The sequence below is a fragment of the Stegostoma tigrinum genome, chromosome 11, assembly GCF_030684315.1.
Source record: "Stegostoma tigrinum isolate sSteTig4 chromosome 11, sSteTig4.hap1, whole genome shotgun sequence".
Lineage (NCBI taxonomy): Eukaryota > Metazoa > Chordata > Chondrichthyes > Orectolobiformes > Stegostomatidae > Stegostoma > Stegostoma tigrinum.
In genome coordinates this window covers 78,268,354-78,340,442 of record NC_081364.1, presented here as the reverse complement: position 1 = coordinate 78,340,442, position 72,089 = coordinate 78,268,354, and the positions used below count along the sequence as shown (strand labels likewise).

Genomic DNA, 72,089 nt, shown 5'->3' with positions numbered 1-72,089 from the left:
CTGTGGAGAAGGTGATATTTAACTTTAGTGTGCTGCTGCAGTTCGTATGATGAAGGTGCTCCCACAATGCGGTCATTTGAGAAGTTTCAGATCGTTCATCTAGCGACACTGAAGAGCTGATGGTGTGTCCAAATCAACAAACAATTTGTATTTTTATCATGTTTTATAATTTCACAAAAATATTGTCCAGAAACTTTTGACATAAGGCCATATTAGATCAAGTGACCAAAAAGTTACCAAATTTGCAGGTTTTCCTGACTATCTTAAAGAAGGAAAGCAAACCTAAGAGGTTTATCATGGGAATTCCAGACCATGTTGCCTGGCAACTGTAGAAACAGCCTCCAGTCGTGAAGCAATGACAAAGCGCATTGTTGGAGTCGGAAACTAAATGAATTGTCGAAGCCTTGAAGGTTGTGTAGTGCAGGGAGATAGGGCTCATCACAGCCAGGAATTAAATCAAGGATGAGAATTTTAAATTGTTCCTTATGAATAGGAGCCTTTGTGGGCCAGGGAGCACAGCAGTGATGGTGAACAGGTCTTGGTACAAATGAACTTGTGTGCAGCAGAATTTTAGGTATTCTTGAGGTTACAGGGACGTCGAATGTGGGAGGCCAACTGGCAGTGAGTTTGGATAGTTACGTCTAGAGGTAACACAGGAATAGATGAGAGGTTCAGCAGATGATCTAATACTAAGGTGTCACTGTCAGATCACTTCCACTGAAGTGGAAATAAGTGGTTTTTGTGCAGGGCTCTGCAGTTACCCTCACCTCACCTCCAGAATTCAGCTGTTTGTGAATTTGTGGATCAAGTCTGTAATAAGATCAGGAACCGACTGCCCGCTGTGACCCAAACTGGGTGTCACTGAGCAGGTTACTGCTGAGTAAGTGCTGCTTAATACCGCGGTTGTCAACACCTTCCATCTCTTTACTGATAGAGAGTAGACTGCTTGAGGGGAAACTGGTCGGGTTGGATTTGCTGTGTTTTTGTGCTGAACAGACCTGGGCAGTTCTCCAAATTGTCAGTAGATGCTAGTGCTGTAGCAGGACTGAAACAGTTTGGCTTGGCGGCTAGCAAGCTCTAGAGCACTAGTCATCGGTCCTATTGCCAGAGTGTTGTCAAGGCCCATAACCTTTGCACTATCCATCCATTTATTAATACTATTTGAAATGAATCAAATTGGATGAAAACTCATATCTCTGATGTTGGGGACCTCTGGAGAATGCTGAGATGGATCATCCGGTTGGCACTTCTGGCTGAATATTGCTGCAGTCTTATCTTTTGCATAGTTTGGGCTCCTCTGTCAGTAAGGATTGGGATTTTTGGCATGCTTCCTCCAGTGAGCTGTTTTAATTGTCCATCACCATTCACAACTGTGTTTGGCAGAACTGCAGAGCTTACATCTGATCTATTGGTTATGGGGTGGCTTAGCTCTAATTCTATCAGTGATAATGGGAACTGCAGATGCTGGAGAATCCAAGATAATGAAATGTGAGGCTGGATGAACACAGCAGGCCCAGCAGCATCTCAGGAGCACAAAAGCTGACATTTCGGGCCTGGACCCTTCATGAAGGGTCTAGTCCCGAAATGTCAGCTTTTGTGCTCCTGAGATGCTGCTGGGCCTGCTGTGTTCATCCAGCCTCACATTTCATTATCTTAGCTCTAATTCTTGCTGCTGATGTTATTTGACATGCAGATAGTCCTGTTTGGTAGTTTTACCAGGTTGGCACCTTATTTGTAGGTATGCCTTGTGCTGTTCTTGGCATGCCCTCTGATGCTATCCATTCAACCAGTGTTTGTCCCCTGGATCAATGGCTGACTGTAGGATATGCTGGGCCATGAGGTTACAGATTGTGCTGGAGAAGGTCTGCTGCTGTTGTAGTCTCTCACAAAGCCTCATAGATATCTGGTTTTGAGTTCCTGTGTCTGTTCAAAGTCTGTCCTTTTCAGCCAGAGTTCGTGCCACCCAATGCAATGGGCGGTATTCTCCAGTTTAAGATGAGGCTCTGTCTCCAAAGGACTGTGCGGCGGTCGCTGTTATCAATCCTGTCATGGACAGATGCCTCTGCAGCTGGGAAATTGGTGACGATGCGATGAGCTATGTTTTCCTCGTTTGGTGCGTCACCACCTGCTGCAGTCCCAGCCAGGCAGCTTTGTCCTTTAGGACCCGACCAGCTTGATTGGTAATCCTCCTGCAAACTACTCCTGAAGGTGGGCATTGAGTACATTTAGTGCCATTCACACTCGGTGCTTCCTCCAAGAGCTGTTCAACATGGAGGAGGTTTTTTTGTTTATTAAATTTCACTCTTGGGATGTGGAAATCACTGGCTGGACCAGCATTTATTACCTGGAAGGCAGTTAAGAGTCAACCACATCGCTGTGTTTCGAGTCACATGTGTCATCCTTACCTGGTCTGGATGACATTTCCCGCAAGGACGTAAGCGAACCAGATGGGTCTTTCCTGATAATTGGCAATGGTTTCATGGTCATCATTAGACTCTTAATTTCAGATCATTATTTAATTCAAGTTTCACTATCTGCCATGGCAGGATTTGAACCCCAGTCCCCAGAATGTCGTCTGGGTCTCTGGATTAATAATCTAGCGATAATACTGCTGCTGAATTATCACCAGAGGGAGGATGGTTCATGGTAATCAGGAGGAGCCATGAGACTTCCAGGCATCAGAGTCAATGAGTACTCCCAGGTCAAATAATCCAGTTGGAATAGCACTGTTCTGCCACGTCTGCCGGGACAGGCCTTCACTAAGGACAGTGATGGTGATGTGTGTCATTGTAAGGTGTTTCCATGAGCCTGACGCTGTTTCTTGACTCGTCTTTGAGTCGGCTCTCCAAACTTTGCCACCCCAGATATTATTAAGCAGGATTTTGGGGGGTCGATAGGGCTGATTCTGCAGTTGTCTTTCCTAGCTCCCTGGTAGATGCCAAGTGGTCCACCCAGTTTCATTGATGAAGGGTCTAGGCCCGAAACGTCAGCTTTTGTGCTCCTGAGATGCTGCTTGGCCTGCTGTGTTCATCCAGCCTCACATTTTATTATCTTGGAATCTCCAGCATCTGCAGTTCCCATTATCTCTCTCACCCAGTTGCATTGCTTTGTTGAGACTTTGCAGTGATTTGCAACTGAGTGGCTTGCGGAGGTTGGCAAATTTCTTTCCCTGAAGGACAATAGATTTTTTTTTGTTTTCTGCCATTAGCAATAGTTCCATGGCAACAGTTGATTCTTAATTCCATTTTTTTTATTAAATTCAAATTCCACCTGATTTCATGAATTCAAATTTCATCTGCTGAGATGGGATTTGAGGCTCGACTTCTGTCGTACATTTTAATATTCTGGATAAAAGTTAAATTCAACAGGTTTGTTAGCTCATTTTTAAATATCACTAACACAGGCATTCTTTGCAAAACACGTCCATCATCCAGTCTCCTCCATCCTCCCCTCCAACAGCAAGTGAGGGAGACACATGGAGTTTCTATGTCACTAAGATTGAGACAATCCAATCAGCTGCCTCTGCTGCTTCCCTCTCTTCCACGAGCCCACCAAACCAAATTGCCTGGCACGTTGCTCCTTGTTTTCGGCTTAAACTTGCATCTTTGTCCAGTCTCATGTCAAGCCTTATCAGAGCTCAACTTAACCCTTTGCCCTATTCTCGCGAAATTACAAATATTCCAACTCTTATTTCTTCGCCTCCTCCTCCTTGCCTCTTCCCCCATGCCAATTCACAGATATTAGAACATAGAACAATACATTGCAGAACAGACCCTTCAGCCCTCAATGTTGCACCGACCTGTGAACTAATCTAAGCCCCTCCCCCCACACTATCCCTTCATCATCCATATGCTTATCCAAGGATTGTTTAAATGCCCCTAATGTGGCTGAGTTAACTACATTGGCAGGCAGGGCATTCCACGCACTTACCACTCTGAGTAAAGAACCTGCCCTGACATCTGTCAATCTATCACCCCTCAATTTGCAGCTACGCCCCCTCGTACAAGCCGACATCATCATCCTTGGAAAAAGACCCTCGCTGTCCACCCTATCTAATCCTCTGATCATTTTGTATGTCTGTATTAAATCTCCTCTTAGCCTTCTTCTCTCCAATGAGAACAGACCCAAGTCCCTCAGCCTTTCTTCATAAGGCCTTCACTCCAGACCAGGCAACCTCTTGGTAAAGAGATAATGGGAACTGCAGATGCTGGAGAATTCCAAGATAATAAAATATTGTTACTTGTTCTGTCTGTTTCTCTTTTCTGGTTATGTCCTTCTCGCCCATTCTATTTAAAACCAATGTTTGACCTCACTATCATTGGAAAATCCCACTCCATCTCCACTCTCTCTTTCCTGTCTGAAATCCACGTAGTAAATGCCCCTCAAGGATCTATCCTTGGCCCATGCTGTTTCTCACCAACATACTGCCAGGAGCTGAGATCTTCCACAAACACACTGTTAACTTTCACATGTATTCTACAATGTTCAGATCTGACTCGTCTCCATCACTTTGCTCTACTGTAACCCAATTATAAAACTGCTTATCATGCTTCCACTACTTGATAAGCTGAACTTTCCTCCAATAACACTTTGTGATAGTTAAACACATTGCCTTCAGTTATTATTACAAATTATTTTTCCTTAGTACTGTACTGAATCCATCCCTCTCACTGGGAACTGTCTGAGGCTGAACTGCACCCTTCTCAATGTTCTCATGTCTGGTCTCAAGATGAACATCTTACCATACATCTTCTCAATCACAAATGCCAGAAATTTCAATCTCTCAAATGCTCCTTCTCTCCACCTCAGTCCGGCTCATTTGCGACTGAAACCCCTTACCCATGTCTGTGTTGCCTTAAAACTGACGATTCCAAAAGAGAACCCTCTCCTCTGCCTGATCAAGAATCCGCTCCCACAATGAGAAATATTCTCTCAGCATTTATCCTGTCAACTCCTTTGAGAAACCTGTATTTTTAATTAGATCATCTCTCATTCTTCAAAAAAAATCTAGTTAGTATATTCCAGGCCTGTTTAGTCTTAGCTTAAAACATAATCCCTCCAAACCAGTGATCATCTTAGTTCATCTTCTTTGAAATGCCTCCAGTGAAGTTATATACTTGCTCGAATAAGTGGACCAAAAAAGCTGCTCACGTTCTTCCAGATGTGGTCTTGCCAGCAAGTTGTACGTTTGTCCTGAGACATGTATTCCAAACTCTTATACTGCAAACACCTTGACATAAGGGATAACATCCCATGACCCTTCCCGATTACCTGTTGCAACTGTGTGCTCGCTTCATGCTTCCTGCACAGTTATTCCTGAATCCTTTTTGTGTTGCAGTTTTCCACAGATTTTACATTTTTAAATAACACTGTTCTTTGGTCATCTCAAAAATTAGCAACTTCTCGTTTTCCCATATTATACTCCATGTGCCAACTTGTCGCCCATTTATCAATATCCGTTCATAAACTCTAACCCTCATGGAACTTGACCGTTATCCCTTTTTATGAGATCCTTCCTCATTCTTCTCATCTTTTTGTTGGGAGCACTGGGCAACATGACACATACGTAATTGCTACCTTTTTAAGGGGCATTCTTTCAAATGGCTGGGAAAAGCTGACTGCCCATTTCTCAGAATCGAGACAACTTGTTAATCAAGTTGCATTGGGCCGGAAAAGCTAATGTCTCATTGTGGCAGTGCAGCAGCACAGAAGGAAAGAAAAGGAAGCAAATCCTGCTGCCTGCATCTCACTAAATCTTGGCCATTCTTTGCCATCTGTCAAAAACCTGTTGATCTGTTCAGTGACGTGAAGCCCCAATGTGGAAATTCCTAGAAACCCAAATAGATTTTCCCCCAATCAACTGTTGACCTCCACAAGGAATAATGTGCAGCAGGAACAATGCACAGTTATCCTCGGCCAGGAGGAAGGGATGTTGTGAATTTCTACTCGGACTGTCAGTGATGGATTTTATGAATTTATGTTACAGGATATTACAAGTGGACTTTCAGGTGGGAAGCTCAATAATTATAACACCAAACTGACTGAATTACTCACTTCTTCAGGATCTGGATATTCACATTGTGTGTGAGTATTGTGTTCCTGCTCATTCCCATTTGCCATGAAAAATTTCTCTCTTATTACTCCATTCTCTCAATAGATCTTTCCTACAACTTTCAATATATGTCCTGTAGTCCTTTTTATGGCCAGTTGTGTACGTTTTACCATTCTAATGTTTATCTTTTCAAAACACCTCCTATCAAAGGTCCCCTCAAAATCCTTTGTTACAAGGAGATCAATCTTAGTTTCTCCAAGCACCTTATTCCCCAATGACTGTTTGTTTCCTGTGTGTAAGGCACTCATCCGGATTGTGTTGGAACATTTTCCACTTCCCTGCATGAGCACAGCCCCAACAATATTAAAGAAAGGTAACATCCTCCAGGTGATGCAGTGTCAGTGTGGTGTCCCATCTGCCACATTCAACATTCCCCCCCCCCCCCAACCACACCACCGAGGCACAGTGGCATCACTGTGCCAAAGGTAAAGTTACCATTGTCCTACCTGACCATAGGGCTGGTTTAACCTGAAGATTACCGCACCCCAGGCGAGGGGAGAGGTTGAGAAGGAGAGTCCATCTACAATAGATGGACATTCTCAATATGTACCAGCAATGCCTAAGTCAGATGAAAGAATAATGTTTTAAAAACAACTCTAACCATGCAACTAAAAACCTTCTTCCCTACAAACCATTCTGTTAAATCTCCTCTGCCCCCTATCAGGGACCCTCCCGTCCTTCACAGTGTGTGGGGGATCTTTGGTTTGCACAGACTCAGCTCGTCTCTGCTCCTGTCTGTGATATCATCATGCTGTGACAATGGCACTGAACCTCACTGTCTGTGAGGGTGGTAGGCACAGAGATCCTCATAGCGTTTAAGGCATATTTAGATACACACTTGTGATGCCAACACAGACAAGTCTATGGGCCAAGTGCTGGAAAATTAGATTAGAATAGTTAGGTGGGGTGGTTTTTAACTGGCACAGGCTGGATGGGCCTCAGAGCCTTTTTCTGTACTGTAGACCTCCAAGACACTTCACATAGGAAGATGCCCAGCAATATTTCAAGCCATTTCAGAAAATGAGATATCAGAATAAATGACTCATGATTGGTCAGTGTTTTCGGGAGAAAAGTGAGGTATAGAGGTAAAGCAGTTTACCGTGAAATTCTGGGGCCTGAAGCCCAGGAAATTGAAAGTACCGCCATCAAGTGGATGAATAAAAAAATAAGGATTGTATTAGAGGAAAGAAATGTCGTTCTTGTGTCATCCATTTATGAGGCTGGACAATATTAGAGACAGGAAGGGTTCTGAGACTGGAGAAGACTACAAAAATAGGGAAAAGTTAGCTTGGATTACAGAAATGGGGAAGATTGTGAGGCTGGAGGAGACCTCAGACAAAGGGAGGTTTGTGAGGCTAAAGACAATTATAGAGCTACAGAAGTTTGTGGGCTGGAGGAGATTAGAGATAAGGTGGTTTGTGAGACTGGAGGAATCTGAATAGATGGTGTGAGTTGACACTAGTGGGGGATTCCAACGATAGGCAGGTCGTGAGGCTGGAGAGGGATTCCAGAGATGTGAAGCGTGTTGAGGCTCGAGGGTGATGCCTGCAGTAATGCAGGTAGTGAGGCTGGAGGGCACGATCGGGTGGGTAGTGAGGTTTGAGGTATGATGCCTGCAATAGGGAGGGTGGTGAGGCTCCAGCGCGGATTATCATCCAAACAGCACAGTGGTGTACTTCCAGCAGATGGAGTGCAGCAGTCATAGAAAGTACCACTTTCTCCAAATCGAATAAAAATGGGCAATCAATATTAGTCTGGGCAGCGAAGACCACATCCCATAAGTAAATTAAAATTATGGTGGGTCTCTGGTTTCGAGAGAGCTAACAGAAGCTCAGATAATTCTCCATTGTAGCAATGTTTGGTAACCATAGAATACAACATTCAGATAATTGGCAAATAATGCAGGGTGAAAATGTGAAGATTACTCGACTCAGCAAGTTCCCTGGATCTGGAGCAGTCTGAATGGCAGCTGGATGCAGATTTAGCAGTTATTCCCAAGAGAGTTTTCAAGGGATGATGGACAAATGGCGGGGGAATTGGGTCAGATTTGCAGCACCTCCCAGAGTGAGTGTGAAGCCTTTGACCGGGTTCCACATGGTAGACTAATGAGTCAAGTTAGATCTCACGTGATTCAGGAAGAGCTCGCTAATTGGAAGCGGAGTTGGCTTAGTTGTCAGAGAATGTGGTGTTGGGGGATTTTTCAGAGTGGAGTTCTGTGACCAGCATGTTCCACAGCAATCGGTACAGGGGCCACTTTTGTTTCTCGTTTAGATTAATGATTTGGATGAGAATTTAAGGGACAAGATTAGTAAGTTTGCAGATGATACTAGAATTCGTGGTTTGTGAAGGTTAACTAAGATGACAGGGAGATCTTGATGAATTATGTCAATGGGTTGAGGAGTGGAGGATGAAGTTCAACCTGAATAAATGTGAGATATTGTATTTTGGTAAAATGAACAATGGTAGGACTTGCACAATTGATGGTTGCACGCAGGGTAGTGTTGTGGAACAGAGAAATGCTGAGATTCAGGTACATAATTCTTTGAAGTTTATGTAGACAAGTAGTCAGGCTGGTTAATATGTTTAGCACACTTGCTTTCATTGCTCAGACCTTAGAGTCTCAGAGTTGGGATGTTATGTTGAGGTTGTATAGGACATTGTTTAGGCTTCATGTGAGGTATTGTGTGCGGCTCTGGTCACCCTGTTACAGGATGGACATTTATTATTGAACTGGAGACAGTTCAGAACAGACTTGCTGGGATGTAGCCAGGAATGGAGGGCTTGATTATCAAATAGACGGCCAAAGCTAGGACTTTTCTCACTGGAGCATAAGGGGTTAAGGTGTGACCTTACAGAGCTTCATAAAATCATGAGGGCACAGATTATGCGACTAGCAAGGGTTTATTCCCAAGGTTGGGTGATTTCAAGACAAGGGGACGTGTGTAAGGTGAGAGGAGAAAGACATATTTAAAAAGACATGAGGGATATTTTAATTTTTACGGAGTTGTCCATGTGTGGAACAAACTTTTAGAGGAGGTGGCAGATACAGGTACAGTCACATTGTTTAAAAGACATTTGAATAAGGACATAAATAAGAGATGTTTGGAGGAGTGTATGCCAGATGCAGGCAGATGTGATCAGTTTAAATATGAAACTTATTTATTTAATGTACATTTCAAAATTCTAAATTGGAGTAAGGCCAACTTTGACATTATTGAGCAAGAACTTGCAAAAGATGATCGGGAGAGGTAATATGCAGGTCAAGGAATGCTTGGAAAGTGGGAGGCCTTCAAAACTAAAATAAGGAGAGCCCAGGCACACTCTGTTCCTGTTCAGGTGAAGGGCAAGGCTGGTAAATGTAGGGGATACTGGCTGACTGGAGAAATTGAGGCTGTGGTCAAGAAAAAGGCGGCAGCACATGTCGGGTATTGACAGCAGGAATTGGGTCAGTCGCTTGAAGTATAAGGGCAGTAGGAGTATACTCAAGGGAAATGAGGACGGCAAAAAGGAGACATGAGCTATCTTTGGCAAATCGAGTTAAGGGAAATCCCAAGAGATTCCGAAACTTCACTTGGGACAAAAAAGCAACTAGGGAGAAAATATGGCCCCTTTAAAGATCAACAAGGCTGTCTGTGTGGAACTGCAGGCTGAGATAGTAAATCAGTATTTTGCATTAATATTTACTACAGAGAAGGATATGAAAGTGAGAGAACTTGGAAACATAAATAATGAGTTGCGAAAAGTGTCCATATTACAGACGTCTAGGTGCTGGACGTCTTAAAATGCATAAAGGTGGATAGGTTCCTGGCACCTGATCAGGTGTTACCCACAAACTCTGGGAGAAGCTGGGGAAGTAATCGCTGGCCCCTTGCGGAGATATTTGTATCTATGACACTAGCGAAGTGCCAGAAGGCCGGGTGGCTAACGTGGTGCCATTCTTTAAGGAAAGGCCAGAGGACCATCGACCGTTGAGCCTGATGTCAGTGGTGGGTAAATTGCTGGAGGGGATTCTGAGGGACAGGATTTGCAGATGTTTAGAGAAGCAAAGATTGATTAGGGATAGTCAACATGGCTTTGTGAGTAGGAAATCTTGTCTCACTGACTTGGTTGAGTTTTTTGAAGAAGTGACAAAGAAGAATGCTGAAGGCAAAGCAGTGGACACTGTCTATTATGGACTTCAGCAAGGCATTCACCAAAGCTCCACGTGGTAGACTGGTTGGCAAGATTAGATCAAATGGGATCCAGGGAGAGTTAGTTATTTGAAACAAAGTTGGCATGAAGGTAGGAAACAGGATCATGGTGGGGGGAGGGTTTTTTTCAGTCTAGAGGACTATAAACAGCAGAGTGCTGCAAGGATTGGTGCTGGGTCTACTGCTTTTTTTAGCGTTGATACAAATCATGTGGAATGAATATTGGAGGGATGGTTGGTAAGTTTGCAGATGACACTAAAATTGTTGTTGTAGTAGAAAGCAAAGGAGTTTACCTCCAAGTACAATGGAAACGTAAACAGATGGGTCGATGGGCCGAGGAGTGATAGAAGTAAGTTTAGCTCAGATAAATGTGAGCGATTGCATTATGGTAATGAAAATCAGGGCAGGGCTTAAATAGTTAATGATGAGGCCCTGGGGGCTGTTATGCAACAGAGACTCCTTGGGGTGCAGGTGCACGGTTCCTCGAAGGTGAATTGCAGGTACAGAAGGTAGTGAAGAAGATATTTGCTCTGGTTGCATTTATTGGTCAGTGCATTGAGTGTAGGAGTTGGGAGGTCAATGTTATAGGCTGAACAAGGCATTGATTATGCTGCGTTTGGAATACCGTGTTCAGTTCTGGTCTCCCTGCTGTAGGAATGATGCCGTTAAACTTGGCAAGGTGCAGAAAAGATTTACAAGGATGTTGCAAGTGATGGAAGTTTTGAGCTGGAGGGAGAGATTGAATATGCTGGGGCTATTTTCCCTGGAGCATTGAAGGCTGAGGGGTGACCTTATAGAGGTTAATAAAATTACGGTGGGCATAGGGTGTATGGCGAAGATGGTTTTCGCAGGTTAGGGGAGATGAGAACAAATAACACTGGCTTAAGCTGACAGGGAAAGTCTTAAAAGGGAACCAAAAGAACTGCAGATGCTGTTAATCTGAAAAAAAAAGTTGCTGGAAAAGCTCAGCAGGTTTGGCAGCATCTGTGGAGGAGAAGTGTTTCGGGTTCTGAGGAAGGGTAGCCGGTCCCGAAACGTTAACTTTTTTTTTCCTCCTCCACAGATGCTATCAGGCCTGCTGAGCTTTTCCAGCAACTTTCTTCTTTTTAAAAGGGCAAATGGGTGGTGCCTGTGTAGAATGAGCTGCCAGAGGAACTGGTGGAAGCTGGTACAGTTACAAAATTTAACAGGTATCTGGATGGGTACGTGAGTAGGAAGGGTTCAGAGGATAATGGGCCAAATGTTTGCAAATGGGATTAGATCAATTTAGGATATCTGGTCAGCATGGACAACTGGGACCAAAGGGATTGTTTTGTGCTGTACAACTCTGACTAAGCATTTTATTTTGTTTTCATTTCAGATTTCCACAATTTTACTTCTGCACCATTATTCGTCTTTGAAGGATCGAAAGGTTGAGTTACAGATCTATACAATGCCTGTCCTTCCTCCCTGGCTCTCCCACCTCTCTCTCTTTTGGTAGTTTTGTGCAAACATTGACTGGATCCTTTAACTGGAGGATATTTATGAATTGAATTTGTTCTAATGATAATCCAGAATATTCCCCAAGTATCGCTCCACAAATGTCCAGAGAATTTCTGTTTCACAATCTGTGTTCGTCTGGTTTCTTATTCACTGCACTTAGTTGCTGTTTGAAAGTATAGTTGGACAAACTGGCAGAAAGCTAGCCACCACGATACATGAACATCAACTAGCCACAAAACGACATGACCCACTATCACTCGTATCCTTCCATACAGACAAGGAAGGACACCACTTTGATTGGGATAACACATCCATCCTAGGACAAGCCAAACGGAGACACTCACGAGAATTCCTAGAAGCATGGCATTCCAACCGGAACTCCATCAACAAACACATTGATTTGGAGCCAATCTACCATCCCCTGAGTAAAAGAACAGGAAGTGACATCACCAATGCAGGAAAAGACATCACCAACCCAAGGCAACCTAACCAGATAAATAGAAAGTGGGACATAACACCAGCGCTTCGTCGGAGGCTCACTGATGATGTTACCTAGAATGGTGACGAAACGTCTGAAAACTAACCTTGCAGCTCAGCGATCAAACTCACATCCAGTATAGTCTGCAGTTGGAGAATTCGAGCAGTTCCACATCCAGGTCTGACAGTCACTTTGTTTATCACAGCCTAATTTTCTCAGGATTTTGAACATTGAAGGAAAAAGCAGCACTCACATTGGGGAGAAATGCACACGGTCTGTGTGTCGATGAGTCTGTAAACATTCATCTGAAATGCCCGCATACCAGAGTAGTGATACTGGAGAGAGACTGTGGAAATATGCAGATTGCAGGAAGGAATTTCTTCATTCATCCCAGCTAGAAACTGACCACCAGAGTCACACTGGAGAGAGACCATTCACCTGCTCTGATTGTGGAATGGGATTCACTCAGTCATCAAACCTGCTTAAACACCAGAGAGTTCACACTGGAGAGAAACCATTTACTTGCTCGGAATGTGGGAAAGCATTCACTCAGACACTTCAAATGCTGATACACCAGTGAATCCACATTGGAGAGAGAGTATTGACCTGTTCTGTGTGTGGAAAAGGTTTTGCCGACTCGATTCCCTGCTGATACACCAGCGACTTCACTCTGGGGAGCGACCATTCATGAGCTCTGAGTGTGGGAAGGGATTCACTGTCATCCAAGCAGGTAACACACCAGCGAGTTCAGAGAACCACAGTGAAGGACTTTGCTGTCACTCTCACTATCAAATGAAACATGGTTTTGGGCTGTTGGTACAGATGTCACTGATCCCTGCTCAAGTAAGGGTGCTGGTATTGTGAATAAAATGTTAGTAACAGTTGTGTAAGGTAGAGCTTGGAAATCGTCACGTTGTCACGATACAGTCACGCTGACTGAAGATTATCCACCCGCACAGTATGTGAAAAGGGATTTCCCGGTTCATCAGGACTGGTTAACTACCAGCAAATTTCTGAATGAGTTGATTGGTTTGAATACAGCTAACAGCAGAATCAAAAACCATGTGTTTTGGGCTTGTTTCTAGAGATCATAGAATCCCTCCAGTGTGGAAGCAGAACACTTAGCCCATCAAGTCCGCACTGAACTTACGATGAGTGTCCGACCCAGACCCTGCCTGCGTGGGTTTCCTCCAGGTGCTCCGGTTTCCTCCCACAGTCCAAAAATATGCAAATTAGGTAGATTGACTATGCTAAATTGCCCATTGTGTCAGGTGTGCAAATCAGGGATAAGGTCGGGTGTGAGTGTAGGTGGGATGCTCTTTGGAGGGTTGGTATGGACCGAATGGCCATCTTTCACACTGTAGGAATTCTGTGATGATCTCGATGGCCCTTTTGTTAGTTATGTCTGCACACCTTTTACAATGACGGATTTTGTTGCTCTCCACAGACACTTGTTTATTGGAAGCAATGTAATCTTTCATTTTGTGGATTAAAAATCAAAGTTTTTTTTAAATCCAAACAAAGGATTGGGATGAGTCATGTACTGTTATCCCTTATTGCATTTTCCCAATTGGCTATGAAACCTGGTGACCATTGTGACTCTGTCCGGGGGGTGGGGGAATGCAATCTCTTCAGCTCTTTACCTGGCGTCTATAGCAGTCACGGATCTCATGGTGAATACATAAACCAAGACACTATGATTTCTAGTATATATTTTCTATTTAGTCTTCTGTCAGTTACTCCCTAAGGACTGAGATACCGTTCTGGGGACCTAGGTTTGAATCCATCTGAAAATAAGAATCTGACCGTGAATCCATTGTCCTTTAGGGAAGGAAACTGCCATTCTTATCCAGTGATGTCATCATCCCATGACTGATTTTTAAAAAAAAATCTATTTTAAAAAAAACTCCTGCAAATTTACTTAGCTGTCAAATAAATTAAGAGAGATAACAGTTCAAACTGCTTGATGGTCACTTTTGATCAAGTTGTGGCCATTTCATGGTTGAAACCATAGCTGTTCTTGTAGGAACAATGCATGCTCTGACATATTTGAAAACAAAATCTCCTCCCACTTACGAGCCAGATATCCAAGTTGACCATATCCCGATGCTGCGTACCATGAAAGTGAAATTCTTCACCGTCTTATCCACTTGTGTTGCTATTTCAGAGAGCTATGGACTTGAACCTCCCAAACTCCTGAACACCTTTTGAGAATTTCATCAAAATGACCCCCAGTGGCAGGAACGGACAGGGTCAGCTTGGATTGATGCTCATAATTCAGGCTCGACAAGTCTACTGGAGCATTTTGAGAGTGTAATTAGTGGTGAGTGTGGCCACTTTGCTGTACTGTAGTGATACAGATTCCCTGATCCAGATTAGCCCCAAATGGCTGGCTGACAGTGTCAAAGTCCCTGGGCTGATATCGAATGATTCCTTGGAAATGCTATGTCAGGATCTCGTGACTGAATCCTGTCTCCCTTGCCCTGACTGAGAACTGTTTCCCTGAGAATTTGAGATGTGACCATTTGTTTGAAACAAATGCATTTGTTGCCACAGCTGCTGACCAGCCCTTGACTGACTGCTGGTAATAACAATGCTAAGCTGCCTGGCTTATGCCTGTGATAAACAACCAGGCAAGACAACAGCACTGTGAGACATTAGGTTCTAGTTGAAACATCAAACTGCAAAAATGCCAGGGAAAGACAGAGATCTTGTGCCAGGCCCTGAGCAGAACATGTCTCAGGTGCTGAAAAGCATGTAGAGTTCTGACAGCAAGAATGCACTTTGTGGACAGGCATTTCTGCATCTTGATGTAGTATTTTTATTTAACTCTGGCTCATTTTGTGAGATGTGCAAATATCTATTGGTCTGGCTAATGTGGGAATTGGCTTTCGGCGTAATAAGCCACTGACTTGGTCATTTGCAATTGTGTCCCACATCAGTGAGTCAGTAATCTGATTAAACTCACAGGCCTCGACTTGAGAAAAATGAAGCAGCCACATGCACACCTGTTTGATTGCTCTTGCACTCAGTTGAAAAACATGCCTTGCCTATGTCATAACCTTTCCTGGCTCAGTGTTCTCAAAATCTATCGTTCAATACATCCAAGTCATCATCATCAAATTCAAAATTAGTGAATACTTCGATAGCATTTTTTTCTGAAATGCTATTTGTAATGAGGTAGCGTTGGCAGGTGATTTTCTTTGACTTCTGATGCCCTGTGTGAATATTCAGGGAGGGTGTTGGGGGGAAGGTGCAGCATGTACCAGGGATGAGGCGATAACATTCAGAGCAAGTGCTGAACATGCAGAAAAGGAGAGATTAACGTTTACCTTGGAACAAGCATATTTAGAGAAAGTTGGGTGGAAGTACTGAGAGAAAGCTTTTTGGTGGCATGGTGGCTCAGTGGTTAGCACTGCTGCCTCACAGCACTCTGACCCGGGTTCGATTCTACCCTTGGACGACTGCTTGTGTGGAGTTTGCACATTCTCCCCATGTCTGCATGGGTTTCCTCCCACAGTCCAAAGATGTGCAGGTTAGGTGGACTGGCTATGCTAAATTGCTTGTTGTATTCAGGGAGGGGTACATTAGGAGGGTTAAAGGTCTGGCTGGGATGCTGTGAGGTTTGGTGTGGACTTGTCGGGCCGAAAAGCCTGTTTCCACACTGTAGGAATTCCCTGATATTGGTTCCAGAACATTGAGCATATCCCAGCATAGAGTTCTTCCAGGATAGTAGGAACTTCAAATGTTGGAGAATTTGAGATTACAAGGCATTTAGGCTGAGGATTTTTCAAGTTTTGATCAGTCTGCTTTTAAAATTGGTTTAATAAGGCGCTGAGCCTGACACTGTGGCAAAGAAGGGAAGAGGGCAGAATAGAAAAGTACTCGTGGTAGGGGACTCTATAGTTAGGGGAATCGACAGGAGATTTTGTGGTCAGGATCGGGATTCCCGGAAGGTATGTTGCCTCCCTGGTGCCAGGGTCCGGGACGTCTCCGATCGGGTGTATAAGGTTCTAAAAGGGGAGGGCGAACAGCCAGAAATCGTGTTACATATTGGCACTAATGATATAGCCAGAAAAAGGATTGAGGATATAAAAAGTGATTTCAGGGAGTTAGGATGGAAGCTGCAAAGCAGGACGAACAGAGTAGTGTTCTCTAGTTTACTACTGGTGCCAGGTGATAACGAGGTGAGGCACAGAGAGCGGGCGCAGCTTAACACGTGGCTGCGCAGCTGGTGTAGGAGGGAGGGCTTCAAATATGTAGATAATTGGGATGCCTTCTGGGGAAGGTGGGACCTGTACAAGAAGGATGGGTTACATCTAAACTGGAAGGGGACCAATATCCCGGGTGGAAGGTTTGCTGGAGTAGTTCCAGAGGGTTTAAACTAGTATGGCAGCGGGGTGGGAACCTGAGCTGTATACCGGAGGTGAGAGTTGATGCAGGTGAGCAAGAGGTAGAACAGCTAGTGGGAAGGATTTTCCTGGGAAGGAACCAAGGGATCAGTTAAAGTGTGTTTGCTTTAACGCAAGGAGTATCAGGAATAAAAGTGATGAACTTAGAGCATGGATCAGTACCTGGTGCTATGATGTTGTGGCCATAACACAGACATGGGTTTCTCAGGGGCAGGAATGGTTGCTGGATGTTCCAGGGTTTAGAACATTTAAAAAGAATAGGGAGGGGGGAGAAAGAGGAGGGGGTGTAGCACTACTAATCAGAGAGGGTATCACAGCTACAGAAGCTTCCATTGTCGAGGAAGATCTGCCTACTGAGTCAGTATGGGTGGAAATTAGGAACAGCAAGGGAGTAGTCACCTCGTTAGGGGTTTACTACAGGCCCCCCAATAGCAGCAGGGAGATTGAAGAAAGCATAGGTCGGCAGATTTTGGAGAAGTGTGGACGTAGTAGGGTTGTTGTAATGGGTGACTTTAACTTGCCTAATATTGATTGGAACCTCCTTCGATCAGAAGATTTGAATGGAGCTGTTTTTGTAAGGTGTGTTCAGGAGGGTTTCCTAACTCAGTACGTTGACAGGCCGATGAGGGGAGAGGCCATTCTGGACTTGGTGCTCAGAAACGAGCCAGGGCAGGTATCACATCTTGTGGTGGGAGAGCATTTTGGTGATAGTGACCATAACTGCCTCACATTCTGCATAGCTACGGAGAAGGAGAGGATTAGGCTAAGTGGGAGGATATTTAATTGGGGAAGAGGAAACTATGACGCGATTAGACATGAGTTAGGAAGCATGGACTGGGAGCAATTGTTCCATGGTAAGGGCACTATAGACATGTGGAGACTGTTTAAGGAACAGTTATTGCGAGTGATGAGTAAATATGTCCCTCTGAGACAGGCAAGAAGGGGTAAGATAAAGGAACCTTGGATGACGAGAGCGGTGGAGCTTCTCGTGAAAAGGAAGAAGGTAGCTTACATAACGTGGAGGAAGCTAGGGTCAAGCTCAGCTCGAGAGGATTACACGCAGGCGAGGAAGGAGCTCAAAAATGATCTGAGGAGAGCCAGGAGGGGGCACGAGAAAGGCTTGGCAGAACGAATTAGGGAAAACACAAAGGCATTTTACACTTGTGAGGAATAAGAGAATGGTCAAAGAAAGAGTAGGGCCGATCAGGGATAGCATAGGGAACTTGTGTGTGGAGTCTGAGGAGGTAGGGGAAGCCCTAAATGAGTTTTTTGCTTCTGTCTTTACGAAAGAAACGAACTTTGTAGTGAATGAAACCTTTGAAGAGCAGGTGTGCATGCTAGAATGGATAGAGATAGAGGAAGCTGATGTGCTGAAAATTTTGTCAAATATTAAGATTGACAAGTCGCCAGGCCCGGACCAGATTTATCCTCGGATGCTTTGGGAAGCGAGAAATGCAATTGCTTCGCCACTTGCAAGGATCTTTGCATCCTCTCTCTACTGGAGTCGTACCTGAGGACTGGAGAGAGGCAAATGTAATTCCTCTCTTCAAGAAAGGAAATGGGGAAATCCCTGGCAATTACAGATCAGTAAGTCTCATGTCTGTCGTCTGCAAGGTGTTAGAAAGGATTCTGAGGGATAGGATTTATGGCCATCTGGAAGAGCATGGCTTGATTAAATGCAGTCAACACGGCTTTGAGAGGGGCAGGTCATGCCTCACAAACCTTATCGAGTTCTTTGAGGATGTGACTAGAAAAGTTGATGAGGGTCGAGCTGAGTTGGAGAAAAGGAGGAGGAGTGGGGACCTAATTGAGGTACACAAGATAATGAGATGCATAGATAGAGTTGATAGCCAGAGACTTTCCCAGGGCAGAAATGGCGAACACAAGGGGTCATAATTTTAAGCTGGTTGGAGGAAAGGATAGAGCGGATGTCAGAGGCGGGTTCTTTACACAGAGTTATGAGAGCATGGAATGCGTTGCCAGCAGCAGTTGTGGAAGCAAGGTCATTGGGGTCATTTAAGAGACTACTAGACATGCATATGGTCACAGAAATTTGAGGCTGCATCCATGAGGATCAATGGTCGGCACAACATCGTGGGCTGAAGGGCCTGTTCTGTGCTGTACTGTTCTATGTTCTATGTTCTATTAAAAAGGCACATTAGCCAACTAAGCCTCAGCACCACACAAGCTGCTTCAGCTCCCATCCATATGTTCATGAACTTAAACACCCGAACACAGAAACTCTTTTTCTATCTCAATGTTAATCAGTGAGAATTTAAGTCAAGCACCATTTTTTTAAAGACAGACAGTTCACAGTTGAACATTTCCAGTGAAAATGCACAGAAAGATACAATCTCCTCTTACACTGCTTTAAAACTGATATTTTCACAATTTAAACTGGTGGGATAAAGCGGATGTGTTCATCCTCTCTGTACCCATTAACACCCGTTAATACACACAGACGAAACCTCGCAAACTGCATTCATTCCTCTTCTCCCTGCTCAAGGAAAGATGAAAGTGTTTCCAGAGAAGTTGCCAGGGTTGGAGCAGATGATCCGGAAGGAGAGGCTGAATAAAATCGGGCTCTTTACACTGGAGTGTTGGAGGCTGAGGGGTGACCTTATCGAAGTTAATAAAATCATGAGGAGTAGTGATCAGGTCTTTTTCCCAGGGTAGGGGAGTCCAAACTTCAGGTTATAGGTTTAAGGTTTGAGGGTAAAGATTTTAAAGGGACATAGGGTGTAATGTTTTGACACACAGGATGGTGTGTGTATGGAATGAACTCACACAGGAAATGGTGTAGGCTGGTATAAACACAACATATAAAAGGCATCGGCATGGATACATGTACAGGAAGGGTTTAGCGGGATATGGGCCAAATGCTCAAACAGGAGGAGATAAATTTTGGAAATCTGGTCGGCATGGACGAGAATGACCAAAGACACACTTTCTGTGCTGAATATCTCTCGGACTCGATAATTGCTTTAAGTTTAGAAATGGTTCACTCAAACATCCTACCTGCTACACACCAGTGAGGTCACACTTAGCAGATGTCGATAAATGCTCCAAGTGTTGGAAGAGATGTAGCCAGTCTTTCAATCAGGTCTCACACCAGCGAATTCACACAGGAGAGAAACCATGCATTTGTTCTGAGTGTGGGAAAGGATTGAATCAGTCATCCCACTTACTGAGACACCTTGGTCGCCACACAGATGATAAATGTTTTAGTGGCCTTGACTGTAGTTGTTCATTTTTATCAAATATTGTGTACACATTCTTTGGTGACTGGAGAACTAATAACTGGACACTTGCAGACACCGAGCAGAGTAAGGAACTACACACCCATAATGTTGAACTCTGTAAATAATCTGTGCCAAGAAAAGAATGGCTTCTGATTTTTGCTTCACTGTAAAGCCCCTTTTTTGTGAAGGTGATAAATTTCAGAGAAAAATGTTTCCATAACTGTTCAAAGAGGCAAAAGATGCATTTGGGGTAGGATGTGGGATGTGGCTAATTTAGTTCTGGTAATGTGCAATGTGGCAGGTTTAATGAATTACATCAAGTTAAAAAATCTCCGAGACAACAGTGCCCATCAAATAGTGTACATTAGAGTACGGTGGGTGAGTTGTGGGGTGTGGGTATTTCAACATGAAATATACCCTTTAATCCCGATTCTGTGTTCTGTTAATTAAACAATAGGAAGTCCATGCTCAATTATTAGCCAACACCATGAACTCTGACCTTGTGCTATGATCTTTTTTGACCCCTTCTTGAGTGCTGTGGAAAATTCAAGTAGTCTTCATCTGCGGGCTCCCTTTATAAACTCTGCTGTTAATATTAACAAGCATCTCTTGGTTAATTGTTAAGGCAATGGATTTCAAATCCATTTGGGGTGTTTTTGCACGGGTTCATATCCTGCTGACTGTGGGCAAAAGCTGGGAATGAATGCGAGGGCTGTTTGCTTCCTCCGTTTTGCTTGTGACAGGAATCAAAGCAGCAGGAAAAAAACATTTCACTCAGACCACCAACAGTGGGAAAAGGTAATTCACTGCCTGTCATAGCAGAACCAGCACAAACCTTCATAAAAGTTAAAGAGCTTTAAGATATCCACTTGCCAGGCCAACAGGTGAGGCTGTGAGCCATGTCCTGGGAAATAAGTCTAAACAGTCAGTTCTGAGAAAGGTTCACCCAACCCTAAACAGTAACCCTGATTTTCCTTCACAAATACTGCCAGACGTATTGAACTTTTCCAGCAATTTTGGTTCTTTTCCAAGAACAATCAAGGTCAAGGGATTATGTTCAGGAAACTGTTTGATCCTTGGAATTCCTGAAGCATTGTGGGATGTACGTCACGCAAAGCGAGTCCCAGCTGGTTGAGGATTGCCCCCTGTGGTCTACAGATGGCTCGTTGGTCCAGGGGTATGATTCTTGCTTTGGGTCTTACAGCATTTATAAATGTCAGAAGTCCCAGTTTTACATCTAAACAACCACACGTGTTTCGCCAAAGTACCCAATTAATTATCTCAAAAAGCAGCTTCGTGAAATGAAGTTGAACTGCCTGACTTTGGGATAGGGTAGATGTCCCATTGCAGCGAACACGGCCAAGGGATACACTTGTTCAAAGGAAGAACAAGAGTTTTAGAATGTTAACACATGCAATCCGACTCTGAATGAATTCTTAGGCTGAAGCCTTGCTAATCATGAACATGAAACCTCAGAAAGTGGGAAAGTGAAGTGATTGGGGATAGTGCTGAACAGGTTCATGTGAATCGTAGACAAAGAGGAGACTGGAAGAACAAAACAGTCCAGGCCGCATCAAAAGAATTGTTTCTGGAGGCAGAGAAGGTGTTGTGAGTAAGGAGCATCGAAGATAGGTCCAAATATTGAAGGTTTAAAATGTATCTGTATGTCAGAAATGAAGATGGGTTGGAAAGTTGAGACAGTTCTCCTTGGGGAATAGAAGGCTGTAAAATGATCCGAACGAAGCTGTCCAAGTCACGAGGGGTCTAGACAGTGGAAATAAACGCGTGAAAGTTCTACCACACCACGCCTAAAGGGATTGAGAATGATTAGGCAGATATTTGACGGCACGAGGAAAACGAAGTGAAAGTGACTTGAGGAAGAACGTTCTCACACAAGGAGTGGTTCGGGTCGGTAAATCACGATCTGACAGCAACAGAGGCAGATTCAATTAACAAAAATACAATTGGACAGCTATGTTAAAAGGACCTGTGCAGATGTTACAGGGAGAAGGCAAAAGATTGATACTGAAAGTGATAATTAGTTGCTTATTGGGAAGACGTGACATAACTAAGGCAGGGTGTATGGCCTCCATCTGAGCTGTGACAAGTTTTGTGATTCTGAGTGAAATCATAAATCGACCAACAGAATGTGGGAAATTAGACAACGGTTAGACTTACACAGCTGTGACACGTCTGTGCACGACAGTGAAAAGCTTTGAACATCAACATCGAATGGAAATGCTGCACTCCAGATGGAAAGCTGAATACTTGCCTGAGACACAGGTGGTTCATGGTAGCAGAGTGGCGCAGTGGAAGTGTGCTGGGCCCATAACCCAGAGGTCGATGGATCGAAACCATCCCCTGCTATTTTCTATTGGTCAGTGCTGTGGCTTGCAGTGAACTGCACTGTGCATTTTCATCAGCTGCCTGCTTCCCTCCGCTTCACGTATCTGAAATAAATACCTCATGTTGATGCACTGGCCAAGGCCACACAGGACAGCTGATACACTTGCGAAGATCTGAATGGTCTTCTCCTGTTCTCAGTCGGTCTGTTCCAAACGGAATGTAAAACTTCCTCTCTGAGATGGGAATAAACCGATGAAGTAGAAACACGTCGCTTGCAATATTTTTGTCACAGTGAGTTTTGAGAAGATTTGTAGCTCAGGTTGAGGTTCTGGATGTGAGTTTGCTCGCTGAGCTGGAAGGTTAGTTTTCAGACATTTCGTCACCATTCTGGGTAACATCATCAGTGAGCCTCCGACGAAGCGCTGGTGTTATGTCCCGCTTTCTATTTATCTGATTAGGTTTCCTTGGGTTGGTGATGTCATTTCCTGTTCTTTTTCTCAGGGGATGGTAGATTGATTTGGAGCCAATGTGTTTGTTGATGGAGTTCCAGTTGGAATGCCATGCTTCTAGGAATTCTCGTGCGTGTCTCTGTTTGGCTTGTCCTAGGATGGATGTGTTGTCCCAATCAAAGTGGTGTCCTTCCTTATCTGTATGTAAGGATACGAGTGACAGTGGGTCATGTCGTTTTGTGGCTAGTTGATGTTCATGTATCCTGGTGGCTAGCTTTCTGCCAGTTTGTCCAATGTAGTGTTTGTCACAGTTCATGCAACGTATTTTGTAGATGATGTTTGTTTTATTTGTTGTCTGTATAGGGTCTTTTAAGTTCATTAGCTGCTCTGTTAGTGTGTTGGTGGGTTTGTGGGCTACCCTGATGCCAAGTCGTCCGAGTAGTCTGGCAGTCATTTCGGAAATGTCTTTGATGTAGGGGAGAGTGGTTATGGTTTCTGAGCCCGTTTTGTCTGTTTGTTTGGGTTTATTGCTGAGAAATCGGCGGACTGTGTTCATAGGGTACCCGTTCTTTTTGAATACGCTGTATAGGTGATTTTCCTCTGCTCTGCGTAGTTCCTCTGTGCTGCAGTGTGTGGTGGCTCATTGGAATAATGTTCTAATGCAGCTTCGTTTGTGGGTGTTGGGATGGTTGCTCCTGTAGTTCAGTATTTGGTCTGTATGTGTTGTTTTTCTGTAGATGCTGGTTTGAAGTTCCCCATTGGCTGTTCGCTCTACTGTGACAACTAGGAATGGCAGTTTGTTGTTGTTTTCCTCCTCTTTTGTGAATGTTATGCCATTAAGGGTATTATTGATGGTCTTAAATGTTTCCTCTAATTTGTTTTGTTTAGTGATGACAAAGGTGTCATCCACATCGCGGACCCAAAGTTTGGGTTGGATGATTGGCAGAGCTGTTTGTTCGAGTCTCTGCCTTACTGCCTCTGCGAAGAACCCTGATATCGGAGATCCCATGGGTGTACCGTTGGTTTGTCTGTAGGTTTAGTTATTGAAAGTGAAGTGGGTGGTGAGGCATAGGTCCACTAGCTTGATGTTTTGTCCTTGCTGATGAGGTTGGTGGTGTCTGGTGTATGTGTCTTCTGTTCTTCGAATAGTGTAGTCAGTGTTTCTTTGGCCAGGTTGATGTTGATGGATGTGAACAGGGCTGTTACGTCAAAGGAGACCATTATTTCATCCTCTTCTATCTTGGTGTCTTTGGTGTTCAGGAATTCTTGGATGGAGCGAATGGAGTGGTGGGAGTCTTCTACTAGGTGTTTTAGTCTTTGGTGTAGTTCCTTGGCTAATCTGTAGGTTGGTGTTCCAGGTAGCGACACTATGGGCCTGAGGGGGGGCTTCTGGTTTGTGAATTTTTGGTAGTCCGTCGAGGCGTGGTGTGTTGGATCCATCTGGTTTCATTTTTTGGAAGTCTCTCTTGTTTAATTCTCCAGATTTTTGAAGTTTTTTTGAGTAAGGCTGTGATTCAGTTCTCTAGTTGTGGGGTCGGGTCTATCGCCACCTGTTGGTAAGTGTCGGTATCTGCAAGCAGTGCGTTCGCTTTCTCAACGTAGTCTGTTCGGTTTAAGATGACTGTCAAGCGTCCTTTGTCTGCAGGTAGGAGAACGGTGTTTTTATCTTTTTTGAGTCCTTTCAGGGCTTTCCTTTCTTGTGTATTGAGTGTGTGTCCTTCCTTTTTTCCTGCTTAGTGTTGGTGCGACTGTCTGTCTGATGGTTTGCTGGGTTTCTTCTGAGAGTTTGTTGTCTTTCAGTGTTGTTTCTAACGCTGCTAAGAAATCTTTCTTGTCCGCATCCTGGAAGTTGTAATTTAATCCTCTAACTAAGACGGCTTTTTCAGTGTCTGTTAATGGTCGGTCAGACAAGTTTTTTTTATCCATGTTTCTGTGTTGTTATTTTGTGTGAGTTTGTCTGGTTTTTTTCGTTTTCTGTGTTTGCCGCTGTCTGATGTCTATGGCTCGTTGTGCTGTGCCTGTCCATTCATGGTCTGTCGCGTTAGTGAGTAAAGATTTTTGGCGCGAAATTTCCCGGTTGTATTTACGGAGTCTGTTGTGGGCATCATTGATCATTTCTCTAAGCATTCTGTGGCCGTTTTGCTCTGCTATTCTTTTGGCTAGTGGGGTGTTAAGGGGAGGTTTGTATTTGAGACATTTAGGTAGTACCTGTTTCGTTAGGCATTCATGCAGCATGTACAGCTGTTCGCGGGTGGCACTCTGTCAGATGGCACTGGTTTCCCATCTTCGGGCCAGTTTTAGCGTATTGCGCCCATAGGTGCGAGCGAGTTTTGAGAAGATTTGTAGCTCAGGTTGAGGTTCTGGATGTGAGTTTGCTCGCTGAGCTGGAAGGTTAGTTTTCAGATGTTTCATCACCATTCTAGGTAACATCTGAAAAGATGTATTTCCAGTTCTCAGTCTAGCCGACATTACCACAATTCCCACATGACCAACTGGGAAATCTCAAGGAGGTGTAAATGACAGGAGGTCATCCAGGAAACTAAACTGTTTAGAGCATGCTGCAGAGATAATGGGAACTGCAGATGCTGGAGAATCCAAGATAACAAAGTGTGAAACTGGATGAACACAGCAGGCCAAGCAGCATCTCAGGAGCACAAAAGCTGACGTTTCGAGCCTTGACCCTTCATCAGAGAGCATCTTCATCTCTCATGAAGGGTCTAGGCCCGAAACGTCAGCTTTTGTGCTCCTGAGATGCTGCTTGGCCTGCTGTGTTCATCCAGTTTCACACTTTATTATACGGGACTATTAGTTTTTTTTTCCATGCAGTGTATTTCAATGGCAAATAACTGTGGACAGGACAGATACAAACCATGTGCAACCTGCCTTAGCTGCAGTGAATCTTACTTATTTTCTGATAAAAGCTTGAAACATATGTTGTTTGCTGTTCCAACTGTTTCAGCTGCCTCTGCAGAAATGGACAATACGTGCTGCGACAATGCGATCCTCTTCCAAATTATTTTTGGTTTTCAGTTCTTCATTCGTTCACTACACCTAATCACTATAGAGGCCAAACCAACCCTGTATGAAGAACTGAATATCCTGCTTGCTGCAACTCACATATTCCAACAAAAATTTAACAGGGATGAGGAATGGCTGTTTCAATAGTTAAGGGTCAGCTGTTGAAAGGCTGATGTTTTCCAAGCCGTTTGATATTACTGGGACAGTTTTTTTGTAATATGCAAAAAACAATTAATCAGGCCTTTCACAGGCCAACTCAACCTAAATGTAATTAAGCAAAATACTACAGATGCAGGAAATCAGAATGTGGGGAAGTTGGGGAAAACAAAGTGCTGGAAATACTCAGGCAACATCTGTAAAGAGACAAAGCTAACATTTCAGGGTTCAATCCTTCGCCCTGCTTTGGTCCTAGATGCATTTTCCAATAAAACAGCTGACCCACCTCAGAGCTCAAACTGCAAAAATGAACATGCAGCTTTTGTTTCAAGAAAAGGGAACAAGATGTAAGCAATGAGCATCAAACATCATTTTGATAAAAACCTTGTGACCAAAGCTTCTTCACCAGGGGGTAGCTAATGCTCTAAACAGAGCTCAGTATACAGAAGTTATAAAGAGCAGAATTCAACTGCTAATCTTGAAGAATAATTTCTACTTTGCAGAAAATATTAAGGTTGTATGGACAGGGAGCCTTGCTGAGGAATTCAGTAACGAGCAGGAACTGGTTGGGGAGCTTTATCAAACATATTGTGATCAGCTGATTTGATAAATACCATAATTTGCCTTCATGTACCTGCCATTTGTGTTCTGAAACTGTGCTGATGACTGCCAAACGTGATGCAGCGGAGATTATATCAATACACCCATGTTGGAATTCTTGAGAAAATCCCCCATATCAGTTGCCATGGGTCACCTTCACAACTTGAGCAATTAGCTGGATCCCCTGCAGAACAGGACACATCACATTTACCACTGCAGTCAAGTTAAATCTTTTAGTGGGGATGTCTGAGCTCAGATTTTTGCAAACATCTGTATCAGGCCATGGGAAACATACTTACTGAAAGCAAGTTTGCATTTCATATTTCCACTTAAGGATTGCAGGAATATCCACTAGTTCCAATAATGAAGAGTGGTAATATAAACATTCAACCTAGAGCATTTATTAGAGTCTCAGAGTTATACAGCACAGAAATAGACCCTTCAGTCCAATTTGTCCGTGCTGACCAAGTTTCCCAAACTGTACTAATCCCATTTGCTTTCATATCCCTGTAAAGTTTTCCTCTTTGGGTAATTGTCCAAATGTCTTTTAAACTTTGTAATAAGCAGAATTCAGCTGTACATGTATGCGCCAATTCCTCTGGCAGTTCATTCCACATGCGATCCACCCTCTGTGTGAAAATATTGCCCCTCAGGTCCCTGCTGCTTCCCTCATGCAAATAATGTGTTTGGGCCTTCAGAAAACATCAGTAAGATTTTGAAAAATATAATTAAATAGGTTATTACTCAAAATTAGACCTTGGGATTGGGGTTAAATATCAACACTTATTGGAAATTTCTTGAAGGACTTAAATTTGACACCAGGATTAAACAGGTTTGTTTGTGGATGATATGAGGGACTTAAGGGGAGGAAAGAGAGGAGGGGGAGTGGTGATTTTGGTTTGGGATAACATTATGGCTGTACTTAGCGAGTACTTAGGGAAGATTCCTGGGAGTTTGCCCAAGGAAATTATTTGTGTTGAACTATGAAATAAGAAAGGGATGACCATCTTGTTGGGATTGTACAAAAGGCACCTGCAGTAGTCAACAGGAAATTGAGATGAAAATATGAAAGGAGATCTCAGATATCTGTGAGAATAACAGGGTTGTAATGGTTGGGGATTTTAACTTTCCAAACATAGACTGGGCCTGGCACAGTGTTAAGAGGTGGAATGGGAAGGAATTTGTTCAGTGTATGAAAAAAAACTTTCTTATTCAGTCTGTGGATGTACATACAAGAGAAGGAGCAAAACTTGACCTGTTGGGAATAAGGCACGCAAATGATTGAGGTGACAGGAAGGGAGTACTTTGGGGCAAGTGATCATAATTCCATCAGTTTTAAAATAGTTATGGAAAAGGACAGACTGATCAAAAAGTTAAATTGGAAAAAAAAACAATTTTCATGGTATGAGGCAGGAACTTTCAAAAGTTACGAAAACAGAAATTGCTGGTAAAGCTCAGCAGGTGTTGCTGCATCTGTTGAGAGAAATCAAATGCTCTTTAGTGACATTTAAGCAACTGCTGGACATGCACATGGACAGCAGTGAATTGAGGGGAATGTAGGTTAGGTTATTTTATTTTTGTATTAGGGTTAATCCACAGCACAACATCGTGGGCCGAAGGGCCTGTACTGTGCTGTACTTTTCTATGTTCTATGTTTCAGGTCGATTGACCCTTCCTGAGCTCTGAGGGAGTTTCAATCGATCTGAAACACAAACACTGATTTCTCTCCACAGATTATGCGAGACTTTTCCAGCAATTTCAGCTTTTGTTTCCAATTTAGAGCATCCGCAGTTTCTTCCGCGTTTTTACTTTCAAAATTTGACGGGGAGAGATTATTTGCAGGTAAAGATTGGGAATCAGGACTCCTTTAAAAAAGAGATAAGGAGAGTCCAGAGACAGTTTGTTGACGGTAATGTGGAGGGCAGGGCTGGTAGGTGCCGGGAATGCTGAAAATAGAGAAATTGAGGGTCCGCTTAAGAAAAACGAAGCATGTTGTGTTGTGACAGCTGGGATTGAGCGAATCCCTGGACGAACATAAGGACAATAAGTGTATATTTAGGACCGAAATCAAGAGTGCATAAAATGGACATGAAATAGCTTTGGCAAGTACAGTTAAGGAGCATCCAAAGAGATTCTAGAACAATAATAAGGGCAAAACAGTAATGAGGGAGAGAGTAGAGCCCTTTAAAGATCAACAAGGCCGTCTGTGTGTGAAACCGCAGGAGATGGGTGAGATACTAAATGAATATTTCACATCAGTATTTCCCCTGGAGAAAGACATGGAAGCTAGGGAACCTGGGGAAATAAACAGTGATGCCCTGAAAACAGTCCATATTACAAAGGAGGTGCTGGAGGTCTTAAAACGCATAAAGGTGAATAAATCCCTGGGACCTGATCAGGTGTAACCCAGAGCTTTGTGGGAAGCTCGGGTAAATTACTGGGCCCTTTGCTGAGGTATTTGTATCATCAAAAACCATGTGCAAGGTGCCAGCAGACTGGGGGTTGGCGAACGCGATGCCATAATTTCAGACAGGTGGTAAGAAAAAGCCAGGGAACTATAAGCTGGTGAGCCTGACTCCAGTGGTGGATAAGTTGTTGTAGGGGATCCTGAGGGACAGGATTTACAGGTATTTGGAAAGGCAAGCACCGACTGCAGATGGTGAACATGGCTTTGTGCATGCGGAATTGTCTCTCACGAACTTGTTTGAGTATTTTTTAAAGAAGTAATGAAGAAGATTGTTGAAGTTGGAGCAGTGGATGTTGTTTATATGAACTTGTCAGGCATTCAACAAGGTACTGCATGGGTAGACTGCTAAGCAACGTTTGATTACGTGGAAAACGGGGACAGCTAGCCAGTTGGGCACAAAATTGGCTCAAAAGTAGGAGATAGGGTGATAGAAAGTTCCTTTTCGGACTGAAGGCCTGTGACCAGTGGTGTACTACAAGGATTAATGCTGGCTCCACTGCTTTCTGTCGTTTATGTAAATGGTTTGGATGTGAACACAGGAAGTATGGATAGTAGAAATGTGGATGACACTGAAATTGAGGTGTAGTGGACAGCGAAGAAGGTTACCTGAGAGTACAACAGGACATTGATCAGCTGGGCCAGTGGGCCAAGGAGTGGCAAATGGAGTTTAATTTAGATAAAGGTGAGGGTCTGCATTTTGGAAAGTCAAATTACAGCAGGGCTTATAAACTTAGCAGTAAGATCCTGGGGAGTGTTGCAGAACAAAGAGACATTGGGGTGCAGGTGCATTGTTCTTTGAAAGTGCAGTCGCATGTAGATAGGCTATAGGAAAGATGTGAAACTTGACACGATTCATATACCTGTCATTACGAGGATTCATTACAAGGATGTTGCCAGGTTTGGAGGGTTTGAGCTATCAGGAGGGGCTCGGGCTATTTTCCATGGAATGTCAAAGACTGAGGAGAGAGATTTTTAAAAATCATGATTGACATGGGGAGGGTGAATAGCCAAGGTTCTTTTTCCCAGGGGAGGGCAGTTGAAAACTACAGCACATAGGTTTAAGGTGAGAGGAGAAAGATTTGAAAAAGACCTAATGGGTAATGTTTTCACGCAGAGGGTGTTGCATGTATCGAACAAGCTGCCAGAAGAAGTGGTGGAAGTGGGTACAATGACAGTTAAAAGGAATGTGGATGGGTATATAAATAGGAAGGTTTAGAGGGATATGGGCCAAATGCTGACAAATCGGACTCGATCAGTTCAGGATATTTGGTTGGCATGGACAATTGGACCAAACGCTCTGTTTCAGTGCTGTACAGCTCAATGACTCCATGAGTACCAGAGACCAAAGTCCTCCTCACCTCAGGCTTAGGCTGAGGAGTAGGACCTGTCCACTCTGTCCATTTCTTTTCTGTTTCTTCCCTTTTTTTTTTTGCTGCTTTCTTCTCAGTAATGTCCTGAATGTCATGCCTCAGTGTGGGTCCGGCAAGGTGATCTGTCAGTTGACATGCCCTCAGCATGGACTTCTGGCCTTGAGGTGATTCCAGAGCAGTCTCCCGGCCTCGAGAGGCTCAAAGTGAAGCCTGGCATGGTCAGGTGTCAAAACTCAAACTGGAAGCTCGGTGCCAGCGCGAGCTGGGTTAAAACGACTGACATTCTGAACTTTACATTTATATTTTAAAATTTATTCGTATGATCTATCATGGTGATTTTTTAAAAATTTACTGTTCTCACTTATTCCTCTGATCTATAATCCTGGAACTTTTCTTTCTTTATTTTTCTAATTGTCTTCCTGACCAAGACTTTGTACTTAAGAATCTTAACCTGGGTACTTCTGGACCTAAAATGGCCCAGTACTTGGCATTTGAGTACATGTGACAATAAAGCTACTTCTCCGATTCAGTTCTAACATGGCACCTTATATTTGGGGACTACGCCATCTGGTCATATAGTCTCCCATGAAGGGAATATCCTTTCAACATTCACCCTGTCAAGCCTCTTAAGAATCCTGTACAATTCAACAAAATCACATCCTCGTTTTTTTTTAAATTCCAGACAGTCGTGTCCCAATCTGTTTAGCCTTTGCTCATAAGGCCATCCCAACACCTTGGAGATCATCTAGTGAACCTTCTTTGTGCTGCCTCCAGTAAAATGATATCCTTTAAATAAGGGAGGAAAAACTGCTGACATAGTCCAAATGTGTCCCACCAGCACACCTCCTTCGTCTTACATTCCAACCCCTTAAAGTAAGGGCCAATATTCGATTTGTCTTCATGTTTACCTGCTGCATCTGTGTGCTAGCTTCCTGTGTTTTGTGCACAAGGAACTCAATTACCTTTGTTGCAGATTTGTTTTTTTTTCATTTGAATAAAACAACTCCTTTATTCTCTTTCCAAAAATACCAAATTTGCACTTTCCCACATTATAGTCCATTTACTTTTTGTCTACTCAGATAGCAATATTTCATTGTGAACTGTTTGTATCTCTCTCACAACCCGCCTTTCTACTTATTTTTATGTTTTCTGCAAAGTCGGCCCAGGTACTTACACTTCATTACCCCAAGTTATTTATATTTGTTGTAAACAGTTGCCGTCCCAGTACTGATCCCTGCGAAACTCCACTGGTCACCAAGTTGAAAAAGAACCTCTAATTCCTGCTCACTGCTTCCTGGCTGTTAGCCAATTCTCCATCCATGTCAACTTATCACCTCCAACACCATGGTTTTTATTGTGAGGCACCTTGTTGAACGCCTGCTCGAAGTCCAAATACAACAGATGTACTGGTTCCTCCCTAACTGCTCGGTTCAGCATTCTTCAAAAAACTAATAGTAAGACATGATTTCTCTTTCATGGAGTCATGATGACTCTTTAATTAGATTATTGCTTTCCAAAGGCACTGTTATTATTTCCTTAATGATTGATCCCAACGCCTTTTCAACATTAAATGTTTGGCCTAAAGTTACCTGCCTTTTGCCTTCCTCTCTCTTTTTGAATAGGGGTGTCACATTGGCAGTTTTCCAGATACTTCCCCAGAATCCAAAGATGAGGAAAACTACAACAGTACAGCCACTATTCCTGGAGCTAACTCTTCTATCTGTCCCACCAATGCTTGTGCCAGCACGAGTTGCCCCACAGCGCTGATGTGACAGTCACTGCAAACACCATTATACAACAGTCTTGCACAGAAATTCTTTGAAAGTGCATCTAGGCCAATGTGGCCTTTGCACTGAAGCTTGCATTTTACAAATGGCATGGGGTCAGTGATGCAAGTAAGCAGATGGATGTCAGAGGCCGTTTTTAATGGAGGCACCTTTCCCACACATTGCAAACAAACTGTTCCAATCCTGGCAGAGCCATTATTTTTCAACCAGTTTCTCCATCAGCTGCACCCCCCCCAATAGAGATTTCCTGTGTGGTGCCAAGGTACCTGCCTTGCTCTCTAGGATTATGACTGTCAATTGCCCAGATACATGGTTCGTGGAGTGAGCTCTCAACACAAATTGCTGATCGGAGGTTATATTTAGTGAAGCAGCGCTAATTGGAGATGAAGTATACTCCATCAGCCCAGAATTTGTCTTCTACTTCAAAAGAATGAAACAAAAGATTGCAATTTAAGTTTTTTAATTTAAAACAAATGTACGAACATTGAAAACATTTACTGAACACTATTTTTAGAAACGAAACTTAGACAAAGAACTGAGATAATTTCCTCTTCTACCTGTGGCTGGTATTGTTGGCATAGCCTCGATGTTGAACCATTTTGGTTTTAAAGTGGTTATGTGTAAATGTCTAATTAGTGAATCCTATATCGAGCACCAAGTGATTTACAGAAGGAGAAGGAAATAAAATATATCCAACCTCTCAAAAATCAGGGCGGTGAGCTCCTTAAAGCCCTTCCTCACCAGAGCTCATTGATTCAGATTGGGAAGGAGGCTTGAACATTGCCTGTGGAAGAAAGGAATGCCAGAAATGTTAAAGTGCTTGTTGTTCCTGGCGTTAATTTATACATAGTGCAAATGTGAATTTGATAGAGACTCAAATACTGTTTAAAATTCCTGACATATTGCTACTTTGAATGGATTATTGTTTTGGATCCATTTGAAAAGTGAATATACATAACCAACGTCCTGCACGTGAGATGTGATTGCATGAAGATGAAAAGGTCAATGAATGAGTGTCAGATTAGGCTGTTAACCAATGAGACCCACTTGAAACAATGACAGGTCTGAGTAATGGAACATGAGCAGATAAGCGAGGAACAACAAGTGTATTACAGTATTCATGTCTGAGGTGATCTGGTCCCCTGTGCATCTTTTAAATACCTGCTATCCCCAAAATGGTTCGCACTTTACAAATATATATGTTCTCTTACACACGCGCGCACATCTCACAATATAACCATTCAAAATAAATTCATTATAAAGCTGAGCATTAATTAAAGTCTCAAACAAGTGCAATACCACTAGCAATAATAAACAGTGCTGTTATTTCTTGCAGTTGCAGTGAGTTCAAAACATATCAATGGTTTTTTTAATCCAGAATTAGTTAAAACCACTGGAAACAAAAGGTTGGCTGGAGACTTTAAAGGCCAAGCCAAACAGTCCAGCTGAAGTACTCCTCATCCCCCCCTAATGGTCTGGATAAATGGTTAGTTTGTTAGTTTTTTTTCCCCCTGAGACGGCATGCACTTTACTGATATATCCTCTCATACACACACTCTCTCACTCTTACACTCTGACAGTTTCATTCAGTCTCACACTTACACACGTAGTCTCACTCAGCCTGTTATAGTCACTCACACACACTCAGTCAGTCTGACTCACACTTCACGCAGCCTCACTCACAAATAATCGACTCATTCACACACGTGGACTGACTCACTTCCCACACACGTGGACTGACTCACTTCCCACACACTCTCACACAGTCTCATTCACACTCAGTCTCACACAGTCTCACTCATACAGTGTCACGCTGACTTTGCAGTTTCACTCTCAGAACTAAACGCATACACATCAGTCTCATACGTAGCCTCAATGACTTTTTCACTCACGCACATGGTCTCAGTCTCACACATACAGTCCCATACTGACTTTGCACAGTCTCATTCTCACTTCATACAGTCTCACACACGTAGTTTGACTCACTCCCACACAGACACTGACATTGTGTCACACGCACAAACTCAGGGTTAAACACACACATGCTCAATCTTGACTCTCACACACCAACTCAGTCTCACTCACACAGGCTGTCTCTGACACTCTTAGTCAGTCTCACTTTGAGTGCGCAGTCTCAGTCGAACACAGCCCCACCCTCAAACAGCCCCACTCGCGCACACATTCTTAGTCACACACATGGTCTCACTCTCACAAATGCATGGTCTCATTCACATACAAATCCCGATTCTCTCTCTCTCACAGTCTCACTCACGCACATGCTTTCACTCACAGTCTCACTGACTTCATACAGTGCCACTCTCTCACACCCACTCACACGGAAACTCTCAGTATCGCTCACACACGGTCTCATACTCACTGTCATTCAGTCTGACTCACACACACGGTCTTACTCTAACTTCACACAGTCTCACTCTTACACATCAGCTCACTCTGACTCTCACTCACACGGTCTCATTAATGCATACCGTCTCACTCTGACTTCCCATAGTCTCTCACACTCACACACACAGTTTCACTCTCTCTCACTGACTTGGCACTCACTCACACACATGGTCTGACTCGTACTCTCACAATCTCACTCACGTAATCTCACTCTCACACACTTGGTCTCACTACGTAGCCCGTATAATAATTTTATATTAAATTTCTGTAAAATTGAACATTAAGTAAAAACAGTTAAAGTCTCAAACAAGTGCAGTATCACTGGCAGTAATAAACAACTCTATTATTTCTTGTAGTTGCCCTTTGTTGAAGGCATGTCAATGGCATTCTCTCCAAATTAGCTTAAATCACTGGAGAAATAAAAATATTGAAGGCAGGAATGGAGTACTGAAGAGTTTAAAGGCCAAACCAAACACTTCAGTTGAAGTATTCGTCATCCTGCCATTGGCTGAACAAATGGCTGGTTTGCTTTGTAACCAAACAACCATTGAGGAATCAAGGAAAATTCAATCACAATTGGTCAACAAGATTGATACGTAAAAGATTCTTTTTCTCATCCAACCAATTGATACATGACTGTGATGTTCATAGAAGACAGGCAGGAGGGTTCAATTCTCCAGCCCTCCAGAAAAAATAGCTGATGTGCAAGATGTTTGAAAAGGACAAACAAGCACTGGACTCAAAAGTTAATGTTAAGCAATTGTCTGAAGTCAAGTCACTCTATCCAAATTGTCCAATAATTTAAAGTAGAAAACTGCCAAAGTAATTTATTCTTTTCTTGCAGGGTTTTTGATACTGAGCAGAGATTTTAGATCCAACAGAGTCCCATGAAACATAGAACATAGAACAGTACAGCACAGAACAGGCCCTTCAGCCCACAATGTTGTGCCGACCATTGATCCTCATGTATGCACCCTCAAATTTCTGTGACCATATACATGTCCAGCAGTCTCTTAAATGACCCCAATGACCTTGCTTCCACAACTGCTGCTGGCAACGCATTCCATGCTCTCACAACTCTCTGCGTAAAGAACCTGCCTCTGACATCCCCTCTATACTTTCCACCAACCAGCTTAAAACTATGACCCCTCGTGCTAGCCATTTCTGCCCTCGGAAATAGTCTCTGGCTATCAACTCTATCTATGCCTCTCATTATCTTGTATACCTCAATTAGGTCCCCTCTCCTCCTCCTTTTCTCCAATGAAAAGAGACCGAGCTCAGTCAACCTCTCTTCATAAGATAAGCCCTCCAGTCCAGGCAGCATCCTGGTAAACCTCCTCTGAACCCTCTCCAAAGCATCCACATCTTTCCTATAATAGGGCGCCCAGAACTGGACGCAGTATTCCAAGTGCGGTCTAACCAAAGTTTTATAGAGCTGCAACAAGATCTCACGACTCTTAAACTCAATCCCCCTGTTAATGAAAGCCAAAACACCATATGCTTTCTTAACAACCCTGTCCACTTGGGTGGCCATTTTAAGGGATCTATGTATCTGCACACCAAGATCCCTCTGTTCCTCCACGCTGCCAAGAATCCTATCCTTAATCCTGTACTCAGCTTTCAAATTCGACCTTCCAAAATGCATCACCTCGCATTTATCCAAGTTGAACTCCATCTGCCACCTCTCAGCCCATCTCTGCATCCTGTCAATGTCCCGCTGCAGCCTACAACAGCCCTCTGCACTGTCAACGACACCTCCGACCTTTGTGTCGTCTGCAAACTTGCTGACCCATCCTTCAATTCCCTCGTCCAAGTCATTAATAAAAATTACAAACAGTAGAGGCCCAAGGACAGAGCCCTGTGGAACTCCACTCACCACTGACTTCCAGGCAGAATATTTTCCTTCTACTACCACTCGCTGTCTTCTGTTGGCCAGCCAATTTGATACCTGGATTAAGTGTGTGATAACATGAGGAAAGTTTGTACGAATCAGCTTGTAGCCATCGGAGTCTGGAAGAGCATGAGGGATATCTTGACTGCACTGCATAAGATCCTGAACGATCTTGACAAAGTAGAAAGTGAAAAGGATTATGTCTCTTGTGAATGAATCTAGAACTAGGAAGAATTGTTTGAAAATCAAGAGTCGCCCTTTTGAACAGAAGTGAACAGATGTGATGCTTCTCAGAACTTTCAAGGACATTGGAACTGTCTCCCTCAAAACAGTGGTCATGAGGTCAAGGAATATTTTAAAGACGGAAGCAGATAAGGTTCTTGTTATGCAAGGTAATCAAAAATTATCAAGGTAGCTGGAAATATGGAATTCACATGAGAAACACACCACCCAGGTTCCTGCTGAGTGGCAAAGCAGGTTCAAGGCACCAAATGGCTTACTTCTCCTCCTAATTCATATGTTATTTTGCATAACCTTAACAAATTCAGCCCACATTCTCAAAATAAAGCTGAAAACCTTGAATCAAAACTAAACTCACTTTTCAGCAACAGGTTTGGCAATATTTTCAAAAATTTCCTCTTGTTTTGCTCCTTGATCAATTCTTACAGCTAAAACTTGCATAGACATGAAGATCTTCTTTCAGTGAATCTCAGGATGAAGCCATGATTCACTTTCTTGTTCATTGCATAATACAGGATGGCATCGGCCGGAAGAATGAGCACTGAAAAAGCAGAGGGAAAGCATATTATTATTCACACGTGTTTTCATCATATTGATTGTGCACAGGTCCAACTGCTTCCTGGATATGGAAATATCGATGGCTGGGAGGAACAGAACAAATGTACTGCAAGGATTCAGAATGTATTACAAAACACAAGAGAAAGTCTTGGAGTTATACCATCCTTAGGTAAACTCAATAACTGAAAACCATTATATCTGAGACCCATTCTAAGGATGAGCATTGTTGGCCAAGACTAAAATCCATTTCAAACCCCTCGCTCTCCGATGGCACAGGCCTTATTCATGACAGTTTGTACAATTGACTGGCTTTATTAGGCTACATATGAGGCTATGAAGAGTCAGCCAAGCATACAGTAGCCCAGGTAAAGATGTCAGATTTTCCTCTTAGAACAATGCAAAACCCCAACTGATTCACGAATGACCCAGCAGCTACAAGGTCACTTCTGCTGATACCAGCATCAAACACAAAAAGGTGCAGTGTGTTCAACGTGAAAACACTGAGAAAAGCTATCCTCTCCTTCAGCATTGTGTTGGAATCTTGAAACTAACACCACTGAGGGCACCTAAATCAAACACGAGTTAGTGATCCAGTGTATGGCCATTTTCTGAGGGCAATGATGGATGCAGAATAAATACCAGCTTTGTCAGTGAGGCTTGCATCCAGGGGATTGATTTTTCTTTTCTGTGAAAACTGACAGGGATCGCATGCTGCAAAGGCATTGGGACCTTTCATTTTCATAAGGCATTCTGCTTAACACAGCCTGGATGGCACGTATTAAACCCATGAGTCCTCGTTTCTACTTTTCACCAGGAAATGGAGTTGGGGGAGGGTTGCGACAGATTAGCAACTTGACAGCAGGGACCCCATCCATGTTTCTGGTCTCTCAGCCACGGGCCAAAAAGAGGCGAAGAACAGATTAATTTCAGCAACAGGAAACATTTATTTTGGAATCACCAGTTAAAATAAGAATGAACAAAGCAATGTGAATAATGCCACAACCAAATCCTGATGTACATCCTTCACTCAATATGGCTTTAAGTAGCTTTACAAAGGGGCTACTGGACTCCAAACACTAACCCTGACTTCTCTCTACATGTGCTGCCACTGCTGCTGTGCTTTTCCAGCAGTTTCTGATTTCCAGCATTTGCGGTTCTTTGTGCTGATTTGGCTTTGGGGCAATCTGATGAAATAATTTGCTTTTATTAGGTGCAGGTATTAGTTGTTTATTGGCTTTACATTCCTCAGAGTTGAATCCTGCTGAATATGCTTGGGTATGTTCAATGATACAAATTTAGATATCTTCACCTTTTTGGTGAAATCAAAAGAAAATATCAATTCCCTTGCAGTGGTTATGCTGTTCAGAAATAGATTTAACTTAAATTGAAGCAATTTCCACTGCTCACCTTTATTTGGTTCAATGATGTGTGCTAGAGCAAATTGCTGCGGACTCTCGGGTTCAAATTTGAGCGCGGTCATGGCTTTGTTGAGAACTTCAGATACACGATCTTGATTAGTCACCTAATTAAAACAACATTCACTTTTCATTAATGCATTATACACACACACACACACACACACACCAAATGAAATATGTAAAGCCTCAATTTCCAAAGGGCTTATAAATATAGCTGCTTTCACCCAGAAAACTAATTGGGACATTACAATGAAAGCTGTAAAAGTTACATTAATAAAATAATATCTGGTAGGACTGTTATTGTAAAATCTGCATTCGATGCTCCATAACACAGTTACTGTGAACAGTAAAGGTTGGAATTTGATTGGAAACAGAGCCCAGTGATCAAGTTTACCTATACACACAGTTTGAAACAAGTAACTAGTGATAAAATTCATAATTTAAATAATCCACTTCCATCCCCTCCCACCCAAAACCCCCATACCATTTGAGATAATGGGAATTGCAGATGTTGGAGAGTCCAAGATAACAAAGTGTGGAGCTGGATGAACACAGCAGGCCAAGCCGCATCTCAGGACCACAAAAGCTGATGTTTCGGGCACAGACCCTTCAACAGAAAAGCTTTGTTTCAAGGCAGAAGAGATGACAAGAGAGTTGCAGTGGGAAAGAGATCCACTGAGGTTTTTCCGGAGGGACGAGGGTAACTTCTTCAGGTTAGGCATCCCTGGAAGAGGCTTCGCAATGAGGTTAAAATTGTATCAGAGATAATGGGAACTGCAGATGCTGGAGAATCCAAGATAACAAAGTGTGGAGCTGGATGAACACAGCAGGTCAAGAAGCATCTTTGGTGCACAAAAGCTGATGTTTCAGGCCTAGACCCTTCATCAGAAAAGGGTCTAGGCCTGAAACGTCAGATTGTGTGCTCCTAAGACGCTATGCTGCTTGGCCTGCTGTGTTAATCCAGCTTCCCACTTTATTACCCCCATACCATTTGCCTGCTTTTAACATTTATTGTCATGACAGCAAATGGCTCAATGTTGTTTGTGAAGTCTGACATTTCCTAATGCAATGCTTATTCGTATAAATTATTCATAAAATTGCTTTAACAGTTTGAAACATTTAGCAATTTGTGATTTGAAGATAGTACAAATATTTAATATTCAATCAATGTGGCTGTACAGGAATAATATTTGATAGGCAGGATATTGAGAAGACCAACTTTTTGGGGCAATTGTCTGCTTTTGTTTAATTCTGTGTTATATTTGGAGATTGCTTTTCTCAGCTCAAATTTGAGCAATGACCTGGAAGATGAAATGCACTCGCAAATTTTCTGTTTCTTCTGGAGAACTCCAATGTTTTCTGGTTGAGTAGACTCACACTTAATTCTACTTTAATTGTGCTATAGTTCATGGCGAAAAAAAATACTTTTGCCACCCAGTCAAAAGCAAAGATCATAATAAATATATTAATGGATAACAAATCTGAAAAATCCAACAAATGTAGTGGAATTAAATTCCTGAGGAAGTGGCAGATGTAGACACAATTACAATGTTTAAATGACATTTGAATAAGTACATAAATAGGACAGGCTTGGAGGGATATTTTGTTCGGTATGTCTCTACAATTCTATAAGTGGCAGAGTCAAATATTACACAACTAGAGATTAGATGAACTACATTATCTTTCTAAAGAAGAGTCTAGGCCCGAAACGTCAGCCTTCCTGCTCCTCTAATGCTGCTTGGCCTGCTGTGTTTATCCAGCTCGACACCTTGTTATTTTACATTAACTAACATCCCCAAAAGTGATCTTTTTTGAATAACCAATACCTTTTCCACTCTGTATGCTCACACTTTAAATGATTAATCACTAATTTTAGTGATTAATTAGTGATAAATTGGATTTTCTAAATTATGTTCGAAGAAGTGCCACACAAGTGCGCAAGCAAAATTGAAGCCTGTGGAATGAAATGGGCAGTGGCAGTATAGACACAAAATTGGGTGAGGATTAGAACATAGAATCATGAAGAACAGTCATTTGCTCAGGCTAACTAAATAAATGAGGGAAACTGTTTACTGGTCCTTCTGACACTATGTACTAAGGTCAAAATCTAAGGTCATTGGTGGGGAGAAAAAGCAAAAACAAAAAAGAATTCTGCTTTTTCCAAACCGCAATATCCGAATAGGTGGTTAAAGCAGATTAAATAACTTTCTAAAGACAACTGAATAATTACATGGAGCAAAATTTGCAGGGCAGGGGTAAAAAGGGCAATGGTGTTGGTGGTGGTGGTGGTGGTGGGGGAGGTGGGTGGCAAATTTAGCTACTTCTTACTGAGATTTAGCACAGACACAATAAGTCAAGCTTTTTTTTTGCTTTGTGATAACATTCCACGATTCTCTAGTTGGCCTCTCATGACTGTGTTAGTTGGCAACAATTTGTTGCACATTCATCAGGAGACATTATCGTCATTTTGGTTGAGAATTTTGTTTTCTGTGTTTCATAGATGTCCAATTTAAATAGGCTGTTTGCCATTTGCTTATCCAAATTCTGCCTCAGATCTTAGGCTGGTTCTGCCCCATCTCCAGCTCACTGACAAGCTAACAAATATTCTCTTCACCAGAGTAAAGAGGCGCTGTTTGTCAACAATATTTAAACACCAGAAGCAATTTCCACGCATCACACTGACCTCTGTGGAGGAACAATCAGAGTATGACTGATCCTTTCAAGGAAAATACATGATCAAACAAAACAACCTATGTGCCTTCTAATTTGGCCAATATTCCTTCGGCTTTCCTGAACTAGCCAGTAGGCAGCTATTCTGTTTTGGATTGCACTCTTGCTATTGGAACACTTTGCTTGCAACGGTAGTAGATTCGCCAACTTTAAGTACATTTAAGTCGACATTGAACAAGCATATGGATGTACATGGAATAGTGTAGGTTAGATGGGCTTCAGATTGGTATGACAGGTCGGCACAACATCGAATTCCGAAGGGCCTGTACTGTGCTGTAATGTTCTATGTTCTTCTCCAACCCATTTTTGATGTGCTTTCTTCCATGTACCAGCCTTTTAAATTTCACATGAGCCAAAACCAGGAAAGAAATATTCAATATCTCTGCTAATGTTACTCGATTAGTTTACAGATGGGCCAAAGTGCTTGTGGTCAGCTAACTGAAGATCTGGTACGTCCTTGCTGATTTATTGTACAGTTAATGATACGTGTTAGTTTGTGATATTTCCTCTTCAATAGTTATCGGTTCATCCACAAAGTGGGGCAACAGAGTGCTGCACCTTGCCAGGAGAAATGCAAGGAAAATGTGTTCAGGCCTAAAACCTAAACATTACTAGTGCATTACAAAACAGGATCAAAATGACGGTCAAAGCACTCCTATTGACCAAAAAAGACTTCAGCAATGTGGAAAATACACAATGAATATGACTGCATGGCAACAAATAATTGGGATAAAAAAAAGTCCTCTTGCGATACTGGCAGAAAGCAATGGCAATTATTTGGACCGAGCATGACGAGAGCAAACAGTCCAGGGACTTACCAAAATCATTTTGAATTGTTGTGCTCTGTCCTCCTCTAATCGGACTCGGATGAGGCAGCTTTTCTCATTCTGGCGGTTGTCCCTCCGACGTGTTGCACACCAGCAGCTGCCCAAACCTGCACGCCTACCAGACTTGGCTGTGTCATAATTTGGTTTTGCTGGTGCACCACTGTTGGATGAACCTCCAGAGGAGGCAGTATCCACGGATTTTAATGACTGTGGAATAATTATTTTGTTTAAGAAGACGTTTGTCAATTGTTGCATATTAGAAACTTCCCCCTTTCCAGTTATATTTATTATTACACAAAATATGCTCTCCTGCTGCCCAGAAAGGTGAAGGCATTCTGCGCAAGACAGCTTAATTGCAAGAACATGATGTTGTACATGAATTCTTGGTCGTTGCTGTCTTGTGAAATTTTTTACTTGCAGTTCTTTCCTCTACCAGTAAAGATCACTTCTGAGGAATTATAGTCCTGTTTGTGTTTACTAGCTGTTCAGTCAACATCAACAATTCAGTACAGAGCACACCCATAAATTACTAATTAGTTTCCCTCAGCACAATAACATTGTGGTCATTTCACTTGACCATGTAAACTGGTGCTTCAAATCTAAGTTTGTCAGATAAACCCTTTGGGGTTTCAGTTTGCACTCAGTATGTGAACAAGCTTACATAAATATTTATTTGCCCACTTCACCCTGCTACGCACAGAAATCTTGAATACAACTACAATGTTTGAAGTTAAAACACACATTTATGAAGTGTGGGTGACTGCGAATGGGCCAACAAGTGTATGGTGCAGGTCAGAATGTGTGCGGCACAGCACCACGGGCAGAAAGAAAGAGAGAGATAGCAACAGCAAAACACAGAGATAGAGAACTAAAGAAACCGGAAGCGAAATCATCCAAGTCACTGCAGCTCTTAGTTTATTATTAATATAGAGGCAGTCACAACACTAAACAGGAGAATCTATAAAAAGGAAGAGGGTATTTTAAAACAAAAAATACTACTCCAAAACACCCAAATGTGACCTAATAATACTTAGCCCAATTCATGGGAGAATACATTGCGAAAACATTCCTGGGACAAGTCCTAGACATATTCTATAAACAATAACCATAACACAACTCTGATAATCATCCAGAATACAATGGTGTTTGGAAGAGAACACACTAATCAACAGCTCAAAGCCCAAATATTGAAGAAAAACAAAACATGCAGTCACGAGGACTCCATGCAGAGAGCTGCATTACTTTGTTGCAGTTGCTGGATCAAGACCTGTCCAACATACTCTAAATACTGTTTTTGTGGGCAGTGCGCTTCAAGCTGCGACAGATGTACCCCATGCACTAAAATTTACTGTGTAGAAATTAAACATGCTGTGAATAATTAAAGATGAAATATTTTGGTTATTGATATGGCGATCTTTAAAAAAAACACGTACAGCTTCCTTTGTACATTGTTAAAACCATATAAAATATCTAAACAATACAAAGCAAACCACATCTGAAAAAAAATCAGCTCTCACTTCATGAGCGAATAATATCTTTTCTGGAATCAAATGCTTCAGTAACCAGCACAAAGGTTGAATTTTGCTGGGAATTGCACAGCTGTCTTGCCTTCGTTCTGAAAGCAAGTAACCCAACTTTGGCAAGTGGGACCTGGGATGGAAAATTGCTGGCAGCAGCCAATTATGAAGATGCTTGATGGAACGGCATTCAAATTAAGGATTTCAGTCTGGCTGAAACATCAAAATGGCTATTAGGCTAATAGCTCTTAAAAGGAGAAGGAGATTGGCCAGGCAGTCATCCAGCTCCAGTGGCTGGGACGGTATCACTGAGTACCCCTGTGTCCTCTTGACTGCCAAAGTGTAGTCAGGATAATAGACGGCAGGAAGACAGAAGAAAGGAAGGAAAGAAAGAAGAAAAAAAGTGTCTGGACATTATTAAACAAACCAGTGTCTCCAAGAACAACATATTTTATGTGATGAGTGCCTCACTGTCTCACCTTTTTGCGAGGTGCTTGGCTCTTCCATTTCCAAGTGTCTGGCTGAGGTAATGCTCTCGTCTGAATCCTCATTCCGAAGGGATGCTGGCTGCTCAGAGCTTTTAGTTGGAGCGCTGTGTACTTTAACACCTCTCCTTGAAAACAGGCTGCACAAGGGAAAGGGGACACAACAAAATTATGGAAACGTCATTGCATTCTAGACAAACTGTCAAAAAAATTAAACTAGAATGAAGGTATATTGATGATGAGAGTACCAGGAGTTTGATGTTCGCCACATTTGACTTGTGAGAAATTAATAGTGGCACACTCATACCAAGAGCTTGCATTACTAGTACTGAACACCGTTACATTGTCTAATAGTTAGGGAGTATATGAATAGGTGATAATGTTTGCATATTCAGATGGCACGAAAATCTGGACTTCTTGCAATGTTATTCAACCTGCTATCAACCTAGATCTTATGAAAGGCAAAGTGTAGACTTGAATACCCAGAGAGTGGAAAATTTCCCCCAACCTGGCCACATGCTAGTGTGTACATAATTTCTTCCCGAAAGCTGAAGTTTATTAAAAATAAAACATAAACGTAAAACACAGTAACACCATTGATAATTGATAGAAAACTGTACACAGCACTTTGTAATGTAGGACAGTGAACTCTGAATTTGGCCTTCAGTATATTGGTACTGCAAACGTTAGGATTTCCATTCAGTAACTTTCATTTATATTGCACGTTTAACATAGAAAATTTTCCAAAACTCTCAAAAGAAGTACAGCAGATGGCATGATAAAAAATTCCCACACTGAAAATCCTGATTGTTGGTATATTGGGCATTAAATAGTACAGGGAGCAAGAGCAGACGGCTGCTGAAATGTGAGATTGCACACTAATGCTGCAATGTTGATTGCCTGCACTTCGAGAATCACAATTAAGCCATGGAAGCCTAAATCACATCCATGTAACATCCACACTCAGGTAAAGAGAAGATATCCCAGGAAGTGAATAAGTGTTTCCCTTCTCTTTCTTGGTTTCTATATAACAATAGTCACATGTCACAGTCCAGATCGCTGCAAGGCACAACACAGCAACAAGGCATGGTTTTTTTCTCTGAAACTCTACATGGGTAGGTGGGGGAAAAACCTGACTTTGCTGAGTTCTGGTCAGTCCTTGCCTATTGAACAGAAATATAAGATAATATCTCCAACTCAGGAACATTACTGAAAACAATAACTTTGAAGTCTTTACACATGTATGCGTGACAACACAAACACATAATTTCATGTCAACTTCTACATGGAAAGAGATTTGAGTTTTGAGGTGGAGTTTCAAATGTGAGAAGCATGGCTGATAATTTTTCAACAGAAGATATTTCTGCTGCCTGCTGACCCACAAAGTAGCACACAAATCTGATTTTTCACTCAAAATTGTTAAACATTGCTAGTTTTCATTATACAGGCCCACAAATATGCAAATTTAATTCACTGTAACACCTTTTTTGCTTACTTGTCTCTCATAAACAAATTCATAAATTTAGCCATGGTGCAGATACTTCTCAGTGGATAAATGAGAATCGCGAGGCAATACCAAGCTCATCACAGGTCCACATTCTACATTCATGGCCATAGCAAAGAATCTGTATCAATCAGTCTACACTAGACACATGCACGAGGTGAGAATAACACCACCACTCCTTGCATCGTCTCAAATTACTCGACCAGTTACTAAAAACATCCCACTCCAATGAAACAATATTGACCACGCATCAAATGTCTCTATTTGTCAAGGAACAGATGTACTTATCTTTCTGTCCAATCATCCTGATAAAAATGGAAATAATGAGATATCTGAGGTGCTTAACATGGGATACTTACCAGCTGAGGCGCTTCAACACACTCTTTTTGGGCTTTGGCGGTTTCTCGAGTTCAGAGGAGCTGCAGGACAGCAGATAAACATGTTCAGACAAGATTCATTTGAAAAGAATCAGGTGCCTTTGTTCAATACTCTCAATATTTTTGGCAAAATGAATCATTTGCAGAGAATTGAAACTGCATGAATGATAATTTTGTTTGCAAAAGGCACGTGTTTTCAGGCAAGAAAACACTGAACATTACTTTGACTTATGAGCAACAAAATCTCTTCTGCGGGCACATCAATCTTTTCTGCTTTATGAACAGCAGATCAAGACAATAAGAATTCTGAAGAAGTGTCACCAGACACGAAAGTTAACTCTGCTTTCTTTCCACAGATGCTGCCAGACCTGCTTAATTTTTTTCAGCAATTTCTCTTTGTGTTTCTGATTTCCAGCATCTGCAGTTCCTTTGGGTATTTTTTTTTACCAAGACGATAACCGTCTTAATCTTTTTGCAGAACACATGGAATTGAAAAAAATTTGATGCAACATGACAGAATTGATTCATTGAGCAACTGGCTTTATCCTCATAGGTCAGAATTCATTGTCAAAACTTTGAAACCAAGGAAAAGGAAGACAGTAAGTAAACTGGCAGCTCACTAGCATTAAACAGCAATTCTAACTGGAGAAGATTTCACACACAACCCTTAACTGTTTTACCTGCACACTCTTACAATACCAGTTACGTACTCGCTATCCTCACTTAAGTATTGTTGCATAAAGAACAAGTCTAGAAAATTCTCGTTTGAACGAAGGGTGTATGATGAGCAAGCAAACTGCAGGGATTTGATACCCAAAATTATTTCATATTCCTGAAAGAACACAAATAAATAATGAACTGTTAAAGAAAGTTTAAACTGCTATAATTGTTCCTGCTAAATCCTAGTCCGTGGTATTCTGAACAGCATCGATAACTTTATTCAAAGTGCACAGTACATCATGTCACAAAAATATTTCTGCTTTGGAAATAAATGACACGAACGTGATTTTTGAAGGAGATATTTCTGTACAAATTATCCAGGATGGTTTCAGGACACTAATTCCCAAAACAGTGCTTCAAAGATGGATTTTTTAAAAAATGATTCACTTAAGAACAATACGCTGATTTCGGGTGAAGACAAGAAATGTAATGAAAGATCATTCATCGACGCAAAAGGAAGTCTGCCAAGTACAAAATATGTGGCTGATCTATAGTAACTGGTACCAAGACAGACGGTGAAAATGTTGAGTTAATTTTTCAAAGTTGCACCACCACGAAATTGAATGGACCATGAGCAGCTTGAAGTTACTGGACTATTTTCTTTCAACCACAGTGGCTTCTTGGTTGAATCTTGTCACAATTTGACATGTAAAAAGGGGCAGGCCTCTCTAAGTCAAACTCTGACAACATGTTACTGCCAAGTTGTAAAGTGCCAGCCAGTTTTCAACAGGTCAGTGAAAAGAAACACTTGACTACATCCACATCAGCCACTACAAATGGCGGGCCATTTGACAGATTACATTCCAAGCTGGTGAATTGGAGTCACACAGCGTTGGATGCCTATTTTGCCACCCAGCTGATTTTACATCACATGGCCCAGTTTGGCAAATTCAGCATCAGCTGCTTCTGATCGGAACCTATTCTATCCATAGGGATCTCAAGTTACAGCTTTGTTTGTCATAAGGTCAAATTCCTCTGAAATTAATATTCCCAGGTTGCCTGCTGAATGTTGCAGTACAAGACGAAAATACAATCTGTGTGGGTTTCCTCTGGGTGCTCTGGTTTCTTCCCAAGGTCCAAAGATGTGCAGGTTAGGTGGGTTGCACATGCTAAATTGCCTGTCGTTCCCAGGGATATTTACGTTCAGTGGGTTAGATGTGGGGAATGTGTCTGGGTGGGACGCGCTTCAGAGTGGCCATGTGAACTTGTTGGGCCGCATGGCCTGTTTCCACACTGTGGGGATTTGATGATACCTTCAACAGTAACCATGGCAACAGGGATGTTTGAGAATTTGGTATTACCAAATTCAGAAATATGGAGTAAAAAATACTGCCCAGTCAGTGAGAACCCCAACAGCTGCAATCCCTCAATTTCTGACATCCCATGACGAAATGTTGCCTCTCATCTAAAGGAAAATACTAATATGGAGAGATTGTTTACCCAGTGTCTTCAATAATGAAATAGCTTCCATGACACTGAGATTAATTGAACAACATCTTCACTCACATAACGCCTGGCATATCCTGTACGTGGCTGTGACTGCTCAAAGGTAAATTGCAGCACATTAGCAGCGCAAAAGCAAGCCATTTGGCTGAACTGCTCCATGCTGATCTTTACACTTCTCCCACCTTGCTTCAAATTCTTAATATGCCTCTTTGTGTCCTTTCTGACAACTAACTTTCTCTCAAATACATCTGTGCTCATCCTCTCAACGAGTCCTGGTAGCAGCAGCTTCTGCAATCTGGCTGCTCTGAGCAACAAAGCATCTCCTTAATTCTTTATTGGATTTATTAGTGACCATATACATTTAGGATGCAGTTGTAGACTCCCCCTACACCCCCATCAAGCAAATAAAACAGCACAAGAGTGAAAAGCATGCTTTTCCCCTTTCAGACAATTCCAAACATTTTGCACAATGCAATTTTCAGTACTAACTTTTTGTCTCTTGTCAAAGTTGATCCAGCCATTCTGTAAGAGATAAACAAGGACAAAGAAAATTAATTCAATATGGACAAAGATCAAATGGTACTACACGATCATGAAATTTAAAAGATCAGAAGTGAAATACAAGCTCTGTAAACTTGGTTGCATTTTAGAATATCGTCAAAGGTCAAACACAAATGATCTATCATACCACCAGGTCCAACTTTGGACATTACATAGAGCCCTTTGCTCCAGTCAAGTAGGTCAGTGCCAAGCTGGTGGCATTCTCAGCTGCTTAACTGCTCAATAGGCAGTGACATCCAGGTACCAAATTTAGCTGTACAGAATAAAAATGATTTGCAACTTATCCAACTTTTTGTAAAACTCAACCCATATTCAATTAACTGCAAAATGAATTGAATATTCCTTTGTTTACAAATTGTTTGATTCACAGCACAAAGCATCAAATTAATCTGATCAGGGTGATTAATCAAATTCAATTGTTTTTTTTTGTTGCTTTGATTCTCATCTACAAGCAGTTTGCAATGAAACTGTAACAATAGCGGTCACCAGCAAATAAGGAATCCAAATCTTGTAAAAGAGACTTACTGAATGGTAATTAGGGAAAGCTGAATCCAGCACTGAAAACTCTGTTAAGAAAGTTCCCAGGTACGGCACAATTCCCTGAACTATATCCTAGAAAAAGAGAGGTGAATTTGTTTAATCCATTGTGAATTCAGTGTCATATTTCCCAAACATACGACTCCATGTCTTATTTACTCCCTTGATCATGCAACTAAATCTATTTAGAATCAAAACTTAGAACTCAAAATTTTAGACTGTCATACGGTGGAATGCAAAGTTGGAGTTATAAAGGCCAGACAAGTTCAACATTTGATCCCTGATCTGTGAACTGTAAACCAAACTCAATATTTGAGTAACTTCATCATTGGGAGATTGGAAATTTTCTACGTAATGTGCAATTTCGCCTGAAGATAAAAACAATTTACCTCACCAGATCTCCAAAACTTTGCTCAACAAGTTTAAATGTAATTTTTTTATAAACTCAAGAATATAATTCTTCTCAATGTCTTTTCATAGGACACCTCTCTTACCCAAAGAAATAATTTAATGGTCTCAGACGATGGGTTGGTTAAGAACCTAACAGCCTAGGAGATCTATCGGAATTGGCAAATTGGAACCAATATTGGGTTTGTGGCAGGAAGTAAATGCGATTTTTGAGGGGCTTTTCGGCAACTTGATGCTTTCATCCAGCAGCATACCAGAGGGTACAGTAATAGTTCTTACTGTGCGTACATTAATGTTGAAGACACGAAAGCTCCAAGTATGAACAGCCGGTTCACAGATGACACAAGAATTGGACGGTTGTAAACAGCAAAAAGCCTTAGTCTCTCGGGTTACACATATGGGCTGGTTAGAAGGCTTGAACAGAGGCAAATAGAATTCAATCCAGAAAAGTGTGAGGTGAAGCATTTTGGGAGTCTAATAAGTCAGGAGAATAGATGTTTAATGAGATAATAAGGTGTGGAGCTGGATGAACACAGCAGGCCAGGCAGCATCAGAGGAGCAGGAAAGTTGATGTTTTGGGTCTGTATGACAGAGGATCAGAAGGACCTTGGTGTGTGCATAAACATATTCTTGAAGGCAGGAGGACCTGTGGATAAGTTGATAAAATATTGGATACTTGCCTGAATATAAGAGCAAAGGGGTAATGATGGAACTGTAAATAACATTAGTTGAGCCACAGCTGGTACAATGTGTGCCGAGAAACTAAGGCATTTTGCTACTTACTACCGCTCCAATTCTTGTGTCATCTGTGAACCTGCTGTTCACACTTGGAGCTTGAACATTAATGTACACACAGCAAGAACTATTGCGGTGCCCTGCACCACTGCCAAAGCACATTTGTGTAAGATGCTGAAAGATTAGCAAACCATGCACTGTAATTCACTGCATAATCTGGGAGAAAGCTTTATGGAAATTATACAACTGTCCAATCATGAACTCACATTTTCCCCGATATACTTACAGAATTTTGCACCACAAAAACAATCATCATGCAGAGCACACATTTTTGATTATAAAAGCAAACCTACTTTTAGATTCAATCTAGATCAGAAAAATATGTTGAAATTCTGCACAGTGCACCAATCACAACACACAATAAACAAAGTGTGACAGCAGGGCAGTAGAAATTCTGGGGCAAACATCTGGAAAGCAATGTAAAAAGATAGTTCACTGCAACTAGAACATTGAGCAGTTTGAAACATGGAGTGTCTGTCAAACTGACAACATGCTAGCATGATTACTGCATTTCTCCTTCTTCAAACACCAGCTTAAAAATGCTTCAATTCCATCTAAGAATGATTTAGAGAATAAGAAAACTTTGACTATTTTCTGAGCTGGACAACTAGTTTGGTAAAGTGGCACCAAAATATTTATATCTGACCAATTATTTTGTTATTTTGTCAAATTCAGGAGCAAAATGAGTGGACAAAGAGCATGATAAAAGGAGTGAGGAGGAATGGCTAGAAACTTGTCAGTTTTGGTCCAAGCTAGTTGAAACGAGACAGTTGATGTCTGAAATACTGAACAAACAAAGAGATATGAATATCTCTCCATTCCTACGCAGCAAATAGTTCTGACTGCAGAGAACAATAAAAGGAAGACATGGTAATTGAGTAAAAACACTTATGAGAACCAGTTAAATCTCTTAACGATTTGCCTTGGCCTTTATTAATTACAAGGCCCTTGAAGTGTACAAAGCAAAAGAAAAAGAAATTGGCACATATTGCACTTTAGACATTGCTTCAGTTCAAATGTCCAAGATAATGAACACTGAGAAAGATAATCTATGAAGGCTGTATCACTGCATCATAGACATCGCTTCAGTTCAAATTTCCAAGATAAAGAACACTGAGAAAGATAATCTATGAAGGCTGCATCACTGCAGTATAACCAAATTAGATGTTGATTAAAATGTTAACTGCAATATCATCAGCAATTACAAGAATCATGTCAAAACAATCTTGGAAGACTTGAGCCAAACTAGACCACCTGGACTGCAATACACATATTCCTGTTGCATTGTTGATTGACAGCATCTGTACGCATTCAGTCACCAACTTAGTTCATTGCAGATATTTTACTTGAAAATGTTGATCGTGCCCTGAATATAGTCACACTGGGCCAAGTGCAACACCTTACCTCCATTAGCAGCTCTCTACTTGCTATAAAGTTATCTTCTTCATTATTTGAAAGGTCTTCAAATGTTGTCTTACGGCTCCTAGTCAAGAGAATGAGACAAATTACTCTTGACAGAATAGAGTCAAGATAACAAACAGCTGACATAGAATCTGACAAATGAGCAAGTAATACAGACAGTGAACGGCAGTGAAGCATTTTTACAGTAAGTATTGTTCAGAAATGTTTTGGCAATCTCTGGGGCAGGTAGAACTTGAACCCTGATTGTTGAAACCCAGGGATGGGGATACTGCCATTGTGCCGCAAAAGCTCTTGAGTGCAGTCGTTTTGGTGAATCTCATTGCAGCAAGAGAGATTTCATTCCCAAGCTGCCTACAAAAACACAACCACAATGGTCTGAGGCACACGAACACAAACTACAGGTGTGCACTTCAAAGTGTTATAGAGTGCTTTCTTGGGAGATTAAAATAATTGTTGTCTTTGTATTTTAGTATCCCACACAAACCTCTGGCTTATATCACCCCATCACAGCATATCCACAGGAAACTGTGTTACGTTCCATCCAACAGCAGATCAGTTTTGGAACATGATATTGAAATATTTCGAGTTGCCAAACAGTTTTCTTTTTCCACTTAAACAAATTAACTCTTTGCTTCTTCGTGTAAGAATGAAAGATTCTGCCAATTAGCCAATTGTTAGGATTGCACTGTAGTGCCTCTGGTAATCCTGTTAATGCACCGAGCGTGTGAAGCTCACTTGTGCAAGTAAACCTGGAGGTCAACCTGCAATTTCCTACCTCATAGTTATTAAATAAAAATTACATGGCTCTTTCTGAACAATGACTTACTTTGACACAGCTGCCCAAGTCTTCTTCAAATTGAACACACTATTCGATTGCAATGCCGTGGTAATTGCATGCACTGACGAGAAATTCTGCAAAATCCTACATTCCTGTCAGAGAAAAAAAGCCGTGAGTTCTGTGGAAAAAGCAGTGACTCCCCACTACCCAACACCTCAGACTTTTTAAAAAGGTTCTATCAGAAAACTGTTAACTGAGAAAATAACAGCAACAAACTTTTTGACGGAAAGAATTCCATGATTCTTGGCAACTCAAACCTTGATATTCGTTTTGTATCCCTCTGAGACAACCTTTTCAGTTCCCTTGCTGCCAGCCTGTGACTGATTAGATATGATTACTGACACCAAAGGAGAGCTTAAAATGAGTAGGATTGAGACATGGACATCTGAGTGGTAGAAGTGGCGAAGGTAGAGGGGTGGAGGCGGGGTAATCATCTTTGTTATATCCATCACATTTAGCTCATAAATGAATGATAGGTTGTATTATCTGTCAGAATAGGAGGGCAGGACCAGTCACGTGAGATACTCATTCGAGGCAAAACAGACAAATCAGGAAATTGGGTCTACTTTTATGAATCACTACGTTATTGACACTGAGTTAACTAATCTTACATAGATTAGCAGCTGAATGTCCTTCATCTGTTTGCCACCACCCCCTGCCCAACTTGTTGGAGGTAGGGAGAAAACTGGATCAAATCAAACCTCCCAAATGTGTACTTTGGGGTGTGGTGGAGATGAGGAGGAAGCCTGCAAGTGTTTGTTATCAGGTCTCAAAGCCACTTCTGCTTGGGGAGGAAGGCCAGGGAGGGGCAGGGTGATCACACCATTTGGGATTTCTTTCGAGGTGCGTCAATTGGCATAATCATAAGTGCCTTATCTGATTAAGGCCAGCAGGTATGTTCTCCAGCCCAGAGTCTTCCGGCTTCAGGGAAATAAAGCTGCTGCAGTAAAATGGAAGTAATGAAGGGCACTTCAACATGGAAGCCACTCCTTGCCAACTATTATAAAAACTCAAAATCAGAACTAGAAAAGTCAGCCAAGTGATCAAGTGATTCCTCTTCAGAATAGCCTTTGATAGCGTCAGTGGCTATGTCAGGAACTCTTTCATCCATGTCTACTACTGGGAGTCAGCCTACATTCGGTTGAACTGCTCCATTTTGTAAAACTGGAGACAGACTTTCAAATCCCCATCAAGGTCCCATTAATGCCTCAAGACTCTTAATGAGTCAAAACTGATGCAGGCAGTGTTGCCAAGACCCAAACCAGACTTCTCTAAATTAGCTGGCAACAGAATTATTGTGAACTTTCATTCCAAACCTTACTAATGAATGAATATTTTGTTGTCATGTGTATACGGGAAAATACATTGAAAGTACAGTTTTGTTGCAAAATCCAGTGCAATTTTGGATTATAAAATCAGTAAGAATCAATTACTTCCTTTACTTAATTAGTTAATTACTCGGTTCCTATCCTGATCCTTTCCAAATGTACGAGTGGGAATTCCACATGTTGGCGACAAGTACAAACCTGGTATCAGATCTGACAGCCCTTCCTCACTCTTTTCCCGATTGCTGACTAACGTGCTGAGACAAATTCCTTTGGCAAACACATAGGAGACAACCAGGCAAGTTACTGAAGGGCCGTCATGTAGGCGCACAGAATGCAGAACATTGGGAATAAAATGTACACTGTTTCATAAACTGATTACCGCTTGGAAGGGAGGCAAATAACACTATGTAATGCCCAATAACTAACTTCATTTTTGAAGGGCCAGTAAAAATCTGAAATCAGTTTGCCTTTTTTATCCACATAAATATTTTTGATTAGAAAAAAATACATGAATATTTCAATGCAACTGTAAACTGAGGCAAGAACGATTAGCAGCCAGCACTACAGAAATTATGAATGCGAGGATTTTCCATGAAGCATTCAACTCTTATTCAGAAAAGTATTCTGCTTGCCAATTCAAGAGGCTTTCAAACCTCGGACATATCAACACATAGTGTTAATGGCTTGCTCTCTTCCACCATGTTGTTTCATGCACTGTGGACTTTAACATGTCACAAAGGCTAAAAACCAATAAAGAATTGTGTACCTGGGCAACATCAATCCATTTCTCAATGATTTTAGCCGCCTGCTGTGGTTTCAGCTATTGAGGTCTTAATATGGTGCTGGTGACACATTTTGTAACATTATTGAACTGTGTAATGGTGGCCTGGACGGTTGATACCAGATGCTGTTTTGCTTCCTTCCCTCGTTGAGACCAGATGGACCCTAAACATTGGCTGGGCACAAGTTTCCGAAAAAGATCCTGATCAAAAATAAAAAGGAAACAAAGGTTAAAGGTGTCAGTCGTGCCATGTTTTAAGCAATGAACGACAAACAAGATTTGTCCGTCCATGGGTACATTCGTCCTGCTAGTTTGCAATTGTACATTAAAACTACATGCTATATTGTCAACGACTGGGTACATACTGCTCACATCAACACACAAGGGCACATAGGCTATTCAGACAGATCAAAACCCTTGAATTTTCAGTCATCTGCTCCCTATTTGTAAAATCACTGGTTATCTCCACCCAACTCCGACTGTTGGCTCCACGCACACCATCAATGCACGGCTCTGCTGGCAATAGTCACTGCTACTGATGCTCAGCCCTGGTGGCCCACAGGCTAGACAGGCTGGGCATCAGTATAGCGGCCCTGCATTACGTCTACTTCTCACACCAAGGCAGGTTGACAGAACACAATGGCAGCCTGGACCTCTGTTGGTTCAACAGGGCTCAATGTCAACACTTCCCCACTGTTGGTTTTATGCTGAACACGAATATTGCCAAACGTCCAAGCTTGTCATCTGGCCATTCAGATTACATTGTGTCCTTCTGTCTCCCTCTTCAAGATGAGCAACTCCCATCAACAATTATGCTCCGACAGTGAACGTTAACACAACTGGCAAATAGCTCCTTCAGATCCCCGTAAACTCATTCAGAATGGAGAAATTTGTCAGTCTCATCACTTTCAAAGCCAGAGTTGACTGTGACAGGCTGCAGTAGAAGGGAGTGCTCAGAAACCATCGAGTGGCAAACTGTTGCATGTTTATGCAAGCATGGTGGGCTCTCACTTTTAACAGTCTGATCACGTCAGCGATCATTTCTGGCAAGGAACAGCTTAGGCTAACCCTGCTGCCTCGACAGTAAACTACACAATAAAACTCCTGCTGTTTAACATTTCAGCCCCCTGGCCCTGCATGGTAAAGAAAAAACCTAGTGATGAGGATCAAAAAAACCGCTTTAATATTCACCAGGTCAAACCACTGATTTGAAAAAGACTCACAGCCCTCACTGCAGATCTCGATGGTTCAACAAAAGAAAAGCAGCTACATTCCTCAACAGACACCCAGCGAGGTTGCTTCCCACCAAAAATGGCTGTTGTCATCATTATGTCACATGATGAGACTCTAAGTGTCAGTCGGTATATACATACACATATGCAACAGAGACTGCAGTGAAAACAGACAGTTACCTTTGGAACTCTGTGCAGAAAAGCAGCTGCCCCTTAACAAACTGAGATAACAAAGTGTGGAGCCGGAGGAACACAGCAGGCCAAGCAGCATCTTAGGAGCAACTGTGCTCACCCAGCTCTGCACTTTGTTGTCTCGGGTTCTTCAGCATCTGCAGTTCCCATTACCTCTTATCCCATAACCAAAACCTACTTTTGACAAAGTGGTCACTTCCAGATGAGATGGCTGCACCCCTGTTCTGAACACTAACATACGCTTGGGATTTTTGAGACCAAGAGGACTACTTACATTCTAGAGTCACACCCAATGCTGTCATACAGACCACTGAACTTCCACTTCAAGCCTAAGCCTATGACCAGACTTTGACATAACTCAAATTTTGATTCAGCAACTACGAGTCTCATTTTGTAGAGGTAGACATCAAGCCACCTTGGAGACTAGACTGGAATACCCCGTGGCTGATCCCACTCCAGAAGATTCTGGGAAAACAACAAAATTGCCATCTTGGATACTTCAAACAAAATCAGTGGACTCTTGAAGAAACAGTGACTGCAATGATGAAACAATTAAACTTTTACCCTGAAATACTATTCATTTTGCAAAGGCTCAACACTAAGTTACAAAGGATTTTCAGTGCTCTCTCGGGTCACTTATTTCACATGAAGTTCATTCAAAACAAATGACAAGTGTTGAAGTTTTAGTTGGTAGGTATTTCAAGCGAGATACTGAAGTTACACATCAAACAACACATTTTAACATCTTGGAAGACTGCATTTTTAAGGGAATTCAGTTATAATGACCGGTGGAACAGTAATAGCAGTAAACAATACAGAGAGATTCAGATGCATACTGCTGACTGAAATATCTTATTCAGAATGACTGGGCCCCAGATTCCTGTTTACTCACAGCATCCATAAAAGTCAGCTGCTCTGAAATGAAGCGTGATGGGTAGGACAGGAACTTTTCGTCAACTTGTTCGATGGTTTGGTCGTGTTCTTCTCCCACAGAGAATCTGACTCTTCTACGGTAGCCTTCTGTGCAAGTGAAGATAGACATTTATTTTGTGCCCAAAGTTCACGCTGCTCTAAAATATCTCACAAACTTGTGACTAGAAATCATGCATTGGTTTACAATAGTTATCTAATATTCATACTTCTAAATCTAGATTTGATGAAATTAATATGATGTTGCACTGAAATCCTCTTGTTGGGAGCATCTCAATTGCAAAAGAAATTGTATTTAATGACAGATTCCCATCCCAATTTCTGGCTTCAGGAAATCTTCCGAATCACAATCTATTGTTTCACAATAACTTGCAAAATTATTACATCTGATTATAAAATAAAATGTCATTGACGGCAACAGTTCAAAAGGAAATTGTCCAGATAGTCGCATCACATGCTGCTGGGTCTTATCGGACCATATTAGAGTATCAATTCTATGCAGAATTTGGTCTTGTACATCATGCAATTAGTACAGGGGTAATCACTCAGCAATAATTTTAATTAACTTCGTTTACCCAAAAATTTGGAAGTAATTTTGAAGCTTGTCAAAGGAAACCAAAATGAACTAAATCCTGAGACAGAGGGGCAAGCCGCACACAAACTTGTAGGGAGGCACCCTGAATTAAAATCACATTTTTGCAACATAATTATAAATCTTACTGAACATCTCTTTCTCCGCTGTTTCCTCCGCCAAAAAACGACTCAGGAGTTTCTGGGCCCGTTGTTCAGCATCTGACCCTGGCACTGTCTGGTTCAAGTAGGAAAGTACCTTCCGGAGACAAGAGTAAGTTGGAACTTGACGAAAGTCTTTGGCAGACTCCTCCAGCCAGATTTCGAGAATTTCATGAATAGCACTGGAAATGAAGTCAGAGTTAACAACTGTTCATCGGGGAAGCAAATCGTGTGGAAAAAAAATGCTTCTAATTCTACAAATGTAAATGCAATAGATTAAAGTTGGAATATGGGGTCATCATGCTCACACAGGAGATGAGCTGCCATCTTGAACTGCTGCAGTGCACATGGCAATGGTGATCCTGCTGTGCCATCAGAGGGGGGCTGTGTGGCATTTTGACCCAATGATGAAGAAATGACTGTCCAAGTTCGAATTACGCTGGCCATGGATGGAAACTGCAAGTTGGCCATGTTTCCAAGTTTTCTTCTTTGTAGATTGCACAGGTAAGCTTAAGGGTCACATATAAAGTGATTTCATATGTGACTGAGGTTACTTATTACACCAGCAGGACCTCTTGGTGTTTAGAGTTTGCTAGTAAAGAGAAAGTGAGCTTTAACAAAAAATCTTCTTTCTAAAAGTCAAATGGGACAAATCAGATGAACAAAGAAAAACACAAGGATAATGATGATTTGTTTGTCTTTGTTCTGGGAGTTGCATTGCCAGTAGTTGGATATCTCGGGAACATGGATACATTGGGTCCAGCTGAGGATGAATAATGAAATACTCCAAATAAGTCAGCTTTCAATTCACTTATTTTAACTGCCTGGCTAATACTGAGAGGCCACGTAGCATTATTTCACAGGTAAATCAATGGTTACTTTTTTGCAACAAGACATCAGCTGCACAGAGAAGTCATCACACCACTGAAATCGAACCCTATGCACAGACAAACTCCCCAGGGCACTTCACAGCAGATTAACCAGACAAAAACTGACAAAGGAGGCGATATTCAAACAGGTGACCAAACATTTGGTAATAGTGACTTTTCATGAGTTTCTTAAAGGCGAGAGATGGTGATGTGTAGAGGAAGGCACTATACATCTGCAGGAAGTAGCACTAACGGTGGTGGGCTGATGAAAAAAATAAGAAGTACACAGCACACTGGACTTGGCAGAACAGAAAAGTTCCAGGCAAAGTTTGGGACCTAAAATAATTCCAGACAAAAGCAAAATAAGAACATGAAAGGATGTGAACACAAGAATTGAAAGTTTTTTCGAAAAAAAATCTAAAGTTCAGACATTGGTCAACCGAGAGACAACGTGGGCCAGCAAACATCAGAATGATGAGTCTTGTTGTGAATTAGGAGATGGACTGAGTTGCAGCTATGGTCTATGATGCAGTAGGTAGGAGAAATCTTTGACTTTCCAAAGACTCCAAAAAGTAAACATTTGTTTGATTAGCATCCCCAATTTACATGGAATATTTTACACTGAAAGTGCTGTTCTAGTTTTTAATTTGGAATTTCCTTATCTGCAGCCTTACACTGAAACAGATGATCACTTATTTGAGTCCGTTCATAATAGATCATTACAGCACCGAAATTATATGATGTGAAACGTCACTCACAGACGTTGGGGTTTGACTCAGACTTGACAAGCTCCATTCCTGTTAAACAGTGGTTGGTGTAGGAAGTGCTAGGCAGCCATAGTGCCATATGCAGCAATAGCCTCTTGTTGTTTGAGAAAGATATACGACTTAGAAATAGTTTACACTGGAGGGACTATTTTGACTTCATCTGCTTTCAGATCAGTTGGCATAGGTCGTACTCTTTTGCAATGATTCAAAAACTCAGCTGGCCCACACTGGTAAAGTGCTGAATGATATTAAGTAGTGAACATGGCAAATTATGAAATGAGGTGACTCATTTTTGGAAATGTCAAGAGATTGTTTTTCAGTGAGGTCAGAAGAATTATAAAAAGCTTGATGAAAGGTGAAGTTTTTAATCAGCTTTTTAAAAAATGGAGAAAAGCATACAGTGTATTTCAGATTTTAGAGTCTAAACAGCTGAAGCCATGGCTGGTAACAACAGGACAAACATAATGTGGGATAGGCAAAGAAGTGAAACTGGACAGGAAAAACGAGAAACATCTGAAGTGGACACAAGGAAATTGCAGAGATGGAGGGTCAAGGCTGTAGAAATGTTCTTTGTTATGTCACCTCTCGGAAACAGTGACTAACTGAAACACACTGGAAACGTGACCTAAGCAAGTTGCCTGGGCTCATTTGGTCCTGAATCTTTCAGAAATGCTTAGATCACATTACAAACACTCGAACAGTAACCCTCCAAAAATATATATAAAGAAAAATCAATTCAAAAGATCACAAAACCAAAAAATTCCATATCCTACTGAAAGCCTTCGTGGCTGGGAAATAAGTTGCTGAGCTAAAGAGCCTCTACCCTGCTGACAATATGGTAGAACTTAATTAGGACTGTGCAGAGTCCAAAATTTGACCCAAAACACTTTTCTGTCGTCCCACTAGAATTAAAGTCTCTGTTTCCAATAGATTCATTAACAAGTTACTACATCCCTACCGAGTAATCTGAAACCTCTAATCAGCTGCAGTGTACAACATCATTTCATTTAATTACTCGTTATCATCCTTCCACCATCTAAAAGGATCATTTCCTAAAGCGAGCACAACATAATCTTAGATTGCAAAGGCACTGGAGAGAAGTGTATTCTTAAAGTATCAGAGTATTCCAGAATTGAAATAACTATGTACGGGTGCACTTTTGTCTTTCTTTTCAATTCTGGCCACTTGCGCATCTGAGATTAATTGTTTCACCGATGACAACTTCACTGGATATATTCCTGCCTCTTCTGCCCTCACTCAAGATGTTCCTTTAAAACCATGCTTTGACCATGCTTTTACTCAACCCCTAAATATCTGTGTTTTCTTCAATGTCAAACTGACAGGTTGTAAGCTACTATTCTGCAGAAAACAAAAATGATAATTTTCTACTTTACTCAACCCAAAAAACTTGAATTCAAAAGGAGATTAACATACCAAATAACATACCAAACCAGCACATTACTTTCATGAGGATTACACTGTTCTCAATCGGGGATCAGGATAATTTAGGTTCCTTCATACACTTCATCCCCATATGTCCCTTGAGACATTAGTACAGGAATATTGTGAAATTAATCAGGACCAATTTGGTATCCACAATTAGCTGTGTTCATCCAAACACGAATAGCTAGGTGTTGGAGAAAAATGTCCAGATAACTACTAATCCCTGTGGCTTAGATTTCTAAAACTTTGTTTCATTTACCCAAAAAGACAACTGGGTGGGTTAGAGTGAATAGCAATGCACAAGGCATCCCAACTGTGTTCTGAGTTAGTAGGTACTGCTGATGCTGGAGTCTGAGATAACAAGGTGTGGAGCTGGATGAACACAGCAGGCTAGCAGACTAGGGGCTCAGGAAAGCTGGCATTTCAGGTCTGGACTGTTCTTCAGAAAATTTCTGGAGGAGGGCCCAGACCCGAAACATCAGTTTTCCTGCTCCTCTGATGCTGCCTGGCCAACTGTGTCCTATTTGTTTGATGAACAAGAGGGATTTTTCCTTTGCTGCATTTTTCATAAATTGTTTGAGCTTTCTTTCAAACTTCAGTGCAGCCCAGTTGTGAACGCTTGCTATTGACTCTGAAGTAAAAATATTCCCTGAAAATCCTCACTCCCTCAAATTGACCATTTTTCTCAATGCAATACCGCAAAAATTTGCCTTTATATTTGCTCACAAGTAATTTATCTGTGCTTGGCCTTTCAGGCATTGGCTTTCTTGATTATAAAAACGACAAACAATATCAACTCAAGAAAACAAAATAAATGAGTAAGCAAACCATGTACAAAAGAAAATAAATCACTGTATATATAAAGGTAAGAATCTCAAACTTTGAAGTCCCCAAGTCCAGCCCAGCACTCAAATCTATTGGATAAATGTTGTTTCGTCTCAATCGAAAAGCACAGAATTTAATCGAACGGCCAGACAAACCAGTATAATCCCATCTTTAACCCCATGCTGCCAAAGTGTCATGCAGGGCAGCATGGTGGCTCAGTGGTTAGCACTGCCACCTCACAGCTCCAGGGTCCCGGGTTTGATTCCAGCCTTGGGCGACTGTCTGTGAGGAGTTTGCACATTCTCCCCATGTCTGAGTGAGTTTCCTCCAAGTGATCCAGTTTCCTCCCACAGTCCAAAGATGTGCAGGCTGGGTGGATCAGCCGTGTGCTAAATTGCCCTTCGTGTTCGGGGAAGGGGTCTGAGTGGGATGCTTCAAGGGACAGTGTGGACTTGTTGGGCCGAAGGGCCTATTTCCACACTGTAAGTAATCCAATCTTATTCAGAGCAGTAAAACAACCTCAGCAATCTGGTACAGCTCAAAAGTAACCAGACTTCCTGCTAGAGATGCATTTGTGCGATGCTTTCTACAGTCAAATATCTTTGAATGCACTTAGTTAACAAACTTCAAACATGAAAAATCATTTCACAAGATCATTTGGATTTCATAGATTCAGGAAGTATTAATTCAAGATCAATTATGTGCAAAACGTACAACAGCAGCATGGAGTCGGAGGGTTACCAAAGTCAGGACACCACAAACAAACCACTTGCCAAGTATATGACTGCTCTAGATAGCGGTATCATTCGGTTTCAACTATTCACAGGACGTTTGCAGGATAACTTCTAATAAAGTGGTGTGAAGAGGAAAACCATTCCTGCAATAATGCATCATTATCACAAACTAGACTAATGACAATCTGAGATAAACAACCCCAAAAGCATGATCATGTAGGACAAACAATTCCAAAAGACAAAGAATTTTGGATGATTTACACTGAAAAATATTTACAAGCCAATCTCTAGGAATAATGCAATCATTGGACATGCAAGGCAAGCAGCTTCTTTAATGCAAAAACAGAGTTAACATTTTGGGTCCAGCGACCCTCCCTCAGAACTGGAAGGGTCACCCGGACCTGAAACATTAACTCTGTTCTTACCGTCACAGATGTTGCCAGAAATGCTGAGCTTTTCCAACAACTTTGTTTTTGTCCCTGAGTTGCAGTGTCCGCGATTCTTTCAGTTATTATTTAGCTTCTTGAATGTGATTGTTATGGGTTGGAGTGCTGTTTGCCATCCTGTTCTGGGTGCCTTATATCTTCATGACAAAGGCTCTACATTATTTTACAGGTCTTTCTGGCTCTCCAGCAATTCTTCTCACATTCTTAAATTTCACATTGAAAATACAATTTCACTACATGTCAAATCAAACTTACATTTTCATTAGTGTTTCCTTTTCTGCAGGACTGAAATTATATTCTTCTAGAAAGCTTGATCTGTTGAAGTCTATGCTTCTGCAATTGATCATAAACCACAAAAGAAAAAAGCAAATTAAAATGGTGTTTGGGTCTACAATTGGTTGCCAGCCGTAAAATAAAAAATGAAGTCCCAAAATTCAGCATACTAAGCCGTGATCAGCTAACTTTATGAAACAAGGTCACACTCTAAATGTAAAACTGCATAAAATAGTGAATACGTTCTTTAAATTTCCTCAGGAAGTTTACCAGAAATGCCCTTGAGGGCCAAAGCAGCTCGCCAGCAGTGGTGTTGGCTGGTGGTAACAGGGGAAAGGAGCAGGTGCAAGGAGTGAAGCCACTTCTTCAATAGCTTACATTTGCTCTGAGTGCAGAAATTTCAGTCTGAGATAAACTCAACACCTTCACACGCAACTGCTGCTAGTGCTTTGTATTGCTTGTTCCTCAGAATTAGGGAGAGAATAGGCAAAGAACTCAGAAGCTGTTTCTTCATCAATGTGCCATGATCTGGAATGATATCCGTGTTTTTGTTTCTGTGGTATGTCTTACAGAGTCATACAGCATGGAAACATCTCTGCCTTCATGAAGAGATTTCTGATTATCCAACCTATGGCCACCAGCTCTCCAGCCATTCCCTTTACACACTACTGTATTGCAAATGAAGCATAATATGGTCACATTTTAGATCAAACTCACTTCTTGACTGTCGCTTCCTTCTCCGGTGAACTTAAATTCTGAATTTCATCAGAATTCGGACAGTGTTTGGACTCAACGCTTTCACAGCTGCAATTGAACATGAACAACAATTTAAAACACCTCAAGCAAATCCTTTCATCTTCAGTGAAATCCATTAAAATACCCATGAAAATTGATGATTCAGAATTACAAGCCTCCATCAGATGGTTTTATTAAACAGGTTACACACCAGATGGTGAAGATTTCTGAGTCAGCATAAAATGTTAGCCCATATGCTCCCCAAGTATTCTTGCTTGAGACTGGGATTACAGTTCCTGTGATGCTGTCCCACCAATAAGATGAATCTAGTTGCTGGATTTATCCACACACTTTTGAACATAAACATAGTACATGTTGTAATCCTCCAGTCCTCTGATACCACCCCTGCATTCAAACAGGATTAGGGTGTTGTGCAAAGTGCCACTGCAGCCTCAAGCTATTTTTTTCTTTCTCAGTATCCTCAGTTGTCTACAATTCACTTCCTTCTGAGTTACCAACACCAAGGGCAACCAGCCATTCTAATCAAAGCAGAAATTGCTGTAAAAGCTCAGTGGTTCAAATTACTCAAAAATGTTAACTCTGCTTTCTCACCACAGATGCTGCCAGACCTGCTTAGCTTTTCCAGCAATTTCCATTTTCGTTTCAGATTTCCAGCATCTGCAGTTGTTTAATTTTCACATTTCTAAAATGCAGTCTAACCTCAGCTCATCCTTGTCTCAACTATTTACTTTTCATCGTGAGTTGGACATCAACTTCTTCTGAATAGTATCTCAGCCAGGCCTTTACCTCTGTGAAGATTAAACAGTGATTTATGATCATTAGCCCCACTTTCGCTACCCTTTCACTGCTCACAATGGAGGATGACATTCAGATTCCCTTTTAACACTAGCTGCCAGTATCATTTAGTTCAACACTTCCCTTCTGAACGACTTATAATTAACTCGGTACACATTGGGGTCATCAATATCCTCTACATTTGTACCATTTGCCACTATTTCCTGCTTGTGGAAACATTCTGACACTGTCACTAAACAACCTCCTGCTGTAAGACAGACTATTGTTTCATTGCAGTTTTGCCTAAACTTGTGTTCAAACTTACTTGCTGCAAATGCCTTCCTGCTCCTTTTGAAGTTGGACCTCCTCCAAATCAAAATTATTCTGGATTGTTCCTTCCTCTTTTCTGTAGCCAAAATAGATATCTTATGATATGGTGCTTCCTGAAATGATCCATGTCTGATATTTGATCGATCGTGTGTGTGTATGTGTGTGCACAATAATTATAGAAGTGGTAGTGCAGGTTGAAGATATCATCAGGATTCTGAACTTTAAAAATTGGAGCATTGTATGAAAAACAAATATGTTCTGACAAATCGTGATAAAAAAACTCCTGATTTGCCCTCAACTCTGGTATTTACCAACCACAGTTCAGGAAGGGATTTGAGAGGGTGCACAAAACATTCACAAAAAATATTACCAGAGATGACAAACTAGACAGCCCTGTGGACAGGCTGAAGAAGCTTGGGCTGCTCTTGGAAAAGACTAAGAAGTGATTTTAAAAGTGTTCAAAATCATAAGGGATTTGGTTAGAATGGATAAGAACAATCGGTTCCTTGTGACAGAAGGCTCAAGAAGAAAAGGACACTGATTTAAGATGATCAGCGAAAAGAACCAATGGTGACAAGGATTTTTTTTTTAAAATAGCATCATTAGAAACTGGAAGCTCTGCCTAATAGTATGGTGCTGCAGCTTCAACTGAGGTCTTCAAAAGTGAACTACAATTTTCTAAAGGAGAGCTTTCGCAGTGTTACACAGTAAAAGGACTTAGGAGTGAACGTAGGCAAGTCCCTCTTTGAGAGCTGGTACAAACATCAAATTATTGTCTCTGGGCTAATACCATTTGATGGCTGTATAACATTGCACAAACTGCTAGCTCCCCAGCTATTTCCTACCGCTTTGTCATATTTTGAATAATGATTCACTTTGTCATGCATGCAATTAAACTTACTCAGCAATTATTTCGCTGGATCCTGAAGAACTACAACTTCCATTTTCCTCACCATTTGCACTGTCAACATTTCTAGAACTGCAATTGATCAAAGAGGACAAATTAAGTCATTTAGAACAGGCAAACTCATCCAGAATTAAATCCAACCCAATTCAACAACAAAAAATCACAGTCTTGAGAGAGGGGTTCTTTTGACTTCCACAGGATGCCCACAGGCCTTCATACTGAGGCAGTGCTGGGGTGGAGGTTGGAAGAGACAGAGCAAGGCAATAAGGAGAGAAAACCATTTCTCCAGTATTTCACCCTTGTTGAAAGCCGTTCCTGCGCTGTGCAAGAACTTGATACTGAAAGACAAGCAAAATTCAGTCTACCATTGAAAAGCTTTGAATGCTTAAAGCTAATTCAACATTATTCCGTCTCTTAAAGTAAGCCAAACATTGCAGAAGCAGTCAAGCAGTTGCTTCATGTGATTGCTATTGTCTAGATTGGTGCTCACTGCACTGCCAATTGGGGTATCTTCCTGAGGCAACCCTGACATAATCTGACAGCAAATCCCAACAGTTTGCTTTCACAGTATTAGATCTCAAATACTGAACAACAGGTTTAATCTGACGTCACATCAAATTTACTTGTCAATTACTCCTTCAGTTTCTGACAAACTTAGGTTTCCACCCACTACACAGTGTGACAAGTCAACATTTTCACAGCTGCAACTGGTCACAAAACACCAAATAAATCATTTTACTTGTGCATGTGATCACATTTTTAATTACTGGCACTCTTATCAACATTGGGATTTTTGGCTGTGATGGGGAGCCAGTGGCTAGATGAGGAGTAAAGAGGACAAATAAAGAACCTCCACACTGGGACAGACAATAAACATCCCAAAAGAGACGATTTAAGTTTAACTTCCTCATCTCTGACAAAGAAACTCAAGCTCTTTACAGACTATTGACAATTCAACCCTCACAAGCACAGCTTGTAACTCATAGTTTGATTCGGAGCACTGATGTAGGAATTTGTCATTGCTCAAATTCACTGAAGCTTAAGGTCAGATTAGTCACCATTGGCTGTTTTGCTAAAAAAAAAATCATTTTTCTTTCCTGCTCCTTTAACAGTTCTGAGTTTCCTTAAAGACCTGGACAGAATAAACTCAGGATTAATTCCAGGTCTCTGACTTCGGAAAGCGCCTGACTCCATGGATACAAATGGCAGATGGCCAACTTAGATAATTCAAAATGCAAATTATTCAATGGCAATATTGTATGGGAGAAATACCAAGGCTCGGACACGGGGAGCAGGTCACATTCTTAATTGTAGAAATATTTCTTCAAATGTCATGGAAGTTTGGAGGACACTTCAATGAACTTGGAGGACGTTTGTGGGGAGGGTGCAGCTGAAGCAGGAAGGAGGAACACAGAGAAGTGCTGAGGTGGGGTAAAGGAGATTAACACATTTCTTTAGCATTTTTACCATAGCCACATTGTCCAGAAATATAACCTCAATATTGATCTGAAAACCATTTCCCATCTAAGTGTTTTAGATGCTTCAATGGTGATGCTTTCATTTAAGACAACAGTCTCTGTTATAAATTTTCTAGGAAGGCAGCCCAGCAGACACTTTAATGTGAGTGCTATAGTCTGGAGTGGCATTCATCACATTGCACCAAAAATGTTGAAGAAATCAATGATTCTCCATCATTCCCTTTTCACACTGCTGCATTCCAAATGAAGCAGAATTAAAACACATCAAAAGTATTTCCGATCAACCTTGCTTCCTCATGGTTTCACAGATGCCTGGCAAACTTTGATTCCCACCCACAAGACAATATATACGGCCAAAATATCTGCAGCTGTAAGTGCACATGAAGCACAAATTAAGAAAAGGATTTGCATCTACAACTGACTTGTAAACATTGAAAATAAATTTTGAATCCCAAAATGCTCTGTATTTCAAGTCCCCATTAGGTCAATGTCCAGATGAATGACTACACTAGATGGTTTGCTTTCCACATTTTCAGAGAAAATATGTAGGTCACTCCAGTTACATAGGCTGGTGCATTTGAGGGGAGGTGGGAGGTTTCGCAGTTTAGCATTGTTGCAAGTTAGACCACCAAGATTTGGATGTTGAGGGCCAACCAATTTTTCACTGAACATTTTTGAGTGTTTTCTATGGATCAAAGGCTGAAATGTGTCATTGATTTAATTACTGGCAATGGCCGCAGAAGGAGTAAAGCTGTTTCTTTCATGTGATTTTTATCATCTCGAATGACGACATAATCTTTCAAGAGCTACTATATTCACAGCAATTTATTTTCATGTTATGTACTATGAATGAAGCAGAGAAGGATGAAACTTATTCTGAAATTTCTGCAGTCGCTTTTGGTGAACTTGGTTCTTCAACTTTATCAGAGTTTGGGCCGTCAAAGGTTTTGGACCTGCAATTAGTTAAGACCATAAGACATTGGAGCAGACATTAGGCCATTCGGCCCATTGAGTCTGTTCTGCCATTCAGTCATGGGTGATAAGTTCCTCAACACCATTCTCCTGCTTTCTCCCCATAGCCCTTGATCCCCTTGATAATCTGTCTCAGTTTTAAATGTACTCAATGATCTGGCCCCCACAGCCTTCTGTGGCAGTGAATTTCACAGATTCAACACTCTCTGGCTGAAGAAGTTTCTCCAAATCTCCAACTGAAAAGATCTCCTCTTTATTCTAAATGTGGGCCCTTGGGTCCTAGTCTCTCCTACCAATGAAAGCATCTTCCCAACATCCACTCTGTCCAGGCCATTCAGTATTCTGAAAGTTTCAATTAGATACCCCTCATCCATCTAATCTCCAATGAGTATAGTCTCAGAGTCCTCAAAAGTCCCTCATATTTTAAGCTTTCCATTCCCTGGACCTTTCTCATGAACCTCCTCTGAACCCGTTCCAGGGACAGTGCATACTTCCTGAGATACGGGGCTCAAGTCTGTACGCAGTACTCCAAGTATGGCCTGACCAGAGCCTCATAAAGCCTGAGGTACAGCCCTACTCTTACATTCAAGTCCTTTCAAAATAAATGCCAACATTACATTTGCCTTCCTGACTATATAAGGCAAAAATTAAAGACATTGTAAACAAGCACTTGCACCCAGAAATGGCTTCCTTACTAAACGAACATTGAAAAATTTCATGTGGAATCTATAAGACCTTAAGATATCTGGGCAGAAATAGCTCATTCGGAATACTGAGTCTGTTTTGCCATTCGATTCTGGCTGAGATCTTTCTCAAGCCCAGTTTCCAGCTTTCTTCTCGAAACCTTGATCCTCTTATTAATCAAGAACGCTTCTCTCTCTCTATCTTAAATAGACCTAATGACTTGGCCTCGATGGCTTTCTGCAATGTTTTCCTCAGATTAGCCACTCGTCGACTGAAGAAATTCTTTCTGACCAGAGTTCTAATGGTTGGTCCCTTCACTCCACGACTGTGCCTGCATGTCCTAATCTCTCCTACTCGTGGAAACATCTTCTCTGTTCCACGTGCAAACCTTCCAGGCCTCTCGGTATGCTGTAAGTTTCAATGAAATTCCCTCCCATCCTTCTAAACTCCATCCTGTACAGAACCAAAAGCCTCAACCACTCTTCAAATGAGAAGCCCTATCAAGTTTTCAAGTACTTATCAACTGGATTTGTTAAACAGGCAACATTTCTGATGTATGTAACTACAATAGATCGAGATTTGTTTTTCCCTTCCAAGCTGTAACTGGCGGTATACAAGTGATTGTGACTGAGTCTGGAAGAGTAGCTGGGGGATGCTGCAAGGAAGAAGGAATTTCACCTTTCACACAAGTTTTCAGAACACCACGGTCTGTTTATTTTTGGGCAACGGGAGGAGGTGGGGCATGTAATAACACTGGAAAGCAGAGAGTTAGAGAGTCAAGTTTTTCAATACTTTTACCTGCATTGCATAGTCCAACGTTTGGAAAAGAAACATTCCATTAAAGATCGTGGGTAATGCATGCCCAATTATTCACTGGCAATTAAATTGGAGGTGAGAGGATTAGGATAATGGCAGGGAGGGAGTTTACCACCTACACATTGCAAAGCTATGTTGACATGGGCCAGTTCTCTTTGACACCTGGACTCTCCTTGACTTCTAAGGACTGCCTCCCTCATTTCCCTGATGGCACCCACATACACAACCTCAGTGACAATCAGCATTAACAGTTGGGCTGAGAAAGATGCTGATCTGCCATCCCCTTCACTGGACCAGCAGCTGTCAAAACTGAGCCAAACCGTCAACTGGTGAGTAACGCCGGCAGCAATCTCTGTATTGGTCACCGCTGGAATCGGCCAAGGCATCCAGGTTTCAGATCCAGCAGAAGGCCTGCAGCAAGAACCACAAGCTTCCATCTAAAATTTCTTTTTACAACACTAAGAACAGAGCAAATATTAGAACAACAGCCAACTGTTTCTTTAATGTCAAAAAAAACAAACTACGGTCACCGACAACCGGAAAGAAAAGCAGATGTTTCTGGAGAAACTCTACAGGTTTTGCAGCATCTGCAGACAGAAAACAGAGTTCAAGTGAAGCCAGGTGACACTTCTTCAGAGGTGTGAAGTTCTGAACAGGGGAACCTTAACTCAAAGCGCCCACTCTGCTTTCTCTCCACAGATGCTGCTCAGTTTCGGGAGATACCCTCTCCGTAATGCTCCTGAAAATGCCAGACCTCCAGCAGCTGCCCTTCACATAGTTGTATTCTGATTAAAGCATCATTTCCTCACACATTGGATCAATACTTACTTTCTGGTCTCAGCAACTGTCTCTGGAGGAATTGGATTTTCAAGCTCCTCACAGCTCGGAATGTTAGCATTGTTCCCGCTGCTGAAATTAGTTGTGAAGAATGTCATTTTAAACAAATACTTGTACCCAATAATTCTTAGCTCATCGGCAGTTTCCTTTGTATTCCTTGTACTCTGAATAAAGCAAAACCTTAACCACTTATTGTATTCAAATTTACTCTTTCATGACAGATTTTAGAGTGCACGGTCTCCCATCTACCTTGTAGTTTGCACTTTCAGGTGATCTGCAAATGGTCCTAAAAGTGTTATCAAGTAAATTTGAGCAAACATCCACATCAACAAGAAAATTATCTTCATACGCCTGAAAGACATTGAGTCGGCATTTGGTGCCATTGACAGCTAATTTTCTAACAACGGGTCAAGACGCAACTACAGAATATGATGATTGGTCTTCCCAAAGCCCTCAACGATAGTTTGCAGGATAAGACCATGAGACTGGAGTGTGGAAGTAAAGAGAGAGAGAGAGAGAGAAGGATGCAACAAATCCATTTCTTCAACATTTTATATTTGTTGCAAAGTCTAAAAATATCTCAAACAAAGAGCTCCAGGCCCAAATATAGAAAGGCAACTAACTTTCCAGTGAAGAATTTCAGATAGCGTCTCTACATACAGGGCTGAATTTCCCAAGTCAACTGGCCTTGGCCTGAGACATGACATTCTTGGCAAAGTGGAGGGGAGTTCAGGAGGAAAGCTGAACTCTCTTCTGCACCATTATACTGTATTGTCAGCGGTGGGCAAAGTAGCTGGTTTAATGACTCACTGGGCATGAATCACGTCACCAGCTGACAGCCACTTGTGTCTGTCTGTCTATCTGGTTAATATTAGAGTTCCTCAACTCCTGCAGTGGACATTGGCCTGCAAATCTCTTTTGTATAAGCTCGGCAATGCCAACTGTAATGACAGCAAAGAAAAGATTGCAGCTCTGCCTCTATTTCATCCTTTTGCCAACTGTTTTTATGAAAAAGATCACCCTCCAGGTTTAGTGTGTTCATGGACAGCAGTAGGTTTTTCTTCAAAACCTTCACAGGAGATTTGAAAGACACCACAGGCAGACTGAGGGGAGGGGAGGAGGTAGGAACCTCAATTCTTCGACATGTTGTATCCTTAATTCAAAGTTCAGCTATCTAAATGTTTGGCGACAAATGGA

At 41.8% G+C, this 72,089-nt stretch overlaps 1 protein-coding gene and 1 long non-coding RNA gene across 2 annotated transcripts in view; one reads left to right on the top strand and one right to left on the bottom strand.

Annotated features, from left to right (window-relative positions):
* The window catches only part of LOC132210149 (uncharacterized), a 17,343-nt gene extending 3,144 nt beyond the window's left edge, over positions 1-14,199 (top strand). The window contains exons 2-4 of the long non-coding RNA XR_009446375.1: positions 1-122; positions 5,987-6,084; positions 11,663-14,199. The exon at positions 1-122 is cut by the window's left edge and continues 31 nt beyond it. This is a non-coding gene — a long non-coding RNA (uncharacterized LOC132210149). The remainder of the gene's footprint in view (positions 123-5,986; positions 6,085-11,662) is intronic.
* Positions 14,200-44,178: 29,979 nt separating this feature from the next.
* On the bottom strand, positions 44,179-54,432 carry LOC132210200 (ral guanine nucleotide dissociation stimulator-like 1). The gene is made up of 7 exons (XM_059649625.1): positions 54,419-54,432; positions 52,775-52,870; positions 51,931-52,009; positions 49,312-49,398; positions 48,715-48,747; positions 46,042-46,101; positions 44,179-44,318 (listed from the first exon to the last, which is right to left on the bottom strand). Exons 1-6 carry the CDS (start codon positions 54,430-54,432, stop codon positions 46,093-46,095), a joined length of 318 nt encoding a protein of 105 aa, XP_059505608.1. The 3' UTR covers positions 44,179-44,318; positions 46,042-46,092.
* Positions 54,433-72,089: the final 17,657 nt, after the last annotated feature.

Bases quoted from the DNA above. Each gene is read 5' to 3' on its own strand.
- LOC132210200 (XM_059649625.1), bottom strand. The intron at 52,010-52,774 runs GTAAGTCATTGT...TCTCTTGACTAG, and splicing joins ACTTGGGCAGCTGTGTCAAA to GAGCCGTAAGACAACATTTG. The intron at 49,399-51,930 runs GTAAGGTGTTGC...CTCTTTTTCTAG, and splicing joins GTAGAGAGCTGCTAATGGAG to GATATAGTTCAGGGAATTGT.